The sequence below is a fragment of the Vigna umbellata genome, chromosome 3 (assembly GCF_029865625.1).
Source record: "Vigna umbellata cultivar VRB3 chromosome 3, Vumbellata_1.0, whole genome shotgun sequence".
Classification (NCBI taxonomy): Eukaryota; Viridiplantae; Streptophyta; class Magnoliopsida; order Fabales; family Fabaceae; genus Vigna; species Vigna umbellata.
This window is the reverse complement of record NC_142167.1, coordinates 48,884,992-48,947,491: the sequence shown is the minus strand read 5'-3', so window position 1 is coordinate 48,947,491 and position 62,500 is coordinate 48,884,992. Positions and strand designations below refer to the sequence as shown.

Below are 62,500 nucleotides of genomic sequence, written 5' to 3'. Positions count from 1 at the left end.
CACGCACCTTTGAATGGACCTTCGAATGGAACCCACTTCGCACTTCCAAATACCCCACGAACAATGCAAAAAGCGCTTCCAAATCACTAAACGCGGTTCTGCTTTCAAAAGCCCCAATTGCGATTTTTCACTCTTCGTCAACTCAGAAACACTCTATCCCAAATGCCCTAATTTGATTTCATTCACAACAAAACCCGTAATAGATATATCGTTCACAAAACCCCTAAATGAATTATGATTTTAATTTCCCCAATTCAATAACTTATTTCCATGTTGCCTAATTTTAATTTCATTGACACGTCATTACCAATATTGCCATTCTTTTGCCATGTTTTAATTCTCTACTGCCAAATAATCAATCAGTTAACACAGTTAATCTGCATTTAACGAAGATGACTTGATTGACTAAATTTTTTCTATATTTGGATGCAATTGTCACTTTTAAATCACGTGTGGACGAAAATGCAACTTTTCTAAAAGGAATGACGAATTTGACATACTTCAATCAAAATAGAGACAAAACAAGCAATTAAACCTAATTATTAAAATATGACATTCTAATATGAGAAAAAGAACGATATAATTTGCGTAAATATTTTGTTATCAAAATAATTGTTGAATACATTATTTAAGTAAAAGAAAGTGGAACTAGAAAGGAACATTGAAAGGAATCTATCTTAGAAGATGATGAAAAATAGAGATTATGGTGTAGTCCAAATCCAAGCAATGAGATGATGATCGCATTAAATTGTGCACAGTTGCACATTGTTTAATGCCCTGTGAAGAAATGAAGTAACCAATGTTGAAGAAAGAGAATATGATTGTCCACTTTAAACACCACAACCTCCATTAAAGGCACTGTACCATTGCTTCCACCCTACCATTTCATCATCAACATCACAACTATCCCTACACCTATAGGACCATACCTTACCCTTCACATCTCACTTTCACCCTCTTAAAGTCACAATAAATAAATAAATCTCATTGCCTCGGAAATCCAATCGTAGAAATGCCAAAGTCTCATTCTGGATTCTGTTTCCTAATTCTCCTAACATCACAGATGCATATGTTCACCAAGATATCAATATATACTACTGTCCACCAAACATACAGACAATAACTATAATTCAAGTCTGTGTAATTAATTCTTCTTGTTAAGAGTGCCCACTAGAATTACTTTTATAATTGTTTTTTAGTGTATATACTTTATAGGCAATTTTTTTTTTAATATAAAATTATTTTTATTTTTAAATTTTTTAGAAATTTGTTTTTCTAAAAGTTTAATAACATTTTATATTTCAATAATAATTATCCGTTGAAATTTTCTTTATTAATAAGACATGAACAAAATAATTTACAAAATATGGAGAGGACATATTGTTGAAACAATTCAAAATATATTATAAATTCATCTAGACGGTAGATGTAATTTTTAAAAGATCTAATTATTTAGTAGGTGTTTAAACTGTTTGTGATTTTCAAATATGTCTCTAAACTATTTCTTTTCTTGATTGGATTTTAAAACTAGAACAGTATTCTCTGGAATTACTTTTTAGCTCTTTAGAATTGTTATACAGTTATAATCTGTGACGATTTTCAAAATTACAAAAACCCAGATGAAAACAATTATATGATAAGACTTAACTAAAATAAAAAATATATTTAAAAAATCATATATAACTGGATAACCTACCTACTAATTAAACTTTCTCAAACTCAAAATCAACTTGAATGCAGTCAATTTCTCTTAAAAGCAACCAAGTTTATGTTGATATTTTTCTTATATTATCTAAAACATGTTGATGAAAACTTGATTATCAATTAGATCAGGCAACAACTCTTGAAGGTGTGTACACATTCTTCGGACAAAATAGAAAACAGTGAAATTAAATGATAAGTTCAATTATTTGTACGATGAAAATAAGTGTTACCAGCATACACTGTTAGGTCCTTACCCTTCACCTGTGGAACTGTAAGGAGATGTGACTTGGAGACATTGACATTACTGTTTTGTATTCCATTTGTAGAGTGGCCAATCTTGGTTTCTTCTTTCAACACTGAGAAAGCAAGTGTTCAGGAACTACTACTACTGAGCTGATAGGAACCAAAATGGCTGATAGGAACATTGTAATAGAGAAATTAAACTAGATGGAGTATATGGTAAGATGAAGCCAACAAGAAGATGGAAAAAACAGTGTCAACTTGTGTCGTAACAAAATACAGAAGTACTACAATACAGGTTGCTGTAACTAATATCCCTATGAAGTTAAAGTCAAATTTGAACTACTATCTTGATTAAAGACCTATTATATAAGAATTTAGGAAGAGAATCATGATGAATGGAAAAGTCCACCAGAAGTTATTAGGAGCATGGCACAAAGAGGCTATTGAATAGAAAGTCTTGTTAACATCACTACCATTTGTGTTAGATTCTACCAATTTGATCTGCTGCTGGCATGGTTTTACCCCAAATGGAACATTACTTGTTGCAATTGCTCCAAGAGGGCAACAAAGGTTGGGGTTGTTCCAGGCTCCAAAACGTGTTCCCATTTTTCCATAAAACTCCATAGAGAATTTAAGCTCTCCTGCAAGATTGTTACCACTAACATAGAGTGCATTGAGAGAAGGAAGAGTTGATAGTTTTGGTGAAAGGTTGCCTGTGAGGTTGTTGTCACTGAGGCGTAGAAATCTCAACCTCTTCAATTGTATTATAGACTCAGGAATTTCCCCATTTAAGCCCATGTTAGAGAGATCCAAACTGACCAAGTTATGAAGGTTTTCCCACTTCAGGATCCTGATATCTCCACCTATTGCATTGTTGGACAAAACCATTTCCTCCAAAGAATGCATCTCTTGAATGCTCAATGTCAACCCACCAGAGAATCTGTTATTCCCAAGGTCCAAAAGGGTCAGATTCTTCAGATAAGCAAATTCTTTCAACAAATTCCCCTCCAAATGGTTATTGCTAACATCAAGCTTCAAAAGGGAGGTTAAGCATCCAAGTGTTAAAGGTAAAGACCCGGATAGTGAGTTTCTACTCAAATCAAGTATCAACAAGTCACCCAGTGCAGTAAAAATATCTGGAATGTGTCCACTGAGATAGTTTTCTGCAATGACAAGCCGATTCAACTTTTTCAGGTTGCCAATCTCTGGTGGAATTTCACCTGTTAAACCATTTTCTAACAGTACTAGGGACTGAAGCTTCTTTAGGACACCAAAACTTGAAGGGATTTTTCCAATGAGACCTGTGTTTGATCTAAACTCAAGTGATTTTAAGCTGCCAGCCAGATTTTCCCAGTTTGCATTGGGGATTGTAACCTGATGCCTGCGTTGTGATCTAAAGCATTTGAATAGGGATAGAGTTTTGAGGTGCTTCAGCTCAAACAAATGTGGTCTGAACTCCAAATTTTTGGCACAACTTAGAGAATTCTCGTAGATTGGTCCAATGTTCAAGACAGTAACATACCAAAATCCGTCAAACAGATCACAAGAAACCCCCTGCAGCAGAAAACAATACTAAATATCAGTCAAACAATGTTTTGAATATCATGTACTGTTTTGGAACATTTTTGTAAAGAGAACATGGCCTAATAGGAAACAGATACAGTGACTCAATGCATGCAATATTTTGCAAGGACCAAATTAGTTACTGGAAAACAAAGACAAAATAACTGATGTTCATACTTTGAAGCCATCATTTTGAAAAAAAAAAACAAAAAAATCTTTAAAGAAGAACAATTCAGGACTCTGTATAATTCTAAAAACTGAGCCAAGTGATTTTCTTTTCTTTTCAGAAGGCTTGCTGCAGAATGCCAAGTTCACCTCACAGTTATATGTAAAAAAAATTCAAGGCCTTGTATACTGACATAGTAATGATAAGTTGTTACCCTGAAATCTGTAAGGCAAAAGATAATAAGAATTTGAAATTCTTGAATGCAAGATGGTCTTATAACTTCAACCAGAAATAGTTTAAATAAGGTGCTACACATTTCCACAGCACAATATAAAGGTAGTTGCTATGAAATTTTGCACTTTGATGTATAGTCATTCAGAGGGGTCAAAACTGAAAAGCACCTCAATAGGAGTCCAACCACAAGGATCTGGATAGAGATCTGAGCCATTCCACCAGTTACCAACAAAACCTTGAATGGTGGAGAATAGAGCATCTTTCTCAGCCTTCTCCATAGGAGCTTTGTCAAGTTCTACTTGTCCATGACACCAAGCACTCAGAGAGACGATGAAGAGAGCAATGATGACATGACCAAAAGCCTTGAAGTTCCTCATGAGGTAAAGAGTGAAAGCAGCACTACCATGAACAGGATAAACTCAAGGTGTGGATGGAGCAAAATTGATAAAACAAACACAAGCAAAAGGAGCTATTTTGGCCTGAACTCTATTTCACAACTTGCATTGTGATTTTCATACACAATTCACTATTTGACATAGAAACAACATCGAACTAAATTACAAGAAAAAGGACAGACAAAGGAGGAGGAAGAGCAGGTGACTTACTCCCTCAACAGTAAGCAAGCATGTCAAGACAAAAGAAATACCAAGATGGGACCCTATGGGAAGCAAGGGACATTTTAGCCAGTGGTATTTGATAAAACAAATGGAGAAGATTCTTGCATCAGGAAAGGAAGAACAGGATCCTAAAATTGTGTTCAAAACTTAAGAGGAAAAGGAGAAGAATAATGGTAGAGGAAAAACAAATGCATAACAAGAAACCTGACTTCTTTTCCTCTTTGTGTTTATGGAAAAGCTAAGGAAGTATATAGCAGATATAAGGGAACAACACAAGATGTTCTTGTTAGCACAGTTCTCGAAGCTCAAAGTCATAATATTAACGAGCCTACGAGCCTAATATGGCCAGAGCTGTATCAAGTCTATATAAGATGAAAGCGAAATCTGGTCTGAAAATGGCACACTCTTTCTGATTCAATTATTGAATGTCACATTATTAGCATTATTATCAATGCACTTCAATACTTAACATATACGTTGGAGTTAGGAAGTAATCGTTGGATCCATCAAGAAAAAGGTTGATCGGAAAGATAGATACACAAATGAAATATGAGCTCACAGGACGGAGTATCCAAAACTTTAACACAATGAATTAACGGATCTTTTTCATCTTAAGATGTTTTATTCTCTTATTTATATCCAATGGGACTTAGACTTACACTTGTATTCCAGTGATAATAGAGTGTATATATCTTTTGACCATTATAAAAATTTGAAACTAATGAAAAACAGTATTAAGAACCTAACTGAATCTCAAGGTGGAACTTCCAAGAAATAGATATACTTTAAGATGTGTGATTAGATTAGATTGGTTAAGGGTATTATGAAGAAATAAAAGTGTGAGAAAAGTGGCATTAGTAGGGGACCATATCATGCATGCAAAAAATGAAAGGTGCATGTAAGTGCATGCAAGACAAAGTAGGCTTTTATCTGTTATTGCCTTGTTGTCTTGTTTGGTGGTGGTGGCCTGGGGGGTTTTAACAGCCCTCTGAAACTGCAGAGGGTAAAAAGGACAACATATCAGAGTGGCTTTGAAAACTGAAGCTAACCATATTGTTTCATTGCATTGCATTGCGGTTGGATGATGAGGACCACATTATTTTCTACCAAAAAAACCACTTCTGAGTTTTCTTATGCTAAAAAGTTTTTGGTCTCAGCAAAAGGAGAAGAAAAATGACAGTAATAGTATTAAGTTCGTTGTTTCCCAAGCTTTCTGCAACATTGTTGTATGATTTATTTACTGGGAAAATGTTGTGCGGTTTATCAAACGTGAATAATCATTGAGTGCCTTTTCTTTTGTGTGTGTTTATGCTAAGGAAGAATTTTTGCTTTATTATATATTTTGACAAAAATAGAAAACTTTCATGTCTTTGTTCAATTACCTTGATAATAGTTCTAAAACAAACCTTCTAAGTGGTTTTTTCATGTATGGTTGAAGTACAAAGTATTCAGATAAATTTGAAGTGCTGCAAGTATTGGATATGGTTTTTGTTCTTTTGTAACTAAATGATTTTGCAGTGACTTAATTGTATACTTTTGAATTCCTTTGAATTCGTAGTTTTACACAAAATAAGTTATACAGCATTATATTGAGCTGCATGTTAGGTAATGAGTAATAACTACTGTTTTCTTGATAACTATTTTCAGACATTATTTTCATTTCCACTTTTAAATAATATAATATAATAAGATATCTGAACAAAAGTCAATATATCTCATCTGATAAAAATAATTATCTTGATTTATTTTTCTAAAAATATGAAATTGAAAACATTTAAAAATAGGGATAAGAATAAAAAACTATTATTTTTTTATAAAGTGTTTTAAAAATAAAAGAGAAAAGGGTGAGGAATCCTATATAGGCATTAGCCAAGGCAGCGGCCAAGCTGCAATAAGTTAGGCCTAAGCCTAAAATTAGGTTGACAAGTCCTTTTCTTCCCTATGTTTCTTCGGACTACCTCTCGTGAGCACAGACAGTAAAAAAAAGAATAAATTATTTAGTTTAATATTTTTTTTTTCTTCTTTTACTTTAAATCCCATGGAAGTAAAATAAAAATTAAAATTTCAAATTATAAAAATAACATATTATTTATTATTAAAAGTATATAAAATTTACGTAATAATATCTGGAAAAAATTAATATAAACAATACATACATAGTTGATATTTAATAAAAAAAATATTTAGTGACCATTAATTTAAATTTAATTATGTCAGTGTTTAATATGTGTTAAGAGAATTCATATAAAATTAATTTAATATAACTATCTTTGGTTTGGACGATATTTTATAATTTGATTCAAAAAGAGTTTATAAACCTCTCCAGATTACTAGTATTAATCTCTCTATTTGAGTGTTAATTTCTTTCAATATCTTAAGTATTAACCTTTTTAGGTTATAAATATCAACCTCTTTAAGTAACACAAGAACATATTCTCTAAATAACATAACTTTAAGTATATCATAAGTACAATCTTTGCAGATTTATGTTCTTAATCTCTTCTTAAGTTTAAGAATTTCTAATAAAATATAAACTAACTATCAAAATAAGAATTTTTATATATGATGTTTCTTCTTTTCTCTTTTTCATGCTCTCTTGCTATTTTATCTGTACATCTCTATATCTCTTTTTTTCTTGTCTTGTAATTATAAACGTGTTGAGAATATGACTGTGGTTTCTAAATCTTCTCAATGTAATTTTCTTCGTATCAGTATATTTATCTTCACTGTCTATAAGAAAAGTTTTGATATAATGAGGGATTTCTCTTCTTTCTATTCTTTCTTCCTCTTCAATGCAAATGACATTGAAGGTTTTATTTGAATCTCATCAATGTATATCAATATCTTTACATTCATCATTTCAAAAGAAAGTTACTGATGTAATCTTCAAGATAATCTTTAGCTTTTCTTCCTTGAAATATGTTGTATATGAGATTTCTTCTTTTTATTGCTTTCTTCATTTGTAGTTTTCAAATCATATATGACTGTTGAAACTCTTGAAACAGAGAACAATTGATTTCATCTAAGCATCTTTATGCGCATTGCTTCATAAGGAAAAATCTTGGTAGAGTCTTCAACTTTATATTTATCTTTTCTTGCTCGAATCTCCTATATAATGAAATAATATCTTTATTAAGCTTTACTTCAATATTTTCTTCTTTGATGTGGAATGTTTATATATTAAATTCTTAAACGTTCAAATTCTTTTTCACTCAGCTAAAAGGGAAACTTAGTAACACATTTTGTTAATAGTAAAATCAATGTTTGTCTTAAAGCAGAGCATATAAAACATTTCTATATTTAGAGATAAATGACAGTTGATAATTAAAACAATTTCCAATTCCAATATATATAACTTTCTTATGAATTTTTTTTAAAATTTATTTATCTAAAAATAATTAAATCGTTGTAGTTATCAATTAATTTCATAAAATGAACCAATGACAATAAATGATAGCAAAAGAGAAATTTAAACTCATAACATCATTAATGCAACAACAAGGTGTTGCAATTGTTTAATTGACGGACGAATATATATTTATGTCCTCGTTTATTTTTTAATATTATATTCTTAATTGATTTTTTACTTTAAAATAACATTTTAATTAAGATTTTTTATAATTAAATTTATTAAGTATGAGAAGAAAAAACATAATAAAAATAATTTTTTAGTAGTATGAATATTTTTTGAATATTTTAAAATGTATTATTCACCCAAATTAAATCAACATTAATTATCAATATCAATACTTAATCTTACCTATCATTACATTACTTTATTTTATACCATTTTGGAATTTAAAAATTTTTAATTTAAAGGTTTTTAATTTGTTATAGTAAAATTGTTAAATAATTTATTAAATCATAATTATTTGTTGATACAATATTTTTAACAAATTATACTTTGTGTTCTTCATATTTATAAATGTTTATATTTTTTCCTTAATATAAATTTAAAAACTCTATAATTTTAACTAATTCTATATTTTATATTGCATTTCTTAAATTATTTTTAGAAAATTATTTCATGAATAATAATAATAATGATAATATAATAAAAGTTTTTTTTCTATCTTTCAGATTTCTTTTTAACATACCATTATAATAATAAAAAAAGTATTCTTAATTATTATACAAAACTAATATTGCAAAACCAAAGTGTATTAACTTTAAGTTACAGAGTTGAATAGGCAGTAAAAATGGATTACCCCTTTAGTTCTTCATTTCTGGAAAGCATTGACTTCCTTAGCAGCAAATCTATTTTTGCAAGAAAACAGTTATTGAGAACACAGGCAGCAGAACAATGCTTCTCAACTGCCAGTAATAAATGCCAAACAAACATGGATGCTACTCCAATCTAATATTAGATGCCTAATCTCCTAAATAAGGAATCATAACATTTGTATATCTAATGTGATATAAATAAAATATATCACGTTGTAAAAAATCTGAAGATCTTCTGGCCCATGGACACCTTACCCAGATGTTCCTCCTCCTCGTCCTCGTAATCATCATCATCATCATTTTCAACATCATGGATTGTGCTTCCATCTTCGTCTCGATATTCTGATGTACCATTTTCCTCTGCAGCACCATTGTCATCAACAATATCTCTTGGTACTTCAAACTGAAAAAAAAAAATAACGTGTAAAAATAAAATAGAACGTATGTATAAAAGGTTTGGTGAAATCAATCATCACAACAAGGCTGTTACCCTAACAACTCTTTCATCTGAGACCTCCACAGTTTTTGTTGTTGTGACCTGCACCGTGCTTTTGTCTTGTACTTGTACATTGTCATCAGCTGCTAATGAGGTTTCAACAACTTCGGGTCTCATCTCCCCCTCCACCACAGCCTCTTTCCCCACACTTCTTGTTGCATTTGGTAAGGCCTGTTTTGATGAACCTTCGCCCGCACTGCTCCAGAAAAGCCGTGATATCAGAACAATAAAGAAAAATATGACCACAGCTCCAAATATAAACAGACATGATGCATGATGGTTTTGCTGCTAAATATATTTAACAGCCACAAGAAAGACACTTGCAATAACAACCCCTTAAAATCCTCACATAAATCCAAACGGCATTAAAACTCAATCAAGCAGTTCAATTTCCTACGGAGAAAGTATCCACCACACCACAGCTGGACAGCCAAGTAAATTAGTGCTGTCTAAACCCAAAATTGTTTTGAATTAGGATCTTTTTAAGTTCAGTAAAAAAAAAAACCTTCTGAATAATCAACAACAAAGCATTATCTCACTATGTAAGGTCAGCAACATGGATTTCATTGCGCCATTGGACTCCGTTAAAGACCAAATTCTTAAAGATATTATTCAGCATGGGGCCATATCAACAAATATAGTTTTTGACCTTTCATTATTAGTAAAACCAATTTTATTTTAATAAACATACTACAGAACAAAAATTGCCATACTTAGTATCTGAATTTAGTGTTTATGCCCATATAATATTATTAAATAATCTCACCACCTGAGTGATTTACGCTAAAATACAATTTCCCAACCACAGTAATAATGAGAATATAATACATGTCATTCTTGCTATTACAGAAATCTACCTATCACAATATCAAATATCAATTGGCCTTCAGAAATCAACCATAAATTTATTTCAAACATATCACTGCTTTCAAGTTAATATAAATCTAAATATTAGCCGTGTATATTCAGTTCACACCTCACCCAAGAGAATCCCTCCAATAAATACACAACCACCATAAGATATAACGTAACCTGCTACTGGTCCCAATATGGCCTGATGAGACCTGAGAATAAACTTACGTCTTGTGCTGCCTAAGATTGTATCGTTTCTCCCCAGTAACCTGAGCTGGCGGAGCAACTGTTTGCCTCTTCTTCCTGCGCCCACCAGCTGTAATACTCTCTGATTGCCCTTCACTATCACCAGCAGTCTGTTCACTTTCTGTAACTCTAGAAGTTTGTGCCCGTTGACGCTTCCTTCCAGTGTTGGCTTTCTCAATGTGACTGGAGTCTTCTGGACTGTTTTCTTTGGCTAGAAACTCTCTGGCCTCTTCAACAACAGCCTTCACTGAGCGTGTTCTAGCAATTCCAGACTTGCTTTTCCTCCCAGGTCTGCCCCTGCGAAGCTTTGGAACAGACTGCTGAGAATCATCTCGATCTCCATCAACAACACTATCAACCCGGCTGTGATCACCTATGGATAGGGAGATTTCATCCCCAACCTCTTTATCAATGTTATCAGATTGGAGGTGTGGCATATCTAGAGAGTGATATGCAATCCCAACTGCTGGTTGACGTTCATCAAGACTAACTCTAGCTCCTTCTATGTTAGGAAGAGATGCAGGCTCATCTGCTTTGTCTACACTATCATTCACATCTGAGGGTGATGTCTCAGCCATGTCTGAAGCACTAATAGCTTCAGCTCTTTTACTTGGGGACAGTTTGAAAATCTTGGATGTGCATTTGCGGAGCCAAGACACAGGTCTTACAGATCCAGAATTGTTAATGTCAGATGTAGCTACAATGTCCTGGGAGTTAGGAGGCTTATAATTCAGAACAGGGGAAATAGGCAAAGGAATGGCCACACTTTCCTTCAAGTCACGTAGTTTAGTATCAGATAAAACAAAGTTCCCAACAACTTCACCACAGACCTTGCAATTCTTCAGATTCTCAACAAGTTCAAGAAAACTTTTTCTTTCAGCCACAAGGCATTGACGTTCTTTCTTAACTTTCTGACTGAGATTCATAAGCATTTCAGAATCTTCACGCAGTTCAAGTTGGCCTGACTGAAATTGCTGCTTGTTCAATTCAAGTTCCTTCCTTTCATTTTCTAATCTAATCCCCTCAGCCTTTGCTTCTTCCCATTCCCTCTCAGAAAGATTCTTCAATATGTTAATATTGTCAAGTTCTCTTTGCATTTTCTCCTGAAAATTTCTCTCTCTTTCCTGCAAATCTTCCTCCATTTCTTCCTGTTTTTTCTGGATTTCATTCTCAAGATTCCTCATCTTTGATTCAAAATCTTGAAGCATTTTAGCCTGTTCATTTTTCACCTTTTCAGACAACAGGTGTTTCTCTTGATTCATTGAATCTCTAAATGATTCCTTCTCCAATTCAAGCTTCTCCAGCTCTTTCTTTCTTTGTTCTTGTATACTTTGTTTCTCGCTTTTCAATCTTTCTTCTTCACTGTTCTGAAATTTTCTTAAACTTTCTTTCTCCACATCAATATCATGCTGCTTCCTAGTAATTTCTTCTCTCTTTTCATCTAGTACTTCCCACTCTTTCTCAAACCTCTCTCTCTCCTCCCTTAAGTTTTCAGCTTCCTTCACAAGAGAGTCCTTCTGCAATCTGGTATGCTCTATCTCCTGTTTCAGTTCCAATCGCAATCGAGAATTCTCTAACCTATCATCCTCAGCAAGCTTCAAATTCTCAGTCTCTTGGTGTATTTGCAGCTCCTGCAGAGAAATCTCAGCTTTTATCCTCTGAAGTTCAGCATTTAAATTCTCCAGGCTCTCCCGATCAGCAACCAATTGTTGGTTTTCCTTCTCCAACTCTTTCTCCTTGATTTTCAGAGTCTTTTCTTTCTCCTTTAAAGATTTCAATTTTGCTTCAATCTCCTTACTTTGTTCTTTTATTCTCTCAGCCTTCTTACTCAAGGCCTGCTCTTCTTTTTCAACCTTTTTTCCCCTATGGTTGATTTCAGCCTCCCTCTGCTCCAAGGCTTCCTCCTTGCTGCTAAACTCCTCAAGAAGGGATTTCCGCTTGTGTTCCATTTCAAAATCAACCTGCTGCAACTGCAAATCCAGTGTAGCCTTTTGTTCACCAAGGACCTTCTGGATCCCCTCCTGTAGAAACCACAAATTCAACCGTCAGAATGCCATAAAATCATGCAAGTAACTAATGTCAAACATGTACACTTGTGATCATACTTTTTTTTTTATGATTTTGAGTTTATATGGTGAGTTCCCACTTTCAATTTCTTTCCTTACTTTCACTTGAGAAAAATTGTGTAGAGTTGTCCTTCCCAAAGTAAACCTTAAAAAAAATTATCACCATGTTGACCATAAAGTAATTCAGTTAAGCAAATAAATCTTTAAACTATTATAAAGACAAAGCATCGCTTCTGCGTTTGGTCACTCCCAAAACATTATCCTTAAAAATGTAGTAAGTTCTTGTCAGTGGAAAAGATGGTTTAATATTTTATTATCCTGTAGAAATATTAAAAGAAAAAAAATGAACTGACAAAATGATGTTACTCAATAATAAATTTGTCAATTTTAATATGAAATACACAAACGAAAGCAAATATGTCAAGATGCAAATGTAAAAGCATAGCACTTGTAATATCACAGTCACAGTTTTCAATTGTGAACTAATATCTGCCTGAATCATTGCACAAATGCAGAAACCAAAAGAATCCTTAGCCCTGGGAAAATTCATTCGTTCAACATGGAATTTATTCAGTGCTCTTAGAAATTTGTAAGCATCATGTCATCTGATTTTACTCCACAAAAATACCACTCTTGGACCTCAACATGAGCGAAAGCATATGGGCAGGGGTTAAGCATCTTCAAAATCTAAATATTTCAAGACGAATGTCTGTCTCACTGATATCATTTTGAATTTCATTTCTAGGTCATGTGTGCTAAGTAATTATTCATTGATGTTATGTAATTTTTTTTTTTGAACTTTGCACATCATTTTATTGCATTGCATAGCAACCAGATTCCTGGACTTACTCTTTCTCTAGAATTAAGTTTTGATTCCAATGCAAACAATTCTTTCTCTTTCATCTCCAGCATGCTCTTCAAAGAATCCACTTTCTGAAACCATAGTCACAACATACAAGGAATGGAAAGTATAAGCAAAATACAAAAAAGCAGAAAACAAATCGTCAAGACACAATAAAAAAAGCCTGAACCACACCTTCTCTTCCACATTTATATTAGCTATTCTTCTAATAATCTCAGCTTCCTTTTCCTTCAATAAAGAACTAGATGAATTAACCTTTTTCTCCAACACTTCCAGGTCTCTTTCTTTCTGTTTAAGGTTGTTCTCGGTTTCAACTATCTTCTTTTCTTTCTCACTGATATTTTGCCAACCACTGGATAGCATATTTTCTCTTTGCTGTAGCTTCCTTTCCCACTCCTTCAAATCTTCCCTTTCTTTATAGAATGTTGCATCAAATGATTCTCGACTGCATCATAGAATACCAACTTCATGTTAAATTGCAATGCATAAGAGGTCAAAAAATATAATGAACAGAACCATCATAATGTAGAGAAAGAGCATACTCAGTAGCTAAAGACAAACGCTCCTTTTGAAGCAAACTTTCACGAGCTTCAACCTCTTGCAATTTCATATCCAGCTCTGCATTTTTTCTGTTCACCTCAGCAAGCTTAGCCTCTGCATCAAGCAGTTTCTTGTCAACCACTGAAGACTTTTCTTCAATTCCATCAACCAACGCACTAGCTTCAGCTAGCTTTGTATGGGAGTTAGACTTGACTTGGACATGTTCTTCTTGCATTGCACGCAGAGCTCTCTCAAGCTGCAATTGAATGATTTTCGCAACATCAAATAAAATAAAGGCACCATCTAAACAAGCATCTCAAGCTCCAACCCTAACATGAGAAACTCCAGAAATGTCATACAGATCTGATCATAAAATTGAAATAGAAATAAATTGGTAAATGATAGGTACCAGAAATAAGAAAGCACAGTACAGCTGAACAATCACTGTATTAGTAATGAAATCAGGACTGTATCCGGGTTCCTATAAGTAAAGTACTGAACAATCTGAAGAGTAATAAAGGAAAGAGAACATGCATCCATGGAAACAGTAAGGCCAGAGGTTAAAGAAGATGATTGATATTATCACTATTTCTATTCTCTGATGTTTTCACCATTTCCTATACCGATCTTTGAAAAAAGGAAAGCTATTTAAATAAGGTGACCTTTTTGTAATAATTAGAAAGGCGGGAACCAAAAACAAATAAAACTTAAGTTTTCAGTGCACCATAACATTCTTATATCAATTGTGGTCTTTAGGGAAAGGTAATGCCTAAATACTCCAAAATGATGTCATGGAAAGGGGTGAAGAAGTGAGGAAAAATTGAAGCCCAACCGATGATAGGCTCTTCTTCCAACACTAACCAAATTAAAAAGGATGGCAACACAACAGAGGAAAGTAGAAATGCAAGCAAGTAGGCAAATATAACAACAATATAATTGAAGAAGAAAACAAAAAACATACATCAGCCCCACATTGCCTCTCTGTGCTCAATGCTTTCCTCAAATTCTCCTCTCGCTTCTCAACTTCAAACAAGGCAATTAAATGTGCTGACTGTTCTCGTTTTAGAATCTCCTCAGTTTCAGCTAGTTCTTGCCTCAGCTGGTCAAACTTTGAATTCCATTCTTTCTTCTCAATCAATAGCAGGCCCATGTTGTACTGGTAGTCAAAAAGCTATGAAAAAAATGAAAGAAACAAAATAGTTTATCAATGAACAATCATCAGAAAAAAAATAATTCATCAATGAACAATCATCAGAAACAAAATAATTCATCAATGAACAATCAGAAACAAAATAATTCATCAATGAACAAGCATCAGGTAGATGACATTATATCCACAATATACAAAAACTCTGCAACCATAAAATACTTTAGAATTTATAATGCAGAGGCCACCCAAGGAATTTGCTTCTTTACACAAAATGATATGTTTTCGTACTTCTATTTATATTCAGTATACAATACCTGTTCGGAGTTCATTTTGATATCATAATAACATTTGCATAGCAACTAGCTTTTAATGTGTTGGTAACTTTGAATCAGCAAGTTTAAAGGAAATTAATGTAACCAAGAGTTAGAATTACAATCTGCCATAGAACGACATGAATTACCTTATTCCTACTGCACTAAGTTTCTCAACCTTAAATTTATCATTTGACTCGAAGCTCCAATCTTCAAAATTACTCCCTTAGGTCCTTAATCTATAAAGGGCATAGTTTAGAAAAAATTGGTCCATCCAAAGTCAAAACCATGTCATAATTCCAGTCCCTGTTGTATCAACCATTGATATGAAATAGCATAAAATGATTTGCCTTCATCACTCTATCAACTACAACACACTTGTTTCAATAGGTTTCTGTTGCAATCCACACTTGCAGGTACAATATCACGGTTTTTGAAGTCTCTACAACTGAATTGCAACTAAAATCACAGCCACATTTTCCAGTAATTTCTCCAACACAGCAAGGGCTTCTTTTAGGGATAATCGGGGGATCTAACCAAAGCTACTTGCTCTCAAGCTGCTACTTAAATCAATCAAAAATTCTTTCTCTAAATTACATAAGTACCAATAGCTATGTTAATATCAATATTAATAACATTATTAACCGACTGCAACTATAGATTCAAATTAATCAATCATAAATATCAAGCTCTAAACGCCAATCAATCATAAATTTAAACAAAATGTTATCCTTAAAAGCTAAACAAAAACCATAAACAGATAAGGTTTGGCTATATGGCTCGAATAAAAACACAAAACTCTATAAACGCGCCTCAGATCAATATCGGTGAAAATTCGCAAAACCTTCACCGAGTCTAACCTCTCTTTCGAGCCTCGAGACCTTCTCCACAAGCGCTTCACGGTCCTTCCTCTGCATCACACTTTCATCCAGCAACCCTAACTCCGTGAACCGCCTCCAGTCATCCGCGTTACCCGTGTCGAACCCCACCGCTACGGTGGTTTCGGTCAGAGACCCCAACGGCGGCGGCGGCGGACCGTCGACGACTGCCTTTTCCTTCGCAGAGGCTGAACCCGTCGCAGCACCGCCTCGGTGCAGCGTGAAGGGTGCAGCGGCATTGAGCCACACCTTTTTCTGCGGCGTGAACATTGCACCGTAACCGAAAATGGCAGGAACAGATGCGGTGCGGTCGAGGAAAATGAAACGACGGTGAGGGTTTCGTCGGAAGAAAAAAGGAGGGAGGGATCGTGTTTAGTTTGAGGGAAGTATGAAATTTTAGAAATTGAAAAGGGTTTAAACGTGATGTGGAATAGAAGTGTGTACTTTTAAGAGTGTTTTGTACACCAATTTGTGGAAAAGAAGTGTGTACTTTTAAAAAAATTAAAAAACATTTATTAAATTTTAAATTAAAACCAAAATTTTAAAAATATATTAACCGACTTTCTTAGTAATAAAATTATAAGATATTAAAAACTAAATAAGAAATAAAAAATCAACTAAAATTCAAAAATAAAAATTTTTTATTCGACTTTTCGAAAGGTTAAAAAATAAAAAAGAATGGAAGAAAAGAAGAAGAAAAATTAATTTAAAAGAAATTTAAGTTTATATTTATAATTTTGAATATAAAAAAGAAAAAGAGGTATAAGGAGAAACACCCATAAATTGATAAATAATGATATAATTATTTAATATAGAAAACTTAACTTGAATTTTTTAAAAACTAATAGTGATAATAAAATAAAATAAAAATATGAAAATGAAAACAAAATAAATCTTATTTAATGAAGTTTTTATTTTAGCGTTCCAGAAGTTAATAAAATTATATAAACAAATAAATAGAGATATTATATAGATATTTACTTTATACAGTAGTAGATGTAAATAAATTTATATTTACATTATTATCTCAAATTGGTTAGATATTAATATATGCCATGTGAAATTTAATATAAAGAATGGATTTGAGTAGATTTTTTCCTTCTCTTTCAATAGAAACCTTCCAAATGTAATTACTTTGATTAAATATATATTTCTTTTACAAATTATCTTTGTCCTTTTCTACAAATCTTTCCCTGTAAATAGAAAACAATCTCTCACATTTTTATCACAAATTTCTAATGTATCACTTTAATAAATAAGGTAAAGAGGAGGTGAGATTAAACTCTTTTTATTTTATTAAGTTTTTATTTATTTTGAATTATATATTATTTTATTCACTCCATTTAACTTATTTTTAATTATTATTCTATTTATTTATTTATTTATTTATTTATATTATTTTATTTATCTTCACTAACTAATCATTTTACTTCAAGTTACCACTAGTCATATTGATTTATTTAATTTAAATTACCTTCAATTACACATTGATTCTATTTATTTATTTAATTTAATTTATTCTGGTCTTATTTATTTATTTTATTTATAATTTATCTCCAATATTGATTCGATTTATTTATTTTATTTTATTTATCTCAACTTACGCATTAGTCATATTTATTTATTTCATTTAATTTATCTTCAATGTACTGATTCTTTATATTAATTTATATTTTTGTTATTATATTTGTTTATAACATTCTATTCCATATGTAGTTATTTTTTTAAAGTTATTGTTTTGATTCTTATTTTATTTTATCATTATTTTATGATTTGAAAAGTAAAAGTAAATATTATTTTATTTAATAAGCTTGGATAAAAGGAAGTCACATATGTTATTCTATCACATATGTTTCATTGTCTGGATAGTGTACATATTATTGGTTAAGAATGTAGTCATCATATTTTATGATATTTGAAAATGTTCAAGAGTTTGTAAGTTAAGAAAGAGTCTTAAGTATATGCTTTATATTTGGAAAGTGGTACTTTGGTACACTACGGAATCAAAGATACAGACCATGGTGGAATTTAAGAATGTTTTACCGAGTAGATAAATATCTGGAGACTAAAATATTTATAGGTCAAACTTAAGAGTATTTAATACCTCCTTAACATCATCAAAGTTAAGTAGTGAGTATATGCCTATTTTATAAGCCAATAAATAACTAATATTATTGAGAAATTAATTATTGTGATTGTACCACTCTTTTATAAGAAATACTCAACTATCTAATCACTTTCCAAAGTATTTTTTGATGTTCACAATAGATCATCAGAATTGAATATGAATCCATATGTTTAATAAAATGAGATTAAGTCTTGTGGTTATAGATCAAAATTTAGGTCTCAATGTTTGTATTGTTTATTAAATTTATTAAGATTGATATTTAAGACTTAAAAAGACCTTACTCCTTTCATATTTTTAAGACTTAAAAAAATTTAAGATCGATATTTAACATTGTAGAATGAAAAAAATTAACAACTCTACATATATTATGTAGAATTAAGTTATCAAGTTGTAAGACACTTCACATATATTAAAAAAAAAGTAACTACTCATACTATATGTAAAATTAAACTATAAACATTTATGATATTGATTTTCAATTTCCTTTATGACACCAATTAAATATATTATATAATAAACAACACATTAAATTCTTATTTTTATGTAAAAATAAAAAATTAATATATTATTTTTAAAAATATTATATAACAACATAATAAATAAGACACACAAGAAGATATAATTTTGTCTTTCTATTACTATCGTTAGTAGTGAAAACATATACTACGCACGTGTGTGATGTTTTTATCTTATAATATAAATAAAAATTATTTTTTCTAATTATTATTAAAATAAAAAAATTTATTAAATTTATAAAAGTATATTTTCAAATCATAAAAAAATAGTTACAAAATCTAGAAAGTAAAACAATAAATAAAGTAATTTTATTGATAAGACCAAAATGGAGCGTAGAATGTGTAATAAAAAAACGGTTACATAGTAATTAACAAATAACTAGTGAAAACACCTGTTAGAAACATATATATCTTTCGGGTTTTTTTTTATGATAATAAAAAATTATAAAATTAATTATTCTTATTTATTATTGTAAGAACCTGAAAATAAATTAGAAAGTTAATAGGGTAATCAAGATAATGAAACCATAAATTTTGCATTTAAAAATCTATTTTCAGACATCTTTGGTTCATTAACCAAACCTCATTCTCTCTCTAAAAACTAAGCTCTTCTTTTTCTCTGCCTTCTATCTACCACATATTTGTCTTCTCTCTTCCATTCCTCTTCACTGAGCTAGTGGATCTCCGATCAGGGGGCGCCCAAACGTCCGCAACGTAGAGGGCTTCGAAACGAACCGATTCATTTCAGGTCTTAGGCTGGTAAGTCCCTGCATGCAGCCTCTTCTTTGTTCTTGAACCTAGCACATGAAATCTTTGATGGTTGCATGTGCCTTGTGCTTTCATCTTTTTCATTTTTTCTACTCCATTCTAGCTCTAAGAGTTGTTCCTATCACCGATGTGTTGTTCTGTAGGGTTTTGTTGAGTTCTCACAACTCGAGGTACTGTTAGGGCATTCCAGTGAGTTGTGTTGTTCAACTCCAAGGTAAGGGGAGCTAGGATACGTTTTAAATTACTTACATGTGATGTATGTATGCGGAGTTTTGCACTGTTGTGCTGTTGGTATTGCGTTTTGATTTGGGAAGATTTAGTTGCATGTGTTGAACTGTACGGTTTGTGAAACTGGAATGTGATGATTGTAAATCGTTTTGGATTCTTTAATTTCTGTAATTAATCATGTTGGGAGTGCTTGGGGTGAGAATCTGTTGTAATACTGATAAAATAGAAAACTTAGTGTTCTAGTAGAGTTTTTGGTCACTTTGAGAGGAAGTGAGGTAGTGAGGTAATGAGGTAGTGAGGTAGTGAGGTAGTGAGGTAGTGAGGTAGTGAGGTAGTGAGGTAGTGATTTTGGGCATTGGAGGTCTTGAGTGCAATTGGACTGTTTGAGTAGCTCAGATAGGTCAATTTTGACTTATTAGGAACCTCAAACTGGTCTAAAACAAGTTACAAGTATTTGAATTGAATTTGGGTCCCTAAGTTGTTGATTTTGGTGTTCTAGAGTAGCAATTGAGTCTAAATCACTTTAGAATTGTAGTATGAATGTTTATAATCATCTAGACAAGTTTAATTAGGTGTAAAACAAGAATTAGGGGTGTTAGAAATTGGAGAAAAGGCCTAGAAATGGTAAGGGCTGGTGCTAGTGCATGATTCTTCAGAATTTGCGTTCTGCAGATGATGTAGAGTCGTTATGCGAGTTGTCTCGCATAGCGAGTCCATGTAAAGAGTGCTCACTGTCTGAGTCATTCGTTGTGCGAGCTGGTGCGTTGTGCAAATGACTAGAGAGTGTTGCTCTTTGTCTGGGGTGGTGGCCTGGAGTCATTGCCATTTTAATTCGAAAGGCGAGAGGGGCGCAAAGCGAAGAGGTTTGGGGGTGTGCTCTCTGTTTAAGCCCTCGCATAGCGACCTGGGTGCGCTATGCGAGAAGACCTGAGGCTTGTAGCCTCAGCGAGTTAATTCGCATAGCGAATGAAAGGGGTGTGCTATGCGAGAGACATGAGGTCTGGCACCTCAGCGAGTTAATTTGTCTTGCGAGTGAGGGTGCGCTGTGCGAGAAGATCATGTCTTGCCTTGCGAATGGTGTGTGTTGAGCGAATCCTTTGAGTCCAGATTTCTCTTTTGCTTTTGCTTTGGGTGAATTAAGTGTGTGGAATGATTGGAATGCATAGTATGATGGTGGTAATGAGATTATATTGAAGGTTTAATGTCTCCGTAGGTCCCTATTTTGGTCATGAATTTCAAATAGGTCCTCTTTCTTTTCGGCGTATCAATGGAATCCTTGTTTTTGTAAAATTTAATCAATTAGAGGTCTGTCGTTAAATTGGACAAACGGCCGTAACAGTATTGGTTACGTGGCATGGTCAGTGCATCTACTAAGCACACGTGGCATTTAAAAGGATTTTTGTATTAAATAATTCGTATGCACAGAGGTATAATCACTTTTGGGTAAGGGCATACTAGGAAAATTGAAAAACTTTCAGGGCAGCCCCTTTAATTGAGAAATGCAACTGAGATTGGGGAAACAAATTGGGGCAACGAACTATTAGGGTTCGCGTGAGGGGAAAAATCCCATTCTTTCTTCGATTCGAAGCGCCATGTTTGGAAGCTGCTTGATGACGCCCATAACTTGGTTGTCACCCTTCATGACAAAATGAAAATAGAGACATCATTACGATGAGTGCAGGTGATACTGGAACAAAGCAAACCAAATGACGTGGCCAAAAAATCTTTAATTTCAAGCTCTGCCAGATTTCTCCACGCATCTAAACTTGCTGCAAATGTTGAGTTATTATTACTGAACTTAGTCTGCTGCATGCCGAAACTTGCCATGCTTATTTACCAGGTTCCGGTTTGGACAATGTTGGCTAATGTGGGGACTGACACGAACCCTTGCATGCACTCTGCCGCTTCCAACTACATCTTCTTCACCGATGAACCTTGTCGCTTCAGCTCGAACAAAGATCGCGATTTTTCTTCCCTCACGCGAATCCTAATAATAAAAACCCCCAATTTGTTTCCCCAATCTCAGTTGCATTCCTCAATTAAAACGTCTTGCCCTTTAATTTTTTCTTTTTTCCTAGTATACCCTTACCCAAAACTGATTATACTTCTCTTCTCTCCTTCTTCTTTATTTAATACAAAAATTCTTTTAAATGCCACGTCTGCTTAGTAACTGCACTGACCATGCCACGTAACCAATACTGTTACGGCCGTTTGTCCAATTTAACGGCAGACCTCTAATTGATTAAATTTTACAAAAACAAGGACTCCATTGATACGCCGAAAAGAAAGAGGACCTATTTGAAATTCATGACCAAAATAGGGACCTACGGAGACATTAAACCTATATTGAAAGTATGTGAATGTATGAGACATGTTTGGTGGTTGAAAGTAACAAGTGTGGTTATTGGACGTAATTCCATGATCTTCAAGGAGAGGATACATGGTGGTGCCCTTGGTGTGTTTTAGAATGATTTGCATGGTAGCTCAGTCTTGGGGGTTATCTTGAAACTACAATGGTCAATCATTCTCAAGTAGAGAGGATTGAACCGTGTCGTGAGTAGTAGCAAGAGGTCCTAGGTTTGGGTGCTTCTAGTATGGCCCAAGGTGAGTGATAACGGACTAACCTCGTGAGTGTGGTAGGATGAAACCCATTGGCAATGACTTTGCAAAGCAGTAGAGGCCACCACGAGTGCATGACCCACCATAACTCGACAATCATTCTAAGTCCGGACGAGTCAAGTGTAAAGTGTAACAAGTGGTGTTGTATGGTTCATTAACTTTGAATTAAACTTGCATGTTGTATGTGAGTGTTATAATATGATTTTTATATATCTAGCTCACCCTTGCTTCTGTGTTTGTGTTTTGCTTGTGTGTGCTTTTCTTTTGCAATGATCATCACTTAGATGTGAGTAGAGGTGGATGAGGTACCCCTGGAGCATGCCCTGGATGGTGATGATGTTGCAGCTTAGTCTAGTTAGGATTCTTAGTTGTTCCTATTTATTTTGAAATACTCGAATGCATTTAAAGTTTTAAATTATGACTAAATTTGGGATGACTGTAACCTTAATACTTTATTTACAGTCTTATTCTAACTGTTCTCTTATATTAAAAACGTGGACTGCTATATTATATGTTTATATATAATTTGGGATGTTACAATTTTTTTTTATAACTACAAAATTAAATATGAATAACTTTTATAATTTTATTATAATTAATTTTTATTAATTTTGTATGTAATTTTTTAATTTTTATTAATTTTGTATGTAATTTTTTAATTTTTAAAAATATTTAAGTTTAAAAATTGATCAAATTGAAAAAGAGGTTAAACAGTTGCTTAAAAAATAATATTAGTAACATTTATTTTAATTTAAAAAAATTACTTAAAAATAAAACTAAAAAGTCGCCTTTATATAAATATAAATTATAAATAAAAACAAAAATTACATTAAGAATAACAATAATTATAATGATGAAAATATTTATAATAGTTAAAATAATAATAATACAAATAATAATAATAATAATGAAGAAATTAGAAACGTGCAACAGGAAAATATGTTAATCGGAATTATTGTTGTAACTTTAATAATAAGTATTAAGGGGACAACTACTTTTAGTTATAATAGATCAGGATAGAAAGAAAAAAAACATATCAATTCCTTCATTTGTCTAAATTTTAACTAGACAAATCAATTCAATTTTCTCCATGCACTAAAATTTCGATCCAATTCATGTATTGATAATTTTTCATGAATAGGTATCAATTTATCTACAAAAGTAACATTTTAAAAGACATTAAAAAAGTTTTCGAGAATATAATTTTGAAAAGGTAGATTTAAGATATTTAATTATGATAAAACTAGTTGAATTAATTCTGATACATAACTATTTAATTTTGAGAAATAATTTGTGGATCATTAATTATTCATAAAATTGAAGGCTATTTGAACCGAACCTTCTTTAGTATACTTTCTACAAAGTATTTATTGAATGAATTTTCATGTAAGTGAAACAGATACATATAGTACAGTATTAAGTTTATAATTATAACAACTATTATCAATGGTTTTATCAATGGATCTTATCAATCACAATCACATGTTTAAAAAAAATAAACAATCAGACTCAGTAATTACGAAAAAGACTATAACAAGCAGTAATGCAGTCTTAAGAAATAAAATATATATCTCTCCAGCTAAATTCCAGTTTCACTCTAAAATTTGAAATTAAACTAAAAACTGTTGCCTCTATTTTCAGAAAAGTATATTTTATTTTGAAGGTAATCAAAGGCAACAAGACACAGAAGTTAATAGTAATAGTAGCAGTTATTTATTATGCCCTTGAAAAATTGCCTGCTTCTCATGCTACCATATAAGAAAGATTGTCAAAATCTATGAAAACTACAAGCATCCATCATAAAAACAAATTTATCCAAAGTTCATCATGAGTTATAAGTGAATTTCTTCTGAAAATACGTTAACAGTATTAAGTTTATAGTAAAAATAAAGAAAAACATTAATGATTGAGCACCAAAATCATATAAATAATACTTGTAGGGCTAAGAATCATTTGGCACCCCAGCACAAATGACTAAGCTGCAATACTGCAAAAAATTGTCTGAACTTCTCTGCCTTGTTGATATAACTAAAATAAAATGGTGTACAAACATGTTTCCACCAAACCAGGTAAATTTGGTAGAGGTGTAACAAGAGGCATGTAACATGCAATAGAAAAAGTTCTTACTTATTATTCTTCTGTTAAACAAGCACAGGTAACTCAGCAATGAAGCATAATAATCCCTAACATGACTAAGGTACTTTAGTTGGAGGCTACCTAGGCTCTTGCCCTCCATCATGTCCATAACTAAACATTCCCTGCCACCTATAAAGCTCGACCAGGCATGGCACCGCCACCACGAGCCCTGCCTCGTCCAGAATAGCCATATCCATATCCTCCTCCCCTTCCATAATAACCACCACGCATTCGTCCACCACGACCAGGGCCACGGCCGCCTCGGCTTCCATGGTACCTCACAAAATCACCAAACGTCTGCACCACAAATCAGCAAAAAGAATTTGACATTGTCCCCAGAAATATGAAATCCACGAAAGAGAAAAATTACCTCAGTATCAATCTTGACTTGTTCAGAGTATCTAGTCCTTCCATTTCGTGAAGTATTATCATGCACGTTGGAAGAGAGCGAGTCAAAGAAGTCATCCTTGTTATAAGTAGGCTGCAAAAATCATGAAAAGCAGAGTCAAAAACACAATACAAAGACTAAAACTCAAAATCATTACGTGAAAACTTGATACATATCAAGCTGCAAACTCGATTATATTACCTTAACCTCAAGGTTCGATAAATCATTATTCTCTTCGTCTTGGTAATCTTCATCATACGCTATTTCTTCACCATCTTTGTCTTTTGAGTGAGACTTGCTTTTACCAAGATGACCCCATACTTCATCCTTTCTGAATTTCTCATTCATTGCCATGAAATCAAAATCTTCAGTGAATTGTGTGACTGGACCCTGGAAGCATTAATAATTTTCATTTAGCTAATCCCAATGGTCCAAAAATTGTTTAAAAAGGAAAAAAAAGGGATAGAGCATGTTGTTTCATGGTAGATATTTATAATAAGTGACTTGAGAAATGACTACATTTATAAATGAAATAGTAATTTGAATGTTGTTACCCCATTTCCTCTTCCTCTCCCGCGTCCTCGGTAACTATAGTTATGATGAGTTTGAGTAGGAGCTCCACCCGGCTTAAAAAAATGCAACCAAATGTCAGAAGTCCTTCTCAATCAAACAAATAAACTCTAAATACAATAACTAACATAATAAAGCCATTCATGCGGCACTTGATGCTAGTTTTATTTGATAAAAGCAAAAGGCATACAAATTAAGAAACAATCATCAATCATTACAATTTATGTATGGAAGCTGACAATTAAAAGCATACACAAACCAAATCATATCCTACTTTAATTCTCTGCAAAAGAAATGGAAAAGAATACAGAAAAGTTTATCAGCAGAGAAGAGTTTGCAGACTATCTAAATTACAGAGCACAATTTCACCATATTCCTCATTAGATCAAAGCCTAGCTTAATGTATAGGAGGAGAGCAAGTTGCCATGAAAGATCAGAGGGAAAGTGTCATGATTTTCACATTTACAACGTTTAAACTTGTCAAATGCATATTCAACTTGGGAAAACGTGATTTTGCTTAACAAATAACGTTTGGTTTAATTTTTGAAAACACTTTCGCTAAGAAGTGAAAATATATAACTTCTGCATAGGGCTGAAAATTTTGTGCCATACTACGGACTTGCTTTTTAGATTAAATTTTCAAATGTAAACCACTTTCTTCAAACTTGGTACAATATGATTCACGGCAAACAGCTTTAGAATTGCCTTTTGCTTCCAGTCCAACATGATTTTAGTAAAAATATAATTTTTTTTTTATTGATGTTCAGTAGTGTTACTTTGCCTCCAAACCTAGGTTTAATAAGTGATAAAACTCACTATGCCAAACCTGCTTAATGCATCCAAACAAAAATCACTCACCTTATAAATCAAATTTACAAAATTAATTACATTCATTTAGAATCTTACAAATGCTCAATCAAACATGCACTTCATTCTAACCAAAATCAGGATAATCTAAAATCATTTACAACTGTCCATCCATGCACCCTAAATACCTTTAGAGGATGAGATTATTCCAATTCATTAACAAAACATCCCCCATATTACGATATTGTGTGGAAACATACAAACATATAAAAAACAATAAAAAACAAACTAATAGATCAAGAAGAGAGGATACCCTGTGATTGGGTCGTGAAGTTACTGGCAAAGGCAGTATTGGTGGTTGAACATCAGTAAAAACTGGCAGAGATGACTCAGAAGATGGCATTGATGATACCTGAACCACTTCAACATCCTTATGAGGTGCTTGTGAAGGTGGAGCTGAAGTAACTATTGATGGTCCAGGCTGCAATAATTGACCTGGGGTAATCAGAGAAGGGGCTGATGTTTCTGTATGGATAGAAGTTGATGATCCAATAACTGCAGGAGACAACTGTGATCCAGTTTGATAGGCTAAGCTTGAACCTGAAATTGCATTTGGTTTGCTGTTGATGGGTGGAACTATAGCATTTATTTCTGGACCCGAATTAGTCAGTGAAGTCAGTGAGGGTAAGCTAGCAGCTAACATGGTTGCTGAAGTTGAAACATTGGGTATCTTGTTTGTTACTGATGCTGGCAAAATTTCAGAAGCAAGCGTTGCAGAAGGTGCAGGAGGCAAAGCCGAAGGCAAAGCAGATGGTGCAGGAGGCAATGCAGAAGGTGCAGGAGGCAATGCAGAAGGTGCAGGAGGCAAAGCAGAAGGTGCTGGGGCAAAATTAGACGGAGGCAAGGAAGCAGATGTTAAACTAGGGGTAGTAGTACTCACAGGTAGTAAAGATGATGGTAATTCTGGTAAGTTTGAAGATACAGTAGGTAAAGAGTGACTAAAACTGGGATACTGCATAGGCTGCTGCAAGGAGGAAGGCATTGATAAACCAGGTGGAGGTCGAAGTAAAGATTGTTGTTGCAATTGAGGAAGCCCATTGGGAGTACCATAATATCCTTGCCAATACATTGGCATAGCAAGCCTACCACCATTTGCATTTGGAGCAGGCGGAGAAGCTCCCCATGATCCTATGTTACCTCCAGGTTGATACAAAGGTAAGGGCCCTTGAAAATTTGACCCAGGAAGTCCAAGCTGAGGGGTATGAGAGTTAAGATCAGTCAAAGGCCCACTTACAGCAGAAGGCAAACTTGTAGGTGTGGTGACAGGATGAGGATAGTGAGACTGCAGAATGCCATACCATATAATTAGGAAGACATTATTTAACTGATTCATTATTTACACAAAAAGAAATCTCATTAACCTGAATAATAGCTGGGTCATTGTTGACTTGTGGAGGAGGCTGCACAGGTGGAGAGGATTTGACTTGTAAATCCTGCAGAAAAAAAAAATAAGACATGTCTCAGCTGATCTGATTTGTATATAATATATGTGAACATCAATAAATCAATATTCCATGCAGTAACATCTATACAAAGTCTTTGTAGATTAAACAGATTAATTCAAAACGGATAAGAAAAACTGGATCAACCTTCTAATGTTCCATCTACTGATCAAAGATTCTAGAACCAAGTTGTACCAAAAACGTTTCTTCACAAAACTCACTCAATTTACATGCCATTATTCCTAAGGTACTCTCAATGAAACCAGGTACAGATACATACTTATTTAGGAAAAGAAAAACGTGTACATATTACATGCATAGTACCTTGATGTCAGTACCACGGAAAAGTATATACTCATAAACCTTGTCACCCGGGGGAATTTGTGGGCCATCTTTTTTCCTTCCTTCTGTACCAAAAGATCGCACTGCAACACAAAAAACAAAAACGCCACTTTATCAATCCAACCCATGATACTATACAACATATTTAGATGGTAAAACTAGAAGCTGCAATAATCCACACAGTTTTATGAAAACTATTGACCAGAAGTCCCGATGATTTGAAATTCAATCGAAGAGCACAACCATTATAAATACTACATAAACTTTCAACAGTACATGACTTGACTTCCAACCAATACACACATAGGAAGCATATCAAGTGAGAAATAGGTATCATGCCTTATAGGATAAAAGAATAACAAATATCGAACACTCAATCCCATTTAAATGAAGATTAAAGATAAATGCACAAGACATTTTTTATGAGATCATGTGGCCATTAGCTATACACACACACACACACCTGTGTGTGTGGGTGTGGGTGTGTGTGGGTGGGTGTGTGTGTTTGGGTGTGTGGGTGTGTGTGTGTGTACATAAATATATAGGGCACAACAATTATCATTGCAATTAAAGTTTGTCTGGATAGATAGAAAACAAGTAAAGTATGATCTTAGAATTACCACACAACAAATTTAGCTGTTGTGGTGGGAGAGACCTAATTCATATCAAGAACCCACAATTCCTGTGTAGCAGTCATGCCCTATATATCTTGCAATAGGGCTGTAACTTTGCACCACACTATGCAATCTTCGAAGAATACTATGTACAGACTGAGATATCAATTGATATATACTGCAGAAGAGCCGCACCAAAGCTAGCTAGTGTGGTGGATGAGTCCAAGTCCACATTTAGAATACCCTAATTCCAATACAAAACATAGCTTGCAACATAATCAAAACAAAAAATAGCCTAAGAGGTGTGATACAGCACTCCCGGGAGCTGTGCTTGTCTGCAAAAGCACCCATGATTGCCACAACACTGCATGTTTAAAATAACAGAAAACTGAAAGCGCAGAGCAATATCTGAGGGAGAGCACGGAAAAGTAAGGGTGAAATGAATAGAAACAATACCAAATAACATTGAAGACAGTGCCTGAGAACAGATCAAGGCCAGAAACACCGGGAAGGTGTCAAAAACCATTAGAAAATGCTGGAGATGCACCAAATATAGTGGGTCATGTTTCAAAAAAGGGTTTTATTTCAAACCTTGATTAAGGGAAGTATAAAATCACGCACATGTCTCCCAAAGTAAACCTTAAATGACACTATATTATGGAGGTTAAAGACGGGTTTCATCCAGGTAATGTTGCGGCCACTAATGCTACACAAGACTGCGATTCAGAACCCTCCAGACATGACACATTGTGGAAACACAACAGGCTAAAATGGTTCTAGATTGCGTAACACACCACAACAGCTCTATAGCGCGTGACTGACTATCCAAGAATACAGATATATACGTAAATTGCCAATTATTATTCTCTCACTAACATTAAAAATTCAAACATAAGAGGGAAGCATATGAATTTCCATTCTTTAATCCAGTTTGGCCTTAGATTTGGAAGTTTTTTCATAAATCTATCAGCACCGGATTATCTGAATTTTGCTTCTTTCAGTGTCGCACGGATATCGACTTAGGGACTAAATTTTTTCGTTCGCTATTTACTCCTTGCATTTATTAACCCGGCATGCAATAACTAAACAATCCACAAAAGCAAGCAGCAAATAACAAAATAAAAAAATTACAGGAACCAAACGTAAGCCTACGTCCATCTGAGAACCTTATCCAAACAGTGAAAGAAGTTAAACCCGGATACTTCAACAGAGATAGATTTAAACCACATGCCACGCTTAATAGACAAGTAAAACATGCAACCCAGATGCTGCAGGATAAAGACACATCAAGACCATTCTCGATCTCTTAGCAGAAGACCCGTGAACTATCACAACTTGAGAAAAATCCTTCTGTCTGAGGCAAGAATTCATACCCCAGTGACAAAGCCCCACCAGAATTCAAAAAAAAAATAACAAACAACAACAACAAAGATCAAATTTTGAGAGTGAATTCAGAGATCTGAAACGAAGAAAACAAAATTAAACTGAAAATAAACAAAACCCAGAAAGGATTAAGCGAAATTGGTCAGAATAAAAAGTGGTTAGCAGAAGAATACCATTTCTTAGGCCAATACTGGACTCTTCTGTGTTGATGTTGTACAGAATGCCCTCGTATCTGATTTCACTCTTGGAAGTGAGGCTTATCAAGCTGCCAATGTAGGTATCCGCCGCAGAACTCGATCGAGAAGCGCTCTCGGACGCCATAACCGCGAGCGAATGAGGTTAGGGTTTGGGTTTTGGGGCCCCTTTTATGAAGCCCCTGTTACAATCTTTTCCAACTTTCAAATGGGTCTCTGGGGGTGATGGGATGTGAATGAAATGATGTACCTTTTATATGCACAAAATGTATAGTAGTTTGTGAATGGGATAGGATGCTATGTGCATGAGATGATGTTATAATTTACATTGTATATTTGTAATGATGTAATAATGTATGGTAGTTTGTGAGTGGAATGGGATATTGTGACTAAGATGATGTAATAACATACATTTTGTCTTATTTGAGTCTTGTCCTAACAACTCCTTTACCCCAAAAGATCTCAATTAATATTATAAGAGTTGGTATGAACATTATTTATTACTTTTTAAATTACATTTCAACAGAGGATGTGTATATATTAAATTACAAGATTTTTTATATTATCTACTATTAATTATTTATAAATTATTATTTATTAATTATTAAATGTCAATTACTTTGTAATAAATATTTTATGAAAGTTTTTAAATTATTATTTAATTGATTTGCTATGTAAAAAAAAACACAGTTTTTTTTATTGAATTTAAACTCGTGAAAAATCATTCCTTAAATTTTATGTTTGAAACACAACTTTTCAAGTATATGAGATCTATACATATTGCTTGCAAAATATAAATCTAAATATAAATCTATGAAATATGAATTTATATTAGATTTCATACTTGGAAGTGGTTACACTTCCATACAAAAGGCTATATATTCACTTTTCTCTTCTTTTAATTTGATTACTTTAACTAAAAAGGTTTAATATCTCTTTTGGTCTTTCGAAAGAGGGAGAATGTTCGAATCTGTCCTACTTTTTTTAAAAAGTTAAAAAAGATCTTAACTTGTGAAAAAACTGTTCAAGTTAATCATTTTTGTTATGCGTCAATTTTTTAACGGTGCAGCTGCCACCCTGGATAAAACATAATGACGTGTCTAGTTTACGTGACTGTGTGACTATGTGAGATTAAAATTGTAAAAAAAAACATAAATAACGTGGCAAAGGTTAAAAAAAAGAGGGGTTAGGGTTTGGGTTCCTCCAACTTGGTCTAGCAATCATTAGAAGATGAGAAGCCCCCGACAGAGTCGAAACCCCGCAGGAAGTCGAAGACGCTATCGTCCGAGGACAAGGATGGTGGGTCCATTCAAAGGTCGTCAGAGGACAAAAAGGTTCGTCAAGGAGGGTGCCACGCGAATGAAGACATTCGAAGGGGGTTCCTTAAATGAATTCTCCTTCTCATAATCTGGACCTCAATAGAAAGACAAAGTGAAACGGTGGACCAGCAACATATTCAGTTTAGAAAGAGATTTAATCATCATCCAATATCAAGTACCTCATACGCATACATACTAAGTATATAACCTGCTTGGTGTTCTGACCAATATCAACTTTTTATCTTCATTTTGTTCAATTCCTCTTTTTCTTGTAATACTTGTTAAAATAAAATGGCTTAATTTTCAACACCAAGAGGGTGAATTGGTGAAATACAAAATCAATGTTTTCTTTAAATCTTTTTCGCAAAGTAGATGACTTTAAAAGCTTTCTTGAAACGCAAGGAAAAAGACTTTGTAGTGCAGCGAAATATAGTCGAATGCGTGAAAAGTAAAGTCAACTGAATGTAACAGAGTAGGGATAGAACAATCAAACGCTGAGTTTTTATACTGGTTCAGGCAAGCCTATATCCAGTGTCCTTCCACCACAGGAAGCAAATGCACTATAATGATCAAGGTTTTTACAACAAGGTTTTTATACAGACCTCCACATCAAAAATATAAAAACACCTCTCTAACCCTCTAATCAAAATATAGGCATACAACAAAAAGACCAGCAACAAGAATCCCCTCTTCTGCTGTCTACACCCTTTGAGAAACCCCTCAAAGTCAAGAACGCCGCACGCTCTTCTTCCTGTAATCACAACAGGGAAATAACCCAATCTTCAGTAGATTATCAACTCTGATCTTTCATTAAACACCTCTCTATGCAGATTTGATCAGCTCTTTCAAAACACATCAATCTTGCTCTTCAAGAAATCACAAGAGATGATCACCACGGTCTTCTTCTTTGATTCCTGGAGATTTTCCACGTTCTGTAAGATAGCACTAATATGTAATGAATATGAAAATGTTAAAATTCACAAAAGTTATTACAGAATTCAAATTCGCGTTAATATATATAGATAAACACATCTCAAACGCATTTTAGTCGACTTAGCTACTAATGGAGTCGAATATCACAATTCAATTAAAGCAGTTAGCAGCAATCAATGCAGTTAATTGAATGTACAATTAATGCAGTCGAATCACAATAAATGTTTGGTCAACGTATTTAAAAATATAGTCGTTTTAACATTTAATACAAGCATTAACATAATTTCAAAACTGTAACAGACTTAGTTGAATGACTTGCGCACATAGTCGACTTTGTAACAGTTAAAAACATAGTTTTAAAAAACTTTCTCTTCAAAAATTCTCACAGCACACTTTGAAAAAGTTTGTGCAAAGCCACAAGTTTTAATCGACTTACTTCATAATGAAGTCAACTTAAAACTGTTGTTTTGCTACACGATTATAAGTTCAACAAAAGTGCATGTGGTTTTTCTTTTCCAAAACAATTTTCATGCAATCACAAATTAAATCTCACATATAACATAGTGAATTGCAATGATCAACACAACACAAACATGTCCTCATATATTCATATAATGAAAGTAACGAACATGTAACACATAAACACATGTGTTATTATGTGTTGTCATCATAAAAAATCAGAAACTCTGAGATTGTAGGTTCAGCTAAACCAGTGCTCCCCCTATCAACAATCTCAATAATACTGTCACTGACTATTTTGGATCCTCCGGATTCAATTGTTACCAAAACATGCAACAATTTTTTAAATTGGTATAAAGGGCACCTTATTTACTAAAGTATTTTGTGCAATGATATCACATCAAAAATTTCCTATGTTTTATTAATAGTAATGAGGTTTTAATTTTGGAAGTGCAGGGTAGGTACATGGTAAAGCCCCCTAGTTTCAAATCTATAAACTTTCTCGTAAAATCCATTCTGAAATATATCGGAAAATGAGGTGCCGAGTAACTTTTACTTTCTGGAATACCAAACTGAAATGCATCCACATCTCATGCACCTATCTTGATCTTGTCATCTTCCTTCAACTCATCTTATCACTTTTTCTCAACCCATCTTCCAGAAAGTGGTGTGTGACCACCAAGCTTGGGAATGAGTGGCTTATGAAGGAGCTTTACAACGAGTTTGGTGGATAAGAAAGGAGGTGAAAGCTGCACATTTTGCAAAAGAAACAGAAATTCAATGAAGATTGGACAGTGAGGGAGAAAGCTGCAATTTTTAATCCCATATCGCGATTTTCATTCTAACCCTAACCCCTCTTTTCTTTAACCTCTTACATGTTGTCACGTATTCAATTTATTTTCTCCCAATGTTAATTTTATATGTCAATAAACCTAACACTGTCACACAATCACATAAAATTAATACGTCATTAAGTTTTGTCCAGGGAGGCAGCTGCACCGTTTAATTTTTTACGTGGTTAGCAAAAAGGATTAACTTGAACTGTTTTTTCAAAAGTTGTGATCAATTGTTACTTTTTAAAAAATATAGGACTGTTTTGAACACAACCTCTCTTTCGAGGGACCAAAAGAGGTATTAAGCCAACTAAAAATGATAATTGTATAAGGGTAAACTAGACATTTTATCCCAAACCATTTCAAATGTTCACAAAACGGGAAGATTGAAATTTTCAATAATCCCCCAAATCATAGGTATATAATTCTTTTAAATCAATTAAGACGAACATAGTATATATCGTAATTTCATCTTCACAAATACACATAATTTGTACTATTTATGCATACAAACACAACATTAATGTTTTTAAACTTTTATTGTTGCTTATTATTATTTAGAATCTTTCCAAGTGATAACTTTATCCTATCATATAATTAAATTTTGTCACATGGTATGAGTCATATAAAATTTTACAAGCAATAATTATCTTTCTAGTGTCCTAGTGTGATGACAAACTATAAGTGTGAGGCACACGCTAGACAAACTATAAGTGTGATGACAAGCAATAATTGTAAGATGAAGTTTGCACTCACTTACATACTATAAGATTGGTCTAATCTCTAGTCGATGTGAGACTTCTAACACACACCCCTCATGCCGAGGTATACACATCTTGAGCGTGAGATTAGATATTAATGGGTGGTCTAATAGCGATCCAATAGCGGGTAGAACAATATGTCCACCAAACAACAATTATCTCTAGGATAGACTCTAACCTGACTCTGATATCATGTTACGAAATAGACTTTAAGCCTAACTCAACCCCCAAAATCGGCTTGTAAGGTAAGGTCTGCACCCAAATATATACTATAAATTGGTCTTATCTCTAATCGATGTGGGACTTCCAACAAGAACAAAATGTTCTCACAAGAACTTATGCTTTTCTACTTCTTTCTCTAAGATGCTCACTTCTTTTATCAAGATGTATGGGGTGGTGCTGCACAGATATTTCGATACTCAAATCAATAATTTAAATCAAACATGTTTAGAATTATAATAATAATAACTCATCCTTACCTTATAAGTAACACCTTCTTATATACCTTTCCTCATAGGCCTTTACCCGAATAAGTTTGTGTCGAATAAGTTAACTTTAATTTAGGAATGTTTAGGACGTGGCTCTCTTCACATTAATTTTCCTATTGTAATGTCAATTTTAAATATTGATCGAGATGATGTAACTACTCTACATAGTATGATCTTGGTCATCTTTTGTACAATAGCCTTATAATCGAAGTATAAAAAAATCCGTCATTTATTGTTTACTTCTGTCTCAATGCTTCTATCATAAAACCTGCAGTTACATTTTACTTTTAAATGTAAGAGCTTCCCATACTAAATGATTGTTCATTAAAAATGAAGTTCTTACAAACATTGTAGTGAACATTCTGAATAGCATGTGAAAAGTATTCATTATTTAAAATCATTTACAAGGTCGAGCGTTTAACAACAACTTTAAAAACTTGTAAAGAATACCACGAGTGGTGAGAATACTCATTGTAAATTAGGAGTAGTGAAATACTCATTGTAAACTAGAAGTTGTGAGAATACTTGTGTAATCTTCGATAAGATTAGTGGCATTTTCCAACACCTACGAGTGGCAATTTCCACATGTGAGTTTGATTGTCCATGTGAGCAAGCATGGGCCATGTGTGTCGCCAACTGACCTATCCAACTAGATTTATTTGAAATTTGGAAGGAAATTGGATCATATTAGAGGCTCCTCTTTACACATAAATAAGAGAGCCTAACCATTGTATTTTCTCACTTTTGAGTATAATGAAATGTTGTTGAACTACATTTCCAACTTCTTTTACTCTTTGGTGAGACCTTGTTTTCAAATTCTCTCACTTTCCTCTAGCTTCCTTCTTTAGTAGGAAGATCTTCTGAGCTGTGAAGCTTCATACACACACCATACCTTCACTTAAATCACATCAAACACCTTCATTTTCATTCAATTTTGCTGTATATGGAGTTCAGCCACTGATTCTCAAGTCTGGAGTCTCTTCCATCAGAGCTATGCTTGGAGGAGATTCTATCAAGAAAGATTCAAGTAGTAACTCTCATTACATGTAAAAAGTACTAATGCACAAGAGTTTAAATGGTCAATGAAGTAATATAACTCCTCGCTCAAACCAAAACTTGAAGTTTTAAAGAAAGATAAGAATAGTCTTAAATTTGAGGTAGACTCTATAGTTGATGGCTCATTACACGAAGCCATATCGCTTAAACAATTATATGATAATTGCATAACGAGAAAATCACTATTGATTTTTTGTCCATTTGGTGTTTATCTATAGTATATATGACCAAGTTACCCTTAGACTCAATAAGAGTTGTCCATGACCGAGAACATGTTAGTCTACTGAGCTAACATGTATTTGGTCCCTACTTGTTCGACCAAGATGACATTGCACTAATTGTATTATCTACAATCAACTATAATAATATGAGATTAACAAGTAGTTGGGACATATGGTCCAAACCCATCCAAGTAAGTGTCCATGTAAAGTAGTATAAATAACACATTCTATGAGGTATATTAATCACATTAATAAATTAATGCATTTATTACTTGTTGAGACACTCGACTTACTTAAACATCAATATATCTTCTACAAACAAAATCCCTACCCGCTTAAGAAAGACAAATATTCCGAAAAAAGATGAATACTCCACGAAAGGATAAGTATATTTGAAATCAAANACACCCACACGCACGCACACACAGAGATAAACACAGCCCCACAGAAACACGCGCACACACGCACACGCATACACAATCACACACACACGCACGCACATGCACACACACACACACTCTCTCTTTCTCACACACACACACACGCTTACACACACACCCACACACACTCACACGCACACACACACATACTCATTCACACACACCTACCCACACCTACGCACATCCACGCACACACACGCGTACACACACACATAGACGCACAATCAAACATACACACACACCCACACACACACACACACACAAATACACACATACGTGTGCACACAAACACGCGCACAAACACACCGACACACACGCACACACAAAACACACACCCCCACACGCACGCACGCAGACACACATACAACCACACACACACACATACAGACACACACACACCCACGCACACGCACAAACAAACGCATACATCCACACACACGCACAGAAACACTCTCACACGCACGCACACACACACCCACGCATAAACACACACACCTGCACACACATACACACACAAACAAACCTCCAAAAACACGCACACACACACAAACGAATGCATACATACACACACACTCACATACACACAAACACACACACCCAAAACACATAGAAACACACACACGCACCCACACCCGCACACACACTCTCTCACACACACACTCTCTCACACACACACATACTCGCTCGTTCATCCACACATGCTCACACACTCACACTCACACTCACACACACACGCGCGCGCGCACACACATACACACTCACACAGACGCGCACACTCACCCACACCTATGCACAACCACGCGCACACACGGTTACACACACACACACGCAAGCATAAACAAGCACGCACACACACAAACCAACGCGCGCGCACACACACACAGGCACACACATACACACCTAGACACACACACACACACACGCACACGCTCACACACATGCACGCACATACACACACATACACGCACACACGCACACACAGACAAACATAGCCACACACACGCACACGCACACTCTCTCTCTCTCTCTCACACACACGCACACACAACACAAACCCACACACACACATGCACACACACACACACACACTCATTCACTCACACACACACCCACACCTACGCACACCCACGCGCACCCACGCGCACATAGGCGTACATACGCACACAAACGCACAATCAAACACACACACACGCACACACACAGACAGACACACACGTGCACACACATACACATGCACACACACAACGACACATACACACATACACACACGCACACGCACACGCACAAACACACACACACGCACGCACGCGGAAACTCACACACACACATACAGACACACACACGTACACACACACACACACACAAACACACACACGTGTACACACACCTACACACACACATACACACACACACAAACAAACCTTCAAAAACACGCACACACATAAACAAACCTTCAAAAACACGCACACACACGCAAACACACACACACACATGCAAACACACACATACTCACATGCAAACACACACTCACTCACACACACCCACACACACACGCACACATGCACACACACACACACTATTTCTCTCTTTAACACATACACACTCACACACACACAAACAAACACACACGCACAAACAAACAAACACACACACACCCATGCACACACACGCGCACACACACACACACACACACTGAGAGGCACACACACCCACGCACACACCTAATGACACACACAGAGACACATACACCCACGCACACGCACACATACACACAAGAATACATACAGACACACATACACACCCACGCACACATACACACCCACGCACACATACACACCTACGCACACATACATACACACGCACACACACACACACATACGCACACACATATACACGCTCACACACACGCACACAAGCACACACACAGACAGAGACACACAAACACACACACACACGGACACACAAGTACACGCACACAAATGCACACACACACGTACACATATACACGCACGCACGCACGTCCTCACTCACAAACATACCCACACACACTACCACATACCCCCCCCCCCACACACACACACATTAAATACACTCGAACACACTCGTACACATTAAATGAACAGACACACCCACACACACACACTACCACCCCCCCTCCCACACACACACACATACTCGAACACACACACTCAAACACACACGCACACAGTCAAACACACACACACATTAAATGAATCTATAAGGATGTAATGCACAGTCTATAAATAACATCACCTTACAACTTGATAATTTGACAACTCAATCATAGCCTTTTCCACGACAGTACATGCAATAGATATTCACGGTTCAATGCTTTACAAAACACAATTTATTATTTCTGTCAAAATAAAATATAAATAATGCGTGTTGGTTGGATTATTTTAGGAAAAACAGTTACTTATTCCTATAAAAAATCTCAGAAAACCAACAAAAGTAAGCAACCATCTCTGCTAAACAACTTTAACCAAATGTTCACTGACCAAAGCACGTAATGCAATCGTGCATCAATTAAAGAGGCCAAAAAATTTATATAATTCCATCCCTTCAAACCTATACATTACAAAATTCATGCATTACTTTCGTCAACTTACAAGAACAACACAAACTCTCAACTATTGTGTTAATTACATGCAGGCTCCACCTCATTAAAAAGACAATTTTAGTGGAAGCAAGAAGAAAGCTAGGTTTCAGTGGAAGACGATTTTCTTTAAGCCCTTCTTCACTTGAATGGATTTGGGGGAGAGTGATTGAATGGATTTGAGAGAATTTGAAGGTAAATTTTTTGTTGTTTATTTGAGTGGATTTTTGAGGTAATTGAGAGTGGATTTGGAAGTAAATTTTTTTAATTTGTCACATCAATCAAATTCTATACTAATTCTTACAAACTTTACTTCCAAATTCACTCTCATTTACTTCCAAAATCCACTCAAATAAACAACAAAAGATTTAACTTCAAATCCTCTCAAATTCATTCAATCACTCTCCTTTAAATCCATTCAAGTGAACAGGGGCTAAAGAAGCTTCAAGTGATCTAGGTTTTCCAAACATGAAATATCAAAACTTTCAAACCAGCATGTCACTTAACTTCTGAAAATTTTGGTTTCCATGTCAATAAGAAAATTATTATAAAAAATTAAAAATTGGACCAATAAGTGGATGAAACGTGGTAATGTCAAAATGTAGTAAACATCTATCAAAAATAGTGTTTAAATTTTATAATAAAAAATGGTTAAATAAATATAGATGTTGTAATTTTCTTAAACAATTAATATCATGTTTCTAATTCAACTTTCTCTCATGTTCACTAATAAATTATAGGTTTAATGTCTCAGTAGGTCCCTATTTTCGGTGTGAATCTCAAATAGGTCCCTTTTCTTTTTGGCGTCTCAATTGGGTTCTTTTTTGTGTAAAATTGGAGCAATTAGGGGTCTGCCGTCAAATTGAACAAACGGCCGTTTAAGTTTGGCCTACGTGGTATGGTCAGTGTATTCATTAATCTGACGTGGCATTAAAAATGAATTTTGTATTAAAAATTTGGATTGCACAAATGTGGATTCAGATTTAGGGAAGGGCAAAGTGGGCAAAATCTAAAAGTTTAATTGTAGTCCCCTGACCCGAATTCAATCTTCCATGGTTTCATATCTTCCACCAAGCGAGAGACCAACTCACCCTCTTCATCACTCTCAAGCTTATTTTTCACCTACATAAAACATATCTTCACTTTCAATGTGTCTCTCGTACGCTTGCATGTTCATTCCATTCAACTCAAAATATATGCTTGCAAAAAATATTATTTTAAAAAAAAATTCTAGCTTCTTCCATTTCATAATTAGATTGCCTTGCCCACAAACTTGAACTTCAATGTAAAACCATTTTATGGTGTGTAGGTGTGAGTTTCTGGATCTGTTGTATATGGGTAAAAATGAATCGAAGGAAAAAGATGGAATTTGATTGGATTGTGATGGTAATTTTTCCATTGAAGTTGTAACATGTATCATAGGACAGATCACCCACCAATTACCCACTGTCTGCAGAAGCCGCCTCATAAACTGAGTTTTCCTCAAACTCTCACACCAATAGAGAGAAACAGAGAGAGAGAGAATTAAGGAGCAAGAGTAGTAACCTTTCTTGGCATAGAGAGAAAGAGAAAGAGATGGAGAAAGGGGACAAAATGGTTCAGCTTTTTGAGGGTGAAAGTGAGATCTTTCAAGCGCACATCCATTTAGCAAAGTCGTAGGGAGAGACAAGATTTCTCTCTCGCGCACGAAAAGGAGGTCGAAGTTTGGGTTGCTTCGTCCGATGTGGGTGGCGTCGTCAATGACACTCGTGGCCGGCGAAAGGAAGGCGCGACGGAGGGTAGGGACTACCGCGTTGGAGGTTGAAGGAAGAGGTGTTTCTCTCGTTTCCTTTTCGTGCATATCCCTTAGGATTTTAGGGTTCTGAAGAAGAAAAGGGGTTTCCCCTCCGCGCTTCCAATCGAAGAAGAAAAGAAGAAAAGGGGTTTGCCCAGTTTGCCTTTTTTGCCCTTGAAGATATCTGATTTGACGTTTGCTCAATCCATTTTTTAATACAAAAATCAATTCAAACTCATTTTTAATAACACGTAGGCAAACTTAAACGATCGTTTGTTCAATTTGACGGCAGACCCCTAATTGCTTCAATTTTACACAAAAAAAAACAATTGAGACGCCGAAAAGAAAAGGAATCTATTTGAGATTCACGCCGAAAATAGGGACCTACCGAGTCATTAAACCTAAATTATATAATATCATTATTAAAATTCACAATACCATATGTTTCAGTTTGTATATTTATTATAATCAAAACGCAACTAAATCATAAAATAACTTTTAAAATTTACACATGCTGTTAGTGATTAATTAAATCCAAACATATGATATCACATTTAGCATATTATTTGGTTTAGAACAAAATAAATCGAAAAAATCTTAAAAAAATTCGATTGGGATATATTTTTTTTAGATTGGTTAGTTTTTTTGAAATAGTTACCTAGAAATACTTACACAGAAACTAAAAAGAGAACACATATATGTATCTTCTGTTAAACTTCTTTAGCAAATTTTACGAGATCTACTTTTGTTAATTTTTTTTCAACTTTTTAACAGTCGTTAAACAACTATTATTATCAGAATATAGTACGTCTGAATCTAATATATTAGTCAAAAGTAAAAAACACTTTGAAACCTTTTGCATTTCTGCATTAAAATAAAATGCTTGGAGCCCAAGCAGGTCAAGTTCGGAGAAAACCAATATGCCACGTGTCGTCTAACTATTGGAGAGAATCACCTCAGCAGAACTTGAGCATTTCCCATATATAATGGAGCAAGCAACAGAGGAACACTGCAACAAGAAATTTCAATCAGAAGAAAACAAAATGGAAAACAACAACAACGGAGACCCCACGCCGGTGCCGCGGGTGGCGGTAGTTATTTTTCTCTTGAAGGGTAGATCGCTCCTCCTCGGCCGCCGCCGCTCTGCCGTCGGCAACGCCACTTACGCCCTCCCCGGCGGCCACCTCGAATTCGGTCGGTCTCTTTCTCTTCTTTTTGTTATTCTCTGTTTTTCCACTAACTGTTTCAAAATATAAATAGTATAATAGTGTTTATATGAATTATACTCAAGAGATTAGAGTGTGTGAAAATGTTAAAGAATGTGTATTATAGTTTTCATTCAGAGTGTTGCTTGTTTTGTGTTTTTACAATATTGTTTGAATTAAAACTTCAGTCAAATTATTTAGATTTTTTATCCTTAAGTTGATCTTATATGTTGTTGCTCAGACATATATATGGTGTTTTTCTATTGGATAATATTTGTTTAGAAAATAAATTTCATTATTATTTCATATTTTTTAAAATTTTAGGGCTACTCCGATTGTTGTAAAATTCTATACAAGTTTTTTTAAAATGTTATATTATCATTCTTTTTAAAATTACACTGTATCTTTTTAAGTTTTGAACAATCACTTGCACTAGAAATGTCATTGGAATAGTAAAAGGTAGAGTGCAAGTATACATTGAAAATAATATTAAGAAATGTAATTGTAATTTAGTCTGAATGTTTGTATGAAGTTTGAATAAAATGAATGTTCTGGAGAATTGATGTTAAAGTTGGCAGGGGAGAGTTTTGAAGAATGTGCAGCTAGAGAAGTAAAAGAGGAAACAGGATTGGACATAGGGAAGAGTGAGTTTTTAACAGTAACAAACAATGTGATGTTGGAGCAACCAAAAAGTGTCACTATGTTACGATTTTCATGAGATCAGTGGTGGGGGAAGAGCAAGTGCCACAGAATCTTGAGCCAAACAAGTGTGATGGTTGGGAGTGGTATGATTGGGATCATTTGCCACATCCTTTGTTTGGGCCTCTTGAGAGAATGGTCAAAGGAGGTTTTAACCCCTTTTCTTCCTAATTAAGTTTCTTAATGCTTTTTTCTGAGCTTGATTAGGTAACTATGTCTTTGGGTTAGGTTTTATCTGTTTCTTTTCATGCTTCAACTGGATTTTCTAGTTCAGTATGACATGCTTGGATTCTTGTAATTTTTCCAGCCTTCCAATTTCTTCTACTTCTTAATATACTTTCCATTAATTATAAGATATAATTTAGGATTGATTGATAATATTTTTATGGCGTATTTTGTAATTTTTATGAAAAATAAATATATTTATTTTTTATTAATAAATAATAGGAATTGTCTTAAAAGCCAGTCATAAAGAAATTAAGTTCGATATATTAGTAATATTATTTTTAATTTTTAAAAAATAATTAAGTGTTTTTTTATCAATTTATACGGTAATGTTAGAATTGGCTTATAATACTATCTTTGAAACAAAAGATCTTAAACTGGAGATTTCGGTTGAAAAGCATGAATCAAGGAAAAATACCTACATGTTAAGTCTTGAAAGAAATTGGTAAATTTGTTAAGTTATGTTAATATTGAATTGTACTCGTATTATATACTCTCTTTTTTAAATTTTAGAAGGTTTGTTGGTTGATTTTATAGTGATTATTAGCTTACAAAAAAAAATTAAAAAAACTTCAAATTTATGAACTATATAAGGCAATTATATATAAATTTCTCGATGGTTAATAGTTTGGTTTTGGTCATTTTGTGTTAATTTAAACCTTATTTTCGAGACAAGTATTGTTTTGAAGTTACCTTTTCAGTTTAAAATGCAATTTAAAATATATGAAATTGAATACCTTGTTATTTTAGTTATGTAATTGTGAAGTATTTTTATTTTTGGTATTATCGAAATTATGTCCAAGAACAATGAAAGAATATTTATATTGATTGAACAAATTACATTCATTTCAGACAAATAACCAAGAATTGAAAGAATTATCTCCTATATTTTAGAAAAATAATAATTAAATTGTTTCTATGTTTACACTGTGTTGTTTATTAAGAAAGATAATTTTATGTTTAATTATTAATCATTAAATTGTTTCATTATTTGCTATAATAATGTACTGTATTAAGAAAGATAATTATTAAATAATTTTATGTTTAATTATTCATTTGGTGTTAAGTTTGGTAGGAAAATTTCAAATAGATCTCTCTTATGATTTTATTTTAATTGAAATTTGAATTTTGTTAAAACACTTCAAAACGGTCTTTTTTTTGTTATATTTCCAAAAACGACATTAAGATGGTAATAATGTGACAAAGTGTAATTGATATATATCAAAGTTTTTTGAAATTCACCCATTTTCACATTGTCACGTGGTCGTCGACTCTTTTTCTTTTCCTTTTATTTCTCCATCATCAACTCACACACATCTCTTCATCGTTCAACTCCATAAATTATCCAAAAATCACTCATTATCCCTACAACTTCATATCTCCTTAACATATATCTTCATATCCCCTTAATCATACACACACCTCTATTCTAAAATGGATTCATAATCTCCATTGGGTAACCTCCTTCTAATTCGGAATCATCATCTTCTTCGAGGTTTGGCATTCTACACTCTAATATTTAAAGTCAACCAAATGCATCATATCATAATAAATGTTGTAATAAGTGAGCGTAATTAATTTATCTCATGTTCTCTGCTATTTATACTATGTTTATAGTATTTTTGCCTAAATGGGTTTGATCCTTGTAACTAATTAACTTTATTAGTCATTAGTTATTCAATCTGCTAATCATACTTTAATTAGTCAATTTAGTCAACGTTTTTCATAAAAGTTGACATCATCGATATGTAGTCGGCCAAGCATTCATAATGCATGCTCAAACTATAAGGATTGAGTACATCTAGGTGATTGAGATGTCCTTAGACATATATGATACACAACCCTATTGACCTTGTATCTAGTATTTCTTTGATTTGATCCTATAAATATATTTACAATTCACTATCATTATACATCTCTCAACTCTCCCTTAGGAGTACAAAATATTTACAAGTTATTTAAAATTACAACAAAAATAACTACTTAACTCTTATATTGCATAAGATGATTTATTTACCTCACAATATAATTGAATTATTACAAATTCTATTAATAGATGGCATATATCATATGATCTTAGACGACATATACAACCATAAGATAATATATTCTAGTAAGAGTTCATCACAACAAGATCTATAAAACTTCACTTTTTACTATAATTTTTTTAAAATAATAAATAACATTCAATAAATTAAAAAATGCATGAACTTATATACTCATATGAGTTGACTTTACAAATATGTATGTTTGATTTTTCTTAGTGTTTATATTCTTGACTACAGTCTCAAAAACAAGATTATTTGTATTTGTACCTTATTTTGAATTGTTTATGGCAATATTTTGTCAGATTTTATTAGGTTCTTATTAACACACTTAGGAATGACAAAAAATGAAAACTTATTGTTTCGGTCGGGTACATGATCGAGGTCAACAGTCTAAGTTGTGGTGAGTTGTATAAGGTTTGAATGTTGTCCGGAAGTGTAAGTGTTGGGTCAAATCGATCATCCAAACCACTCGGAGGATATCTACAAAAGACACTATGATGCCAAAGTCAATTCAATGTTGACAGTTAAGAATTAATGGCACAGTAAATGCAAATCACCTACCTTTTACCTCAAACCCTTATTTATAAGTTTTAATATTGGTTTAATGATGGTCCAATTATGGATAATCATACTTTATCTTTAAGTTGATCAACATTAAGGTTAATGTGGTTTGTCTAATGACCGACTAGTTTGTTTGGTGACCGGTCAGGTCCATTGATGACTCGCTAAATAATCCGAGATATGGCTGACCGTATGGTTTATGAGTAATCAGACGGTCAAACGGTATCGTTATCCTTAATAAATTTTTGTAGATATTGGATAAATATTTAATTATTCACTTGTCAAGGAGATGGTATCAGTATAGGTAATATGCTATCCATTAATAATTACTTGCAAAATTTTATTTGAATATTTTTTGAAAAATGTCAAGAAATCAAAAATAAAGTTATTAGTGAAAAAATATTAATAATTGAAAAATCATTTAGAATTTAACTTCATATATTTTTATTTTTTTATTTAGACCAATGAAATTAAAAGAATTTTTAATTTTTTTAATTTATATTTTAGTGTAATTTATTTATATTTACTTTTTAAAAAATAAAATTTATTTACATTAATATTTCAGTATGCAAATTTATTTAAATTTTACTTTAAAATTAATTTTGTTATCTAAATTCATATTTTAAAAAATTATTTTTGAATAATTTTATTTAAAACTAAAAAGTATATATCTATAAATATTTGTCAGTATCTAGATGTATCTACAGATATAAAAAAATTTAGAGGTAAAATTTTGCCTACTACACCGGCACTCCTCTTGGAGGCTTCTTGCTCCAGCAAACAAGGCTTGGCGTAGAGACCCCTACACTCGTTTGTTTCTATGTTGCATTGCACCGATTAAAGGGCTTCTTGTCCATAGACCTACGACATGGAAGATCGTTAGGCATGTGGGATGGTTACAAAGTTACAATAAAAACATTTTTACGATATTTACTGTTATGTTACCATGCTATACCTTTTATATTAAGTGGATTATAATTTATATACAAAGTTACTATAAAAATATTTTGATTTAAATTTTCGAATGGTCCTCGTGTTTGTAGAACAATCTCAAGTGAGTTATCTTATTAAAAACGGTCTCAATTTTATTCTAAATTTTAAAAGATTGTAACGAAAAAGACTTCATTGTTACGAATTTTCAAAATTTAAGATCCAACTGAGACTCTTTTCAATAAACAAATATAATAATCATCCGAGAGAGTTTAAATCAAATGTTTTTTTATAGTAGTGAAAGGTCACATATCATTTTATTTTCTTATAAAAAAACAAAAAATAAAATAAAATCAAACCACCTCAGATTTCATAACTGAACTTCTAAAAGATTCTATCCAAGGTTATGATTAAAATACATGAGCAACTTTTGTCCTGATTAATAATACACGTATAATAGGGTAATTCTTTGCACACTCATTCCACAAAATAACATGCAGAAATATCCATAGACCTTTTAGCACCTTATACCTTCATGTACATTATCAAGACCATCAATAAGCTTAAATAGATGATTTCATGGTCAAATTTGCCATTAATATTCACTATACTCATGCTAAGTTAGATTACAACATAGGTAACTACTTCTCACACAAATTGATGAGTGCGTGTGTAGGGACGACCTTAATTAATCTTAAACAAATAACATTCTTGTAAAATATAATTTACTTTGAATGTAAATGTTAGAAATCAGAAATTTACTTTCATGTTCTTTCATTTGTTAAATGAGTGCAAATATTAATTTTGTATTGAACATATCAAGCCCAAAAAAGTTAGAGGTGTGGAAGTAAGAAAAGTGAAGGAGAAAGGTAGGGATAACAGGTGTAATACTAGCATGGGAGGTGAGACTTAATAATCACTTATAAATTATTCCTCTCACTCATTTCAATGCACCAAAAACACAAGTTCAAATAAAAGATTTTTTATCGTAAAAATAGATTATAGAAATAGGGTAATAATAAACTAAGGTGGAAAACATTATTCTTTGATGGAATAAAGCATCATCTTCCTTTCTCATGTCAGATTCACTTCATTTGTTACTCAAGAGGAAGTAGGTTTCCGTTAACTTAGAATAATTTTGGAAGTAAAGTAGAGACAGGTAAACGGTTTGCACTAAGCAATATATGAAACACTATTTGTAGTCAATACTAAATGATGTAGCTTACATAGAGCATAATGCATAGTCATAGGAGTTGGTTTTTGAGTCAAGGTTTGGTGATCCGTGAGAATGGTCGGTCCCTCACACCAAATAAAACGACCACACATAATCCCTAGTCTTATGTTGCCACTTTCAAATGTCTTTTGACTTTGCACCTCACTCTTTCATCATCAAAATTTCTTAGCAAGAACCACGAATAATAATAATAATAACTTGATGTTTCTTTTGGACAATGTTGAATTTTTTATACTCAAGTGTCATGGGATCCGATGAACTATCAAATGATTCGCACTAGTAAGATAATAATCGCCCAATATAACCAAAACCCTATTCACATTCATCTCTTCAAATGCTTCTTTAGATATGATGAAATGAGGTTATAAACTTTCCGATCACATCGTTGCTTTTGGATCGATGAGTTGGAAATTGAACTTCTCCCAAAAGTTTATTATTACTTTAGTATACTTTACTTGTATTACTAATATATGCTAAAGGGAATATTAGGATGAAGAGTATTTTGTATTTTTATTTGAGTTAGGATATTAAAGAATTAATATATTAGTAATAATTCACCGATAACATAAATAAACTTTACTAAGTAAATTAGAAATTATTATATGGGGTTGTGTACCAAATTATCTTGAGGTGGAAAATGTGCTATTTGTGGGAGTCAAATTTTTACATTCGAGGATTGTGTATCAAAATATTGATGAACACCAAAGAAGATTTATCTAGATTTTTCTATACTCAAGTTAAGAAACTTAAAGAAATTATAAAATGAATCGTATTTTCCATAGATCATTATGCATTTATTAGCTTTTTAAAAAAAATTAGACTTCAACTAAGAAATTTGTTCCAATATTTTAATAATTTTACATTGTTTAAGAATAATTTAAATATATATATATATATATATATATATATATATATATATATTAAAGATTTAAAATTCCAAGTCTCAAATCAGACTGTTTCAAATGTGATAATTAATTTCAATAATGTTTTTTCAATGGACTTTAGGTTTAATAAAGAGTAAAAAGCAATTTCAATTTATGATAGGTTTAATAGAAAAAAAAATTAGAAAAATGAAATAAATGATAAATATGGTATAGGTAATGCTTAATTAAAGAAAAAAGGAAAAAATATATAATATTAGTTTTTTTTATTTCATGTAAAGAAAAATGTTAATTTCTTTTAATATATGATCTTTAGAAACTCAACTGAAGAGAAATTATAAAGGGCATAGAAAGAAGGAATAGTTTTGATGATCCTAAAATTTAGCCAGTTTTGAGTGTGAAAGGGATGCACAGTACACAGAACACAATGGTGGCTGAAGGCATGCATGTTGCAGAGAGAGAGAGAGTGTTGAAATGAATGTTGTGTGGTGGTGGTCCACGGTGGGTATGGTAGGTGTGCCCTCACCTGCTCTCAACACTTTCCAATGCCACTCAGACTATCACCTCCATTCATAAAACAAATCACAATAAAAAACCTTTCTCTTTTATGCATAATACTATAAACAACAATCAACCATCTATTTTTATACAGTATAACGATACTTTAACAATATTTTTTTTTACAACATTTTAATATTATCTACATGTCATTCTATGATTGGTCCAAAATTACTCTACAATCAATAATAATAATCATAAACACCAACATGGACCAATCATAGAATAACACGTAGATGATGTTAAAATATTGTCAAAAAAATGTTGTCAAAGTATTATTATCCTTTTATATATTGCTTTCGAATAAAAAATAAATAACCTTTTATACAAGACTTATTTAATTTATATAAATAAATTATCAGTTTCAAACTTCTAAAATATATTTTATTAATGATTATATAATTTATCAAGATAAATTAGGAAATTATTCTAATCATTTGTTCCTAAGGTACCATTTTAGTTTACTAGAGATTTTTTTTTCTAAAAACTGATAAAAGTTAAATTATATTTTATGTTGAGTATATACATTAGAATTTTAATTAGTTAATATTTTAAAATCTTGTCATTTTTTCAAGTTTTTTTCTCCAAAATTTTCTCTCGTTTTTCCAAGTTGATTCTCGTCATTTTTATGTATTAGATAATGAGTGGAAAAGAAAATCGACTAAAATTTTATTAGAATAAGTTTTTTTTCTTCTTAATCTGAATTGTCTGAAATTTCTCTTTCTTGCTTTGGTTGTATTTAGAGTATTTTATTATACAGGTAATATTAAAATCAAATAGACGAATCTTTATTATACTACGTCCATAATGTAACGATAGTAATTAACAAATACTATATCATTAATTTTATTATGACATGATTAATAATTAATAATAGACAATAAGGAGTGTGGATATACACACATGTACGATCTCCAATAATATTTTCAAGATTTAAAATATATATATATATATATATATATATATATATATATATATTTGTTTATTTATTTATTTATGCATAACTTTACCTATTATTCCTAAACTTTGTAATCTTACTACTATTCCCTTTCATTATTTATATGATTTTTTATTTACATATTGTATATATCAGTATTGTATATATCAGTACATGTGATACTACAATACAACAAATAAAGACATAAACATAGGTAAGTTAGTACAAGTTAAAAGAATATTATACAAAAAATTATAATCATCAACTCAACATTAATAATTCACATTTAGAATTAAATGTCTATTACATAACACAATTGTCTTCGTTCGATCATAACATCAAGAATTAAATATTTATCACACAATATAATTGTTTTCGTTCAATTATAACATAAATAGTTGATTATACTTTCAAAGATTCGATAACTTACTCTTGTCTCTCAAAAGTTATATCTATAGATTTATATACCAAAACCCAAAATTCATCTCGAGTATGACTAGGAAAAATTTCTTATATTTGCGAGTTTCCATCTTTTTTCATATTCTAGATTATAAGAATTTTCTTCAACTTTCACTACAAATATCTTCCTCTACACATATTTGTCTAATTTAACTAAATCATATTTTTACTGTCGTTTGACACTCTTCTGTCTCTCTCAAAATCTCCACTTCCTTGTTCCCAACAGCAAGGACAGGTAGGTTGAGGCTGCTTACCTTCCTTTTGTCAGAATCCTTTGCCTGTCCTTTGTATCACCAAACCCTGACAAAAAGCCACACATTCAAACGATAAATCGCACACACAACCTTCGACAACATTGCTCCCGTTCTTCAACCCAAATCTCTCTCTCTCTCTCTCTGCTCAAATGAAAACCATTATGGCAGCCAAATTTCCTCATGACTCTTCCTTCTCCTTCTCAAGGAGATATTTCCATTGGAAGAAGAAAGCATTGGACGAAGAAGATGATGATAACGAGGAAGAAATACTCAACTTCTCAACTTCATCCTCACACTTCCTAGACGAGAAACAACAAGATTACAACCACCCACTTCAAATGTCATCACAACATGCTACAGTGACCACCGAACACAAGAAAAAACCCAACCTTTCCAAGTTGAAGTCAGCCCTCACAGTCTTCACCAAGCGTACCCAGCAGGGTACGCGCGTGGTGGGAACGCTCTTTGGGCACCGGCGCGGCCACGTGCACTTCGCCATCCAAGAAGACCCGAAGGCGGGACCCGCGTTCCTGATCCAACTGGCGACACCGACAAGTGTGTTGGTCCGTGAAATGGCGTCGGGGCTGGTGAGAATCGCGTTGGAGTGCGAGAAAAAGAAGAGCGAAAAGAGTAACAGGTTGCTGGAGGAAGGTGTGTGGAGGACGTACTGCAACGGGAGGAAGTGCGGGTACGCGAGCAGACGCGAGTGTGGGCCTGAGGAGTGGAAGATACTGAAGGCGGTGGAGCCCATATCGATGGGAGCAGGGGTTTTGCCGTTGGAGGGTTGTGAAGAAGGTGAGGTTATGTACATGAGAGCAAGCTATGAGAGGGTGGTCGGTTCAAGAGATTCTGAGGCTTTCTACATGATGAACCCTGATGGTGTTGGCGGTCCTGAACTCAGCATTTACTTTATCAGAGTTTAACACTAAACTTCATATTCATACAAATTGTTTATGTTGTTTTTTATCATCACCATGATTACGATGAACATGACTGTCTTTGGCTTTGTTCTGTATCAAGTTCTTGATAAGTATAAACTTTGCTAATCATGAAATGTATTCTATTTATAGTAGTTTAATGGATTCTTATAGATGGAATTGAGGTCTCTTAATCTTTCTCTTAGCTTTAACTCTTGGTTAATCAATTCTTATCTTGTTTTAGTAGGTTGATTTTACAATGTTGTTTTTTATGGACAATATTATCTAGTGTTATATAATTTTGAAGGTAATCTTTTACTCTCTTTTTTGTTTTTCTTAAATTTAAAATTTTCACTACCTTCGATATTAATTCAATGTTAATTATATATTAATTTTGATATTTTTCATAAATATATTTTTAATTTTAATTACATATCGATATTAATTTTTTTAATAAACACACTTAGACTGTGTTTAATTTCTTTTTATAAGAAGCTCATTTGAAAATTATGGTAGGGGCCATTAAATCTTCGGATTTGTTTGTTGCAATTTTGTTGTATGTACGTTCGTTATAAATGCATAGTTTTGGTTACTCGTTGAGTGCATGTAGTGAACCTTATCCAGGTTGTGTACTAACAGAGCTTGTGTCTACATCATTGTACCTCTTTAGATAAAATGAATTTAAAAATAAGTGTGTATTTTGGAAAGATATGAAAAATAATTATTTTGATAAATTAGTGTTTGTTATAAATGTTTATAATAAAATTAGCTTTTTGTTTAGGTAAGTTTGTTTAAAAATATGAGATTGGTAATTCTGATGCAAAAAAATCTGTTTTTATCCAAGAAAACATGCTTACTCAATGATGGATGGTATTTAAGTCTTTTTCTATTAATATGCGGGTGCAGTTAGTAACTGTGTCGTGCATAAAGTAATAGTTACTGGAATTTCATAACACACATACATTGAGGGAAGGAAAACTGAAGGTTAGATTAGAAATGAAGCCTCGGATTTATGCATGATAGGAGCCCATGTTGTTAAAAGAGCTTTCCTTTTTCTTTTGCATACTGAAATCCTAGAGTTTCTCTTCATGTACTACCTTAATTTCTTCTCCTACCTTTGCAATATAAAAAAAAAACTATATATTTGGCATAAGATTTTCAAATTACTATCATTCAAATATATTTTGAATTACATAATTTAAAATAATTATATTTTAAATTAAATAATATGAAATAGTATTTCAAAGTATATAATTTAAAATTATATATTTTATTTTAAATTATCAAATTCATAATATTATTTCAGATCATGTAATTAACAATCACATTTTGGATTTCGTAATTTTATTGTAGATTATAAAATTTAGAATTATATTGCGAATTATGTAAACATTTTGAGTTATATATTCAAAATATATTTTAGATATATAATGATAAAGACTTTGGATTTTATATATATATATATATATATATATATATATATATATATATATATATATATATATATATATATATATATATATATATATATATATATATATATTGATAAGAGAAGAAATATTGAGGAAGAAATATGAAAACTTGTGTAAAAAATTAACTTTTACCAGTTTGGCTGAGCAACTCAATTCTCAGTTTTTTTTATCCTTACTTACACCTTATTGTTCGGAGGAATTAGCCTCTTAGTGTCATTCATGAACCAATCTTAGTATCATTCATGAACCGATGAATGTATGCTACGAGACTTTTTAAGTTAGGAATTAGAATCTCTTTAATAATCTTTTTCCTTCCCGGCCAATTTGTTCCTCAGTCTGTGGAACATGTCCTCATCAATCTCCATCTTGGTAGCATGTTGGGCCATGTAGCTTGCAAGCACTACAAAATTTTCATATTAGCTAAAAATGTTCAAGTTACCAATTGTTTTATATGTACCACACATGTTAGTAACTGACTTAGGAGACAAGTAAACTTTAACGATGTTTTTGACAGGTAGCTTATAAAGGAGTTGTTTAAAGATCCTAATAATCCTCTGATCTTTCTAAAAAATTATGTCATTCGACAATTCCTTATATCTAAGAGGGCTATTCGTCCAATGGAAGAGAAATTTTGTATTATCATTTTCATCATAAAAATGCATTCGACGAGCCAAGTTCACTACTACCCTAAAGAACCTATTATTGAACCTCTTAAAAATATTAGGAATAGACACCCAACAAACATGTACTCGACCTATTCACCAAAGATAGCCATGTGAATAATACTACACAACAAAGAGTGAGTGAAACTCAGTCGAGATTACAATAACAGGTGGTTATTGGGTGGACAAGGACAATCAGGAGTGGGTTAAACTCAGCTAGGCAGTGTACTAGTGGATACTAGGATTGTCTAAGGATACCAAGAGTGGTGAATAATACTATACAACCAGGAGTGGGTGAAACTCAGTCGAGGTCACAATAACAGGTGGTTACTGGATAGAAAGGGATAACTAGGAGTGGGTTAAACTCAACTATGCAGCGTATCAGTGGATACCAAGATCGTCTAAGGATACTAGAAGTGGTGAATAATACTACACAATCAGGAGTGAGTTAAACTCAATCAAGGTCACAGTAACGAGTGATTACTATTGGACAACGCCAACAAGGAGTGGGTTAAACTAAACTAGATGGTGTGTCAGGCAGACACCAGGAGCGTCTAGGGATACCATGAGTGGTGAAAAATACTGCACAACCAAGAGTGGGTGAAATTCAACTAGTCAGAGTAACAATGATTACTTAGTGTGACTAGGGATACCAAAAGTGGTTAGAATACTTAAATATACTTAATTGAATATTTAATGAAACCGTCTAAGTTAACTTAGAGGAGAAATGGACATAGCTCTAACGAGTGAACCAGTATAAAAATTGTTTGTCTAGCTTATCTCATAAACGATTAGTTCTTAAAGAAAACAATTTCCTGACTCACATGTCTTCAACAAGTGTCACCATCCCTAGAGAGTTACTTCTTACTAAACTCCTTAAGAATGAGTTTAGGTTGGTGTTATAAACGAACTTAACAGAACAACATTACCAACCCACAAGTATAGTTAATAGCACGATCAGATTTATAGTCGTAAAAGGAGTTAAAAAATACTATTCAACGCCCCCACCCTCCTCCCCTTCTAGTGTTTTCCCGCAACTTCATGAAGGAGACTGTGTGCATGTGTATTATATTCGACACAATGCACAAAATTTCACTTGAAGATTTAAGAATACAACTTTGAAAAGGGACCTTTTGAACTTGGGTAACTACTTAAATTTATAAATTTTTAATCAATTATTTGTCGTGTTCATTATTCTTTGTCAAACTTAATCATTAATATTTTGTTAATTATATTTGTAGGATACACAATGACTAAGCCACGATGTAACTATTATTACAATATCATTAAGGAAGCTAATCCAGAAGCAACAACTTGGATTAACCAAATTCCAATACAATAGTTCACACTTGCGTATGATGAAGGCAAAAGACGGGGTCACCTAATAACAAATCTAGCTGAAGCAATCAATCCAATCTTAAAGAAGACAAGAAATTTAACAATCTTTTCCACAGTATTAGCCATATACATCATATGCAACACGTTTTTCACAGAAAGAGGGAAGCAAATAAGTGCAATGATAAGTGTTGGTCATGTGTATTATAAAAATTCCACCAAGGTCCTATAGGATGCTGATTCAAAATCAAACACCCACAGGGTGCTTGAATTTGATAGAAATACAACAAGATTCAGAATGAGGAGATGTTAAACCCAAGATAAATAGGTTCTGCGGGAAAATTTGTTGTCAAGTTGGATGAACGGTGGTGTGAATGTGGCATGTTTAAAAAATTTCATCTATCATGTTCAAATGTCTTAGTAACTTGCAAAGATGCTCATCACGACTTCGACATGTACATTAGTTCCCACTATAGGTTGGATGTCGTCATCAAAGTGTATGTATGATCATATGTTTGGCAAGCTAAGACATAAAAAATATTGGCCACCATACCAAAGCCAAATTTGGCCTCATCCAGCCATAAGAAGGAACGAAAAGGGTCGACCAAAATCATCTACAATCAGGATTGAGATGGACATAAGAAAAGAGGACACCTACGAAAATGTTAATATTGTCAAATCTCATACCACACAAGAAATCATTGTCCTCATAATCCTGACATTAGACGATCCACACATTCCACCATTAACTTTAATTATTCAACCTTTATTTTATCTTTCATTTACTCAATAAAACTTCTATTCGCTTATACCTTTTCAATTTAATTAAGTTTCTCTAAATAACTTGATAACAAAATTTCATAAAAATATTTTAATATTCAAATGTTTAGTTCACTTTAACTAAATAATTCATCTTTATGTACAAAACAATGTCTCATACAATCCATAAAAAATAAATCAATTAAATTATTAAATCATATGGTTTTACAGTTTCTACTTTTATTATCTAAACAAATTACAAAATTTAAAAAGTGTGAGTATAATGTTTTATCCATATTTTATTGTTTAATAATTTAGAAACAAATAAAAACACATTTAGGTGTAATTATAACAGAAAAAAAATACATTTAGGTATAATTACAAACCAATTATAAAAGAAAAAAAAAGGAAAACAATGTTTATTTAAAAAATAATTATAATTGAATAATTTTTTTCTTTTATAATAAATTCTAACTAAATCAATTGTACCTTCATTTTTAATTTATAATTTTTAATAACCTATACATTAAAATTAGTTTCGCTAGTTTTAAATAAAACTAGAAATCAATACATTAAACTACACTTAAATGTTTTGTATTTCTTAATTAATTTATTTTTCATCTCATTTTGTTTAATATTTAAAATAATTAATTATACATTCTAAAAACTATATTATATATAATTAATTTAATAAACACTTAAATCTTTTTAAATTTATAATTTAATAATACAGAAATCTTAACTAAATATTATAGTTTTATATATAATTTCTCTTTTTAGTCTTTTCCTTTTTTTTATAAAATAAATGAAAAAACTAATTAATAAATCGAGCTACAGTAAAAGTGTGGTATGGTAGTAAATATCTGGTACTGCTGAAAAAAAAAATCTGCACATTCCTATACATGTGACAACAATCTTTTCTATGTACAGTGTGTAATTGAGAGTAACTAAGAGCAAAAATATTTGAGAGCCTTTAAGGATCTGGTTTCTGGGGACTTGAAACCAAAAAGTCCAGAAGAAAAGGATCATAGAAGAAAAAGTGGAAAAAATTGAAGAAAATGAAGGAAGTCCTATGTATATATATATATATGTATGTAGTTAAGTATTAGGTGTTGAATCGAGCACTGAGTTGTGCCTCTTTGAAGGAGCTGAAGGAGGTACTGGTCCTTTGGGGAAGAAGTTGAAAACCATGGTGTGGTATGGAAGATGACCTTGTTGATTTGTATGGTCTCTTTGATTAAGCTTCATGGTTTGGCCTGCTCTTACTGCATCGGAAGAACCAAGAAGTAGGAAGTAGAGAAAGAGAAGAAGAAGAAGAAGAGATAGGGTTTTGCATGGAAGATGCAAGGCCATGTTTGGTTGGTTGGAGGTGTTTGATCGAAGAGAAGGAGAGTTTTGAGAGAAGTTGAATTTTGAAGTTGGTAGGAAGAAGGGGTTTTTATATCTGTTTGTGGTTGCATGGGGAACATGGAAATAGTTAGGCAAATGGAACGGTGAAGAGTGGAATTTTTTAACAGGAGAAGTGAGCTACACGCTATTGCATGTCAACGCAACCTTCATCAAAAAATAATGCTTTTTATAACACTATTTTCCGCCGGCTACGCTTGATATTGGACTTACAATACCAATTTTTCACACTTGGCTGCACGCAAATTTCTTATGTTTAGCTCCACCAAATTTCTTTTATGTGTTGCAATGATTTTTTGAGATCACCTTGTAAGAAAAGTCATCATGAGTTAAATTTTAGTTAATTCATGCTAATCAAGAGTGTTTATGAATGTTGATTAGAAGTTTAGAACTATAGAACGTAACTTGATGAATTTTGTTCTTATCTAATTGTATGGTGTGCGCATGGTTGAAGTTTTTTTTTCTCTCTCTCTTCTTTCCTTTTGGTATTGTGATGAGATCTTAAATCTAGTTTCACACGGAGGAAATTTTGGATTTTAGTACGGCAAGTATGGCTTTATAAAAGGTAGGGTGTGATGAATTTGTTTGAAGAGTGCAATATAATTTGATCCCACTGTGTGAAAAAATAATAATGGATAAAATGGGTGTAATAATGGAACAAAGCCAAATCTGTAGAAGCCTATCTCCGTTTGCAACTCAATGGGTGCAAAAATCTCCTCTTTTGGTATGATGGAAAAAGCCTTTTCATGAGTGAATGCCATTAATTATTGGCATTTTTGTTGTGGGCGAAAAGGAAAGAACTCAAAAAGAAAAATGTACTTTACAATGCTGTGTGTTGGCTGTTCATGATTTGCCAATTTCTCACTATAGTTATGGCTTCATTATTGGGGGTATTTGTTTGTTGGAGAAATTAAATCAGTAAGGTGTTATTTGGAGTTTCGAATTTTTTTGTTATGCTTTTATTTTTAAAAATGTTTCGAAGAGTAAAAGAAAAATATTTAAACTATTTTTAGATTATGTGAAATTAGTGAGAATACAGAAAAATAATAATAAATATTTATTGAGAATACAGAAATGGAAGATTTAAGGTCAATTTGGTTTATTTGTTGAATATGACTCCAATTATTTTTCTGGGTATCTTTGCGTGAGACGCTCTTATAAGGAAAGACGCAATTTTTGGGGTCCACTATTATTGTGCATTAGTCTTCTTGACACTGATATTATAAATATTAATATCAGAATCTAACTCTATAATGTTTCAATCTATAATTATCTTATGACATTCTTCAAGTGCGCGATAAAAAGGTAGCTTTAAAAACTATCACTTTTTATAAAACTCTTTTAAATATTTATTCACACATTATTTATCTAACCATAGTTAAAGAAATTAATTAAAGGTATAAAGAGAAACAAGAGTTTCTATTATCTCTAACTACCATTATTTCATTCTTATTTTATTTTTTCTAAGTATAAATAAAAATATTTTTTAATTTTAATACATTATATATATTTGACATCTTCAAAATTTAAGTACATTTACAAAATCATATTTATAGTCTCAAAGTATTTGCTAAAAATCTATGATTGTAGATAAGCAATCGTAATCTCAAACAAATTCAAGACTACGTCTTTTATGTATTATTGTCTTGAAATGGCAATAATTCAAACATTAAAATACACATTATTTGTATTCGTAGCTACTTAGAATTAGGTAAGTGTCTACATTCGCGGGACCAGAAATTTTATTTTGGATGCCGAGGATTGGTTTTTCTTTTGTTTAAAATTTGGTCAAATAAAACATATTCGTTAAACAGAAATCATCAGAATTTAAATGATGTTTCAACTATGTGGGTTTGTGTGTGATCTCACTCACCAGAAAATGAACTACTTTTGTTTTTTCTCTTCCCCATTTTATTTAAGTACAAGTAACCTAACTTGAATTTTAATTCCATACTCAAGTACGGATATTCATGTACAACTTTGACTATTAATCAGTGTTACTGTTGTGCAATTTAGCCTTAATATTATTAAAATTTAAAAGTGTGTAAATAATTAATGGAGTTAAAATTCATTTAGCAGCATATTAATTATGAGTGTAAAGAAAGAATGAGAAATGACGAACGTCATTGATGGCACGGATTTTGAACGAAGGGGATGCGTGTGACGGCACTTTAATGGGTTGGTAAGCAATTCCTGAGAAAGAAAAAGATATTCTATGTGTCAAATCTCAAAGTGTCTATTGCTAGAGTTTCATGAAAGCAACTATCCCAATCTGATTATTTGGTTGGATATTTAATTTCTTTTTAATTAAACTTAATAAAATTGAATTACTCTCAGCTCATGTTTTCTTTTATTGAATCCATCAACTAAACCTAAGTTTTCCATTATATAAAATATTTTGAATATTTTTAGGCTTAATATCCTATTTTGTTCCCAGTTTCGCTCGACAATGTCAAATTAGTTTATCCTTTAAAACGTGCATCAATTACGTCCTTACTTAATAAAATTTATATCAATAAAATCCCTTCCGTTCCGTACAAACGACGTTAATAGAAGAGAGAGAAAAATAATTAACGCCGTTTGTACGGATTTAACGGAAGGGATCTCATTGATATAAATTTTATTAAGTAAGGACCTAATTGACGCACTTTTTAAAGGATGGACTAATTTGACATTGTCGAGCGAAACTGGAGACAAAATAGGGTATTAAGCCAATATTTTTATAAGTTAAAGATTATATAAATTACAATTATTAACTTCTTTTAACTTTGTAATAGATATTTAAAAATCATCAATTGAGTCGTGATTTTCACTATTGGGGCTTACCACTTGGGTGAGTCATAGGATGATTATGTGCTTTGATGAGTCAATTGGATAGTATTTGAGCAAACATTCCTAGTAATAGGACACATATTATATGGACTGTTTCATGTTCTACTATTTCATATGTTCAAACAAAGGAATAGAAATCAATTCTAGATGTGAACTTCCATTATAACTTACAATAACTCTAAAAACTGTTATACTGTATAACTCATTCCTAACATTGTGTAGACATTTGATAAACTTCTACTCATATATTTAGAAATGGAAGGAAGCATATATTAAATTTCATTCTATCAATATATAAATAATATAAAAAACTGCTACTATTACAAATATTTTTTTAATAAAAACTCATGTTTATTATGTGATATATAGTTTGCACTTATTTCACTGTGCAAGCATGTGTTGATTTTGGTGGTTAATATATTGAAGAAGTTTTGTTGAATAATTTAGAGGATACATACGATGTGGTCAAGAAGTTATATCAATCGTTGTAACGTGCAATTTGCTCTCTAGGAGCTTGGGTTGGGTGGGAAATAGTCACATAAGAGAGAGTTCAAATAAGGGGTTTTCAAACATCTGCAACTTCTACTTTAGCTACTTTTTCTAACATTTCACATGACAAAAACCTCAAATGCTTTGCCTCTACCCTTCTAATTTCTTATCACTACTCATAAACTTACACGTTTACATTTTCAAATTCTGTATCTTTTATATGTTAACTTTTTAACATAACACACATCACAACATGCAAATCGTCATATATTGAACTATTTTCGTACGTAAATTGTGTAGTGATGTTTAGAATGTCACTTTCGACATATATGTTAGACCGTCTTTATTAGTTTGCAAATTAATAATGTTCGTATAAATTTTGTAGAGCAAGGAGAAAATTTAACAAAGTTTTCACACTTGAAAATAATACTTGTTTATTTAATTGTTCTTTGAAAGCTCTTTATATAGACTTTTGAAGAAGTGATCCTATTAATATCTTTTTATTATTCTATTGTTTGTCAAGCTTTGACATAGAGAAATATTAAATGTGTTACCTGTAACATAAATTTCTCTTTTTTGCTTTATAAAAACATATATATCGTATTAGGTGGATTGCTAAGTCACGTTGACATATGTTTATGTTAGATGAAGTTTGCATACATTTGAGCTTTCAACTCAAATCCTAAGATATTTCCTTATTCACAATCTTAAGCTTTATGAATATTTTTTAGATTATTTAAAGTCTTGACATCTACTTATTCTCTTATTGATCAACATTTACTTAACAAAAAAAATTACAAATAAAACATTTTAACCATATTTAGAAAAGAGGCTATGTATTAAGTTATGTGCACTTGTACATTATCTTTTCAATTCTTTTTTAATTCTTTTGGTAGCACTCCCACATTATAAAAATTAACAATCTACTATACAGTATTATAATGCAAAGTTATATGATTTTTTTTCCGGCATAAAAATATGAAATCTGACTTGAAATCTTTGTTATAATCCTAAGTGTTATATTTTTTTCGTATCAATTAATTAGTTATATTAATATTAACTTATGTTTCAAATTTCAAATGTAATTAGAGTTATGGGTAGCCCAGAACACAACAAATTAAAATACTGTATCCAAAGGTTGGAATTCATTAATCTCTAAGGTATATTAATAGATCTTCAATTTATTAATTTTCAGGTTTGATAAAATTGTAAAAACAAATATATATTTTTTAAGAAAAAAGCTACATTTGATGTCGGTTTTAACCATAACAAATGTTCATTGACGTCAACCCTTACCATATCTTACGTCAATTACCCCCATTTTCAGTGCAAAATTTCATGCTCAGCGGTTTCTCCCTCTCGTTGAACGCTAAAGCGTTCGTAATGCTC

At 32.7% G+C, this 62,500-nt stretch overlaps 4 protein-coding genes and 1 pseudogene across 6 annotated transcripts; 2 read left to right on the top strand and 3 right to left on the bottom strand.

The window, feature by feature from the left end:
• Nucleotides 1–2,138: 2,138 nt before the first annotated feature.
• On the bottom strand, nt 2,139–4,454 carry LOC148202818 (RNI-like superfamily protein). The gene is made up of 2 exons (XM_088110244.1): nt 4,078–4,454; nt 2,139–3,501 (listed from the first exon to the last, which is right to left on the bottom strand). Exons 1-2 carry the CDS (start codon nt 4,285–4,287, stop codon nt 2,299–2,301), a joined length of 1,413 nt encoding a protein of 470 aa, XP_087966370.1. The 5' UTR covers nt 4,288–4,454; the 3' UTR covers nt 2,139–2,298.
• A 4,255-nt stretch (nt 4,455–8,709) lies between these two features.
• On the bottom strand, nt 8,710–16,570 carry LINC3 (little nuclei3). 2 transcript variants are annotated; one of them, XM_088110831.1, is made up of 8 exons: nt 16,135–16,567; nt 14,775–14,984; nt 13,816–14,069; nt 13,448–13,718; nt 13,261–13,344; nt 10,328–12,366; nt 9,242–9,443; nt 8,710–9,154 (listed from the first exon to the last, which is right to left on the bottom strand). In XM_088110831.1, the coding sequence occupies exons 1-8, from the start codon at nt 16,420–16,422 to the stop codon at nt 8,960–8,962; spliced, it is 3,543 nt and encodes a 1,180-aa protein (XP_087966957.1). In that variant the 5' UTR covers nt 16,423–16,567; the 3' UTR covers nt 8,710–8,959. The 2 variants fall into 2 exon arrangements, with proteins under 2 accessions (XP_087966957.1, XP_087966958.1); XM_088110832.1 differs by lacking the exon at nt 8,710–9,154 and having other exon boundaries at nt 9,306–9,443; nt 10,280–12,366; nt 16,135–16,570.
• Nucleotides 16,571–24,407: 7,837 nt separating this feature from the next.
• On the bottom strand, nt 24,408–30,586 carry LOC148202816 (protein decapping 5-like). Its single transcript, XM_088110833.1, has 8 exons — nt 30,326–30,586; nt 28,138–28,238; nt 27,733–27,804; nt 26,625–27,653; nt 25,489–25,560; nt 25,136–25,324; nt 24,917–25,027; nt 24,408–24,843 (listed from the first exon to the last, which is right to left on the bottom strand). Exons 1-8 carry the CDS (start codon nt 30,471–30,473, stop codon nt 24,676–24,678), a joined length of 1,890 nt encoding a protein of 629 aa, XP_087966959.1. The 5' UTR covers nt 30,474–30,586; the 3' UTR covers nt 24,408–24,675.
• An 11,658-nt stretch (nt 30,587–42,244) lies between these two features.
• LOC148202815 (nudix hydrolase 1-like) lies at nt 42,245–43,483 on the top strand (annotated as a pseudogene). The gene is made up of 2 exons (XR_015785240.1): nt 42,245–42,441; nt 43,031–43,483. The product of XR_015785240.1 is annotated as a nudix hydrolase 1-like (transcript).
• Nucleotides 43,484–51,176: 7,693 nt separating this feature from the next.
• On the top strand, nt 51,177–52,236 carry LOC124841758 (protein MIZU-KUSSEI 1). Its single transcript, XM_047318087.2, has one exon. It carries the CDS (start codon nt 51,388–51,390, stop codon nt 52,159–52,161), a length of 774 nt encoding a protein of 257 aa, XP_047174043.2. The 5' UTR covers nt 51,177–51,387; the 3' UTR covers nt 52,162–52,236.
• Nucleotides 52,237–62,500: the final 10,264 nt, after the last annotated feature.

Coding starts and splice junctions, on each gene's coding strand:
- LOC148202818 (XM_088110244.1), bottom strand. CDS start 4,287: ATGAGGAACTTCAAGGCTTTTGGTCATGTCATCATTGCTCTCTTCATC. Junction 3,502..4,077: donor GTGGTTGGACTCCTATTGAG/GTGCTTTTCAGT, acceptor TTTCTGCTGCAG/GGGGTTTCTTGTGATCTGTT.
- LINC3 (XM_088110831.1), bottom strand. CDS start 16,422: ATGTTCACGCCGCAGAAAAAGGTGTGGCTCAATGCCGCTGCACCCTTC. Junction 14,985..16,134: donor TCTCGAGGCTCGAAAGAGAG/GTTAGACTCGGT, acceptor TTTTTTTCATAG/CTTTTTGACTACCAGTACAA. Junction 9,155..9,241: donor CAGATGAAAGAGTTGTTAGG/GTAACAGCCTTG, acceptor TTTTTTTTTCAG/TTTGAAGTACCAAGAGATAT.
- LOC148202816 (XM_088110833.1), bottom strand. CDS start 30,473: ATGGCGTCCGAGAGCGCTTCTCGATCGAGTTCTGCGGCGGATACCTAC. Junction 25,561..26,624: donor CTTCACGACCCAATCACAGG/GTATCCTCTCTT, acceptor CATTTTTTTAAG/CCGGGTGGAGCTCCTACTCA. Junction 24,844..24,916: donor AAGTCAAGATTGATACTGAG/GTAATTTTTCTC, acceptor TTTGTGGTGCAG/ACGTTTGGTGATTTTGTGAG.
- LOC124841758 (XM_047318087.2), top strand. CDS start 51,388: ATGAAAACCATTATGGCAGCCAAATTTCCTCATGACTCTTCCTTCTCC.